Here is a 72,089-nt window from a genome sequence, read left to right on the forward strand (position 1 = left end):
ATCGATAGATTGAACAGCACAAAACTGACAAAGCGAATGTCGTTTGCATGGCTGAATTTGATTTTTGTTCCCGATTCAAAAACGACGCGTTTTTGTCGTGTGCTATACGCAAAATAGGTGTTCACACAAGCAGTAAAACACAATAAAAATGTTCACACACTGTGACATGAATGAAACTACACACACATACACGGAAACACAAGGAAAAATACTCACACTAAGACAGTGGATACAAATAAAGGTACACACATATGCACGAAAACACAGGGAAACATACACATACTATGACAGTGGTTACGAATAAAACTGCACACACAAAACTGAAAAACAATAGGAACCAAACTTACACCAACACATTGAAGGCAGGCATCAAACGAGAAAGCTTCAGGTGATCCGGCAAAAAACCGGATTGTGTGTGAAAGCCTGTATTGTTTTGTGTACTGATCAAAAACGCGGAATAACGTCGTAAAACTCGGTCGGTTCCGCCTTTATACGCGTCTGTCAGCCGAGAGAATTGAGTTGAGAGTGAAAGCGGGAATTTTGGACTGAAATAGAGAATAGAGAATAGAGAATAGGGGTGAGATATGGGACAAATCACTTCATTCAACGGTTCGACAGATTCGGAAAATTCGAGTTTTGTAGTCAAAGCTGGTGGAACGTGTTTTTCAATGAGTGATTGGTGGATGGTGGGTTAATCGGAGGTTAGTTTGTATACCTCGGTTAGGAATCAAATTTTTAAAATCTTCTTTTCCATGCGTCGTGCAATATTCTTTAGAAAGTACCTAACCTGTTGAATATTTTCGCTCTTAATTTTAATTTAATTACATACATACAGAGTGATTCCCATAAGGTGTAACAATAGGTGAATTTTTAACCGTTCATTTTACAGAGAACTTTGAGGGACGGTTTCCGAGCTCGGGATTTAGCTAAGTTCTAGACATTAAAGAGCTGGAGTCAGAAAATTAGCTTTTCGCCACACTGCACAGAAAGCAGCTGTTTTCCAGTCCCTACGTAGATCTGAAAGACCTTGTTTGCAGACGACTCTCGTCTGACGTCAGAACAGGTTTCTTTCCAGCCGCTTACATGGAACTAAGAAAGGTGATCAAAAAACAGCTTATCAAAAGACTTTCCATTATTTGTGTTCTTTATTCAATAATTAGAACATTTATAATAATATCATCATATTGTCATTTGAAAGAATAAAAAAGTATAAACTCAACCTCCCACATAATCGAACATCATCTTTGAGGTTATTTGGACAAATCAGAATAAAAAAAAAAAAAATACCTGGACAATTTCCTGATATTCAGATTACCTCAGATTTGCTAGAGCTATCACCTTCCACTTCTGCTCTCGGAAGTGTTTAGTAAACAATTATTATTATTTTACATAATATATATTGTTTATTTTTGTGTGTGGCGAAAAATAGCGTTCGCACCATTGGCAAAAATGTTTTTCCGGCTCTCAATCTTTTCTAGTCCTCGGCTTACGGCCTCGGACTTGAAAACCGATTTCGAGCCGGAAAAATCTCATTTTCTGCTCTAGGTGCGAAATATACTATTCCAAAATGGAGAGTAGTCGCGGTTTATATTTTCTCATTTCTATAAATGGAAACGTCTTTCTTTTACGAAATTAAACATTTCTAAATAGTTCAGAATAGCTGAAACTTTACACTATTTTCTCTTTATTTTATTTTGTGTTTAATTTCCTAGTTTTTCAGATTCAATTCAAACGTGACTTTGACAATGACTACGACCACGCCCCGTTTTGGAAAGCCAATATTCTCTTACTCGAGCTGTCTAGAACTTAGCCAAATCCCGAGCTCGGAAACAGGCCCTAAATGTGCAACTTCCCTTCTTTTTTTGTGACATTTTACGACATGCTATTTTAAATAGAAAATTTGGCCGCCATCTTCCAAAATGGAGGACAACTTTTATTTTAGTGACAATCCTCATTTTTTATGATATCTTTGGATTCTACATAGAATTATAACACATTTTTATTCTACTCTTGTCATCAGTCAAGACAATATATTCTAGACATTCACATTCAGAATCTATGCTTCAAACTGGAATATTTAGTAACAATTTTTTACAGAATTAGGCCTAACCAATTAAAAGACTTAAATATTTTGAGAACGATTAACTACGCTTATGCTCATTCACTCTTCCATTAAAATATGAGGAGATACGCTACTCCTCATATCCAATGAGACACTCATTTAAAAAAAAAAACTTCATGTATGTATGTATGTATATATAAAAGCGAAATGGCGCTGACTGACTCACTCACTCGCATAACTAAAAATCTACCGGACCAAAAACGTTCAAATTTGGTAGGTATGTTCAGTTGGCCCTTTAGAGACGCACTAAGAAATCTTTTGGTAATATTTTTATTCTAAGGGTGATTTTAAGGGTTTAAAGTTCGTCTTTCAGCATGTATATTCTTCTTATTCTCTTAATTATAATTGAAAAATGTCCATACAATATGTTAATATAGAACTATAGTCTAGAGAGAGTACCTCTTCGAAACAGTTGTTAACTGGTAACTAAATTAATAATTTTGTCAGGTTGGCACCAAGTTTGAAGATTGAAATGCATTTATAACGGAAAAATTGATTGGGCACTGGTACTTCAATCAGAGCTATTCCTGGGAATATTATATTACTAGCCGTCGGGTTCGCTTCGCTCGCCATATCCGTTTAGCCAGACGTTTAGTCTGGACCCCCGACTGGATCGTCCTAAAATATGATCGTCCTACAAATGAAAAATGCAGGCGAGCGAAGCGAGCCTGCTGATCTCATTCTTGGACGAACCAGTCGGGATCCAGGGGGTGGAGCCCCCTGGCTAGACGGATATGGCGAGCGAAACGAGTCTGACGGCTAGTTAAGGATAAAATAACAAAAACCAAATTGAGATTAATAAGATCGTGGGTGGAACAGAACAATTATTTTAAAATTGAGAATTGATTTGGCTAAATCAACAATTTTTGGCAATATTAATTGTGTAAAATTATTGAAACTTGACAATTTTTATATTATTTTTCTGTGAATTTATTAGCCAACTACTTGACTATTGATGAAATTCAACATCCATAGATTATCCTCCATCAACAAAATTGTTTCATTTGAACTGCTGTTATTAGATTAAAAATATATTTCTTATTTTAAGAACTCGTGGCTGGAGCTCAAGGCTTCTTTTTCCAGTCACGCCAAAAACTATTAAAATTTCATGATTATTCCGTCTGTAAGAATATTTCTTGTATTTGGCAATACATTCATTATTCATTCATGAAATGAAATGGTATGGAAAAGATTCTATTCATCCAAAAACTAGTACAATAACAGGAAAAAATCTGTTTCTTATCATCTAAACATAGACATGTACAGTAATAATGATGTTTCATTCATTCTCCAATGATTGAATAATACGTTTCAATATTGTGTCAATTAATTTTATTTCTTCATTGATGAAAGATCATCTGACAACGTTGTGGAGCAGGAGAAGGATAGCGCTATCTGCTTTGTCAAGCAACACCAATGTCTATCAAGCACTGTCATTCTAACGCAGACCTAACCATAGGCCTATGAGTTTCAGGATAATACAACACAGACAATATCTCATACATGATTCATGTGAGGGAAAGTTGATGAACTTGAGACAGTGTGACACTCCCCAATACAATCGTGCTTCACAATATAAAGCTCATTTTATCAGTTCAAGTCACAGACTGCCTGCCGTATATTGAAGTTTTATTGACAAAGTTCTGAACTGTTGAGAGATGAAGCCTAGAGCCTAAATCACACATGCCTACTACTATTTCTTCTTCTTCTTCTTCTTCTCTTCTTCTTCTTCTTCTTCTTCTTTTCTTCTTCTTCTTCTTCTTCTTCTTCTGTCTTCTTCTTCTTCTTTTCTTCTTCTTCTTCTTCTTCTTCTTCTTCTTCTTCTCTTCTTCTTCTTCTTCTTCTCTTCTTCTTCTTCTTCTTCTCTTCTTCTTCTTCTTCTTCTTCTTCTTCTTATTCTCTTCTTCTTCTTCTCTTCTTCTTCTTCTTCTTCTTCTTCTTCTTCTTCTTCTTCTTCTTCTCTTCTTCTTCTTCTTCTCTTCTTCTTCTTTTCTTCTTAGTCAAGTGCTTTTGAGGTGGAAACTTGTAAGTTGAATCACGATCTTGCATCACAGGCTTTGTTGACATTATTAAGGAAAAACATGATATTATATTGTATTTCAGTCAGGTTAACATGGAAAATTTGAAATGATCGTATATTCGTAACCTGAGAGTGTATTGCAACTCTGTTGGTTAGTAATACACCAACACAAGTGAGCCTACACTCCAAGTTGAGTCATTATTCATAAGATCTATAACAATGGTCGCCAAACTTATGAGCCTGCCAGCTAGAATAGCATTTATAAATCTTCTTGTAAGCTATCAACACCAAGCAATACAAAGGTGCGTACAGATATACGCGCTTCCAACACGCTCCGCGGAAGTTCCGCACTCGCTCCGCAATCGTTCCACGCACGCTCCGCACTTGCTCTGCAATCGCTCCGATCATGAACGTTACGGGAGATGTTAGCTCTTCTCGCGTTCCACTCTTGCTTCCCGGTCGATCATCAATCGATCTGCTCGAGTGACGTTCGGTTGCGGAGCAGAGCGAAAGTCTGTACGCACCTTTAGACTGGAGAAAGTACGGTACACAAAATGAAATTTTCACACTTTTATTGCCCATAAAGATACATTTCTAGTGTTGAAATCTATTTATCCCATAGCAAAAAGTATAACAAAAGTTGAGATGTACATTCCAATGAGAGCAGTGGAACTCTTTTTGGTCATCAAGTATTTTCTTGATGTTTGGAGTGTACTTTGTAGCCGCCAATTTGATGCAGTTGTTCAAATTTTCATCAGTCAGTCGGTTCCTATATCGATTATTTATGAATTTCATGCTTGAAAAAGATGCTTCACACAAGTAGGTAGAGCTGAACATAGCTTTCAACCTCAATGCAACTTGAATAATATTTGGATATTTTTCTTTGGGGTCTTGAGGCCAAAAATATTTCCAGTTGTAGAAAGTGATCTGAGAGACAGATCGTTTTGAACATCCACAAATTCCATTTCACCTGAAGCCTGTTTCACAACACAAGCTGCAAAATCTTCTGCATCGATCTCTACAAAAGGAGAGTTGACGAATTGTACCATATTCGATATGCTTTTAGAATCTTGAAATCGTTGATTAAAATGTTGTCTCAGGTCTTAAAGAATAATTGTAAAATATTCTTGGTTTTTGCTGCGGTGCTTTTTCATTTCATTTTTTTCATCCCACTGACTGCCTATGAAAAGGGTATAAGGATTTGTCAATTGCTATGGAGGATTTTTCTCGTCATTGATTTTCTTTTGACTGGGGAAGTGTTTATATTCAAACTTTACGACATTCTTTTCCCATATCTCGAGCTTTTTGAAAAACAATGTTACAGTTGAAATCATTTCACCGATGTCCTCATCTTTCCCTTGAAGCTGCAAAATTGAATCATTCAACTTCTCAGTTATATCTGTGAGAAATGCAAAATTTTGTAGCCATGTTGGATCTTCGAGTTCAGTAAGATACTCACCTCGTTCTTTGAAAAATTTTACCAATGCAGGAAGCAACTGTTTGACATGTTGCACAACTGTCTCCAAAAACTGAAAGTTTCCAAGTTTTCAGTTCAGTTCTCGGCACCTGGAATAGCTCACTTAATTTTTCCCAACACTGTGCATGTGACACAATTAGAGTTTTCAGTTCAGATCCCAGCATCTGAAAGAACTCAAATTCTACAAACACTATGCATGGCAACTTCCAAAGTCTTCAGTTGAGTTCTCTGTGTCTGAAAAAGCTTACTCAATTTCTGCAAATACTGAGCATAAAAACTTCTCAAGTTTTCAGTTATGATTGTTCTCTGCGCCTTAAAAAGCTCACTCAATTCCTACAAATAATATGTATGAAAACTCCCAAAATTTTCAGTTCAGTTCCCTGAACCTGAAAAAGTTATTGAATTTCTGCAAATACTACTTGGACCAGACTAAACTTGGAAACATTTTAAGTTTTCCGTTCAGTTTCCGACCACCGGAGGTCCAAACCTCCAATTTGTGTCTTACACATTAATAACGTATTGCTGCGTTTTACGTGGAGATTATCGCCAATTGAAACTGGACGTAATTCGATTTGGAGCGTTCAGCACAAGCAATCAAAACCTGAAATCTAAGTTACTGTATTGATAGCAGTGCCAACCAATCACATGATAGCACCGCCACAATTCTGACCAATCACGTGAGTCGTTGAACCCCTAGTAATCAGTTTCGCGCGAGATTTGAATTTAATTAGAACCGGTGCGAATATGGCGACATCATTGCTGATAATTCAGGTTTGTTCCCTGTACTCAAATTAATGAAACTCTGGTTGAACAGAAGATATTTATAGGATTTCCTTTTGTATTCAATACAAAGTTTCAAGATTCAAAATTTAGATTATAGATTTGTATCACATGAAATCCAATGTTATAACAAATATTAATTCTATACTCTTGCCTTTTCAAATCATAATAGTATTTTAAGTCACAAGGATGGGAAGGGGACTTTTGCAGGCGAGAATGATGTTTCTAGACGAGGCGTTAGCCGAGACTAGAATTTCATTCGAGCACTGCTAGAGACATTCACGTCCAAGTAACGTACACTTTCTTCTGTCATAATAATCTGGAAAAGAATAATTGAGAAATGGAAAACATTACCTACTTGTCCTGACGTTACTACATGCATTCTATAAACATAACCTAGTTTACAAATTCCGAATCAGGAATTTTGTAGAAGTTAACAAAACTTCAACCTGGAGCGCTGAAGGTGTTTTTTGTAGCAGTTTTGTTGTTCCTATTTCGGAACTAGGAAACATACTTGACTGTGAAGAAAACATGGTTTCATTACAGTAGAGTATGCTGTAATGAGATGTTCATTTGTTCTGCAAACAGCTGTTTACCGGCTTGATTTCATGCATGGAAAACAGCTGAGATTGAATGACTATGACAAAAAAAAGATATCTAGTTGATGGATTATATGTCCTTATTGTTAAAGAACGATCTGGCAACGATGCGGAGCTGAAGAAGGATAGAGCTATTAGCTGTGTCAAATGATAGACAAGGATAGCAACACCAATGTTAATCAAATACTGCCATTATAACGTGGACCCCACACTAGACTACTCTCTCATACTAAATGATCTTCTGCTCTTCTAAGATCAGTTGATAGATCCATCAACAGCTCTTGTGTCCTATACCTGTCTATAGTGAGCTCCACGTTCTAATGGCAGTGTTAGATTAGCAATGATGTTGCTGTCCTTGATTATTATTCAACAAAGCGGATAGCGCTATCTCTTTTCTCGCTTTGCTCTGTTGCCAGATGGTCTTTTAACTATGTAGAATTGATAATAATTTAACAAAAATTATTACATCTTAATTATGGAAATTAATAATGTAATTTTTGAAAAATATAATTTCTTGCTTGATAAAATATAATTGATTATTGTGAACGAGAATGAACAGTTAATATTCCATCAATAAACCTGTATCAGCTACCGTCTATAGAAGGCATTGACAAGTTGAGAATCGGCAACGTTGTTCTCCCACCTTTCCCCACTGCCATTATAACGTGGACCTTATTATAGACTTGTATTCAGTGATCTACAGCTCTTGCGGGATCAATTAATTCATCAAGCGGTGCTCTAGACATTTCTGTAGCTCTACATCTATTGTGGCATTAATAGATTCATCGAAGTGGTGCTTTAGACTTGTCTAGACGAACTAATTGCTCTATAGTGAGTCCTTGTTATAATGAAAGTTGAGAAAGATAGGGGAACAGCGTTGCCGATTCTCTGTCTTGTCACTGCCATCTATAGAGGATAGCTGATGCCGGTATATCTGTAGTAATCAACTGTTCATTCTCGTTTCAAATGATCAACTATTTATATTTTGTTCCTCTAGAGAATATATTTTCCAATGATTCAATAACAGATTCTCATGATTGAGAATGAATATTTGTTGAATAATTATATTTCTACATTTCTAAATGTCTGACAACGTTGCAGAGCTAGAAACGGATAGCATGGATAGGTTTATTGATTTAATATTAACTGTTCATTCTCGTTTCAATTAATCAATTATCCTATACTATTAATAAACTTATTCTCAAGATACCATCAAGAATGTCTGGAAGCTCATTGTTTTCATAGACTGGAATACTACAAAGACGGAAATCTCAGGAGCTCCATGAAATAGAAAGAGGTCAAGATTCTATTTCTAAGAGAGTTTGGTGAATAGAAGAGACTCATTACCTCGATAGTTTTATAAGGGTTTGCTTATTATGATAATACATGGGTAATTTGAATATTGTAGCTATTATTATCATCAAATAAAGTCTCAGAAGTCGAAACTCTATTCTCAGGAGAGTTTTTTGGATTGCAAATCCTTCTAATCTTGATTTTTGATAAGGGTTTGCTCAATACGATAATATATTATGGGTAATTTGAACATTTTAGTGATTATTATCAGCAAATAAAGTATCAGAGGACAAGATTTTATCCTCAGGAGAGTTTGTTGAATTGAGGATCCTCCTAATCTCCATTTTCTGATAAGGGTTTGTTTAATTTGAGCATAGTTTTATTATTATCGGCGAATAAAGTCACAGAGGTCGAGATTATATCCCCAGGAGAGTTTGTTGGATTGAAGATTCTTCAAATCTTGATTATTTTATGAGTGTTTGCTCAATATATGAGTAATTTAAACATCATAGTTGGGATGATTAGTAAAGTCTCAGAGGTAAAGTTTGCGTTTCAAGCATTAGATTTCTCTAATCTTGAAATTCAACGAGCATGGAGATTATAACATATTCAGTAGCTACACTAATCGAAAAAAATAAATTACTCGATTTTCTCAGTTTGAAAATTGATTGCAGTGCGTGGCAAAATGACGAGACAAGCTGACGAGCGGTGGAGCTTTGCGATTGGACGAGACTGCCCACACCCATTTCCAGCACTTGAAGCAGCTGACCAATGAGAGTCGAGCATTAACTGTGAAAGCAGCCCACCTACTCACTTTTCCCCCCGGTAGATGGCGTTGGTGTTGGTATTATTCATTTTCAGAAACTATATATTTATTATCATATCAATTATGGAGGAATGTAATACTGTATATTATGTTTCAGTCAGATGATAATAAAACAATTTTGTTCTCATCTTGGAGTTTTATCAAAGGATAATACATTGAGTTTGGAAACTTTCCAATTATTCTTGTATCGATTATGGTATTTAATAATGTATATAGGCCTACGCTTCAGTCAGACAATAATAAAACGTGACAATCAGCCGTATCGGCTGTGAATTTTTTGTCTTTGCAGCTTCAAAAATATAAATATCGGGGCACCGAGCTTCGTACGTTATTTTTGTTTATTGTTAAACAGAACACAATTCTCTGGAATGACCGTGTTTATATTTCACAGCTGGCTATATGTCATCTGATGAACTTCGGGGATGCGATATTTTGATTTTCTACATACTCACTCGCTTACTCACTTTTTTACTATCCACAGCTGCTCCAGCCAAGGATGAATTATCCTTTTGATGTCGTTCAGCGAGTTTTACCAAGGATGAGACCTAGTGCAATCGAATTTTTATATCATAAACCTACTATGTTCCAAATTTCGTGGAAATCGTTAGAGCCGTTTTTGAGATCCGTTGAACATAAATAACCAGATATAAAAATATATACAGAAATTGACCGCTTGATATAATAGGATAAGATTTCTCTTATCTTGAAGTTTTATCAGAGGATAACAAATTGAGTTCAGTTCATTTCAGAAGGAAAATATTCCAATATTCCAATTCTTGTCAATTTTGTTTCACTGGTGTACTGAAAGATATCTTTCCATCAAGCAAATATCACTTTCCTCTTGATAATACAGTATCATAGGATGAACAAAATCAGACAATGTAGACAATCTCAATAGTAGACTATACTACTTGTACTGAAAAACAAATATTGACACTAAGTAAAATGTGTTGTAAATTAGATGTCAAATAAAATTGATTCGAATTCAACTGTATTTTCGTTATTTGAAATTGGGAATGAGAATTGATGACAGATTTCACCCCTTTTTGTATAGTTGATAAGTTGATATCGTGGTGATTATTCATATTGAATAGAAAGACTAAGAAATCTTAAAAAACACAGATCTATTGGTAGTTAGAAAAACCGGTTTTGGTTGTTACACCATTGTCAATCTCTGATAAATTGAAACTAAATACAAGAGCAGCAGAATAATTTATACAAGTGGGCGAGTACTGCTATTGGTCAAGGGCATGAACGCCTACCATATTATATATAATATTATATAATAACTGCATTATTAATTAATGAATTGAATAATTTAAATAACTATCAACTTTTATAGATCATTATTCCTTTAACCTTTATAAATTATTCATTATTTAGTTTATTATTCCTATAAACGTTTATTAAAACTAGTAGTCCTGTCTGCACCAAATATGCTACCCTACCTTGGGTGAATGACCTCTCCCACATTCAGTTTCAGGTTGGTCATTAATTTCAAAGCTCTCTCCTTTATTTTGAATAGTAATAAGTACAGTATTGAGTGTTTCCAGGTAGTACAAACAAGCAGAGGATCAGAAAGGACAGACCCATTGTCCGAACTTTGCATGCTTGATTGAATAATGATTGTGAATGTGTGGTTTGAATGGCATGTGGTAGAATGACCAGTCTAACAAGTTCAACAATGTTCAAAAAACGGAGAAATAATTTCCAAATGTACATGAAATGGGAGAATAATTTCCCAAAAACACATAAGGAATGCTACTGAAAATCTAATATAATAAATGGCTTTTGTTGGTAGCTAGTAGCATAGATGAAGGATAAGTAAGTAACTATATTATTCTTGTCTCTGCTAGTAGTCCCTTGACTAGTGAAGCTTCCACCTCGCCTGAATATATTATTTGAGCATACAATGGGCCTTACGACTTTCATACTTTAGCCGGGACCAACAATATAACGTGCCCATCTGATAACACGGGAGAGACCTGGTTGAAAAAGTGTTGGTAATGAAAGGGTTTGAACCCGGGATCTCTGGACTGCTATGCAAGCACTCTATTCACTAGACCACGGATCACCCCAAAACAAAGATCTTATCACTCATACAAAACTGTCTCAGAAATGATATTCAGTTGTTCCCAACTCAGAAATCCAAATCACTTTGAAAATATTGGATACTGTTATCATAATAATCCCTTCAACTCATTCAAGATCTATTTCGAGAAACTAGTTGTTGTCATATCCCCAAAGGATTACATCATCCAAACTCAAGCTATCCCTGGACACATTGAGGCTCACGCAATCAAGTCTTGATAATAGCTCTGATTAACCACGATTCCAAAGTGATTTATTTTCTTGTGGAACTTGCAGAGGTTATAGTGATTATTGTACCAATCCGTGCTTTGATTGGCGTAGTTTTTCCAAATCCGGGTTACAGATTTGAGGGTAATTATAGGGTATTTTTCATCTAAACGAGGGTTTCTGGTCTACCAAATCTGGGTGAGAGATTTGAGGGTAATTATAGGGTATTTTACCGCCGAAAACGAAGGTTTCCCAGTTCACCAAATCTGGGTGGAAGGTTTTGAGGTAATTATAGGGTGTTTTCCACCAGAAAAGATGATTTCCTTGTCCGTCAAATCAAGGTAAGAGATTCAAGGGTTATTAAAGGATATATTTTGGCAGAAGAGGGAGGGCTCCACTATTTCAAATCTAGGTATAAGATTTGTGAGATAATTGGAAGATATTTTGCGATCATAACGAGGGTTCATTGTTTGTCAAAATTAGCAAACAGATTTGGGGGTAATTGAAGGGCTGTTTAACCAAAACTTAGGTTCTTGTAACAATTGACTTCTCTATTGTTGGAAGGAGGTTGAACCACAACATAAAAACTGATTCTGATTTATTTGTGGGTCCTTCCTAGAGTAACTGAGTTGGGGAACGGACTGGGAAACTTCTACAAAATTTTTCAAGTTTCATATTATTTCAAATTTCTGTTTTGTTTCAAATATGAGAGGATCCAAGTAGGGGTCCTTACAACAGCTTACTGCACGGCAGAAAGCTTCAAATATGTTTCTTACTGGAATGAAACAAGTACTGATTTCTTTGTTCAAGGTTTGTATTTGGAGAATGATATATAATGAAATCATCTTATTTTTATGTTTCAGTCTGTCGTGGGGTCCACGTTATAATGGCAGTGGAGAAAGATTGCAGAATAACGTTGCCGATCCTCTGTCTTGTCAATGCCTTCTATAGACGGTAGCTGATAGAGGTTTATTGGTGTGATATAAACATTTTATTCTCGTTAAAAATAATCAATTATATTTCATCAAGCAACAAATTATGTTTTTCAATAATTATTCCATAATTAAGATGGAATATTTTGTTAATTAATTATTAATTCTACATTGTTGAAAGACTATCTGGAAACAGAGCAAAGCGAGAAAGAGATAGCGCTATCCGCTTTGTTGAATGATAGACGAGTATAGCAATACCATTGCTAATCAAACACTGCCATTATAACTTGGACCTCACTATAGTATGAATATCGGGTCACCGAGCTCCGCTCGGGAGTACAAAAGCATAACAGATTTATTACGAAAGAAGAAATTATAATATATTTATAGTTCATACAGAAAGGTCCTATCTTATCACAGTGGATTGAGATTGATTCCCAGAGGAATGCAAAAATTTCTCTCACAAAAGCATGTTTAATTTAATCCAAATCAGAGGATACCATTTCAAAAAGGTAGCTTATCAGATTGGTTCTACCATAGAGAAAAAATAGAGTAAGTAGATATCTACACAGAGACATGGTATAGGAAATTTATGTCACAACTTTTACTGTTATCTCAAGCCGATTATTGTCGATTATTGTAAATTTTTATGTTTTGTTGGGGTGAGAGTGTATGAACGGCACAATTTGAGAGACTACCAGCGTCATACAGCTGCATGGGAAAGAACTAAGTGAACTATCGGCTTGGGATAAAAGTAAAAGTTGCGACATAAACGCCCTATACCATGGCATATCTACTTATGCTATCGTTTCTCTATGGTTCTACTGAAATAAATAAGGATAAGTTAAGAATTTATGATTGAATGATTACAAAAGTTCAACAGCTGAGCATAATTTTGTCTCAGTTCCACACACATGCACTCGCTCACTCTCTTCCATCATCAACAGGCGACAAAATTTCCAGCTGTTTTTCAAGGACGTATTTATCCTTTTAATGTCCTTCAGCGAGTTATCCCAGGGTTGAGACCTAGTGCAATCAAATTTTTATATCATAAACCTACTTTCTTCCAAATTTCGTGAGAATCGTTACAGCCGTTTTCGAGATCCGGTCACATACAGATATATAAACATATGAACATGTAAACATATGAACAGAGATTGTTCGCTTAATAGTATAAGATTAATAACTCTCAATTTTTTTACGTAGTGAGTATCAGAAATCACTGGATCAATAATTCCAAGGAATACTCAATTTTTATAAGTTGATTATCAAGCCTTTATCATTTTTCAATTATTTTCAGGAAGAGCACACCCTTACCGAAGTCAGAACCAGCATCGAACGGTATCTGAAGTTTTGCCGCATCTACTCCCCGAAACAACCTTCCCCCCTAGGCACTCTCATCTACTCTACCACCGTTTACCTAATCCTCCAAACCCTTTTTCTAGTCCTCAAGTTTTGGACAAAATGGAACTTCAACTCCAGGGTATCAGCCATCGAAAGCCTAAACTTTACATTTGGCGTAGTTTTCCTCTCTTCCGATCTGTACCTCATGCCCGAAAAAACGGAAATCCTGACCCAGATGATCGAAGCCGGGTATTATCTACACCAGAAATATGTCCACCTAGTTGAGAAGAGTTTGTACATAGAAAAATGTAGATTTATTGAGAAAACTGAGTTAGAATCTGTCAAATCTGCAAACTCTGTTAAATTCGCGTTGATAGGTCTCTACCTCAGCTACCTGACCACCCCAGTTTTCGGCACGATATTCCACCTGCTCAAAATTATCCCTCTCCAAAAACTCACCCTCCCTCTAATCATCCAAATCCCCTACCGTTCCGACCCATTCATTTTCACACATACCTACCAGTTCCTTTTTCTCGCTCTTTTCCAAGTGGTTTATATCTTGTACACAGCTGTTATGACTGTGGCAATCTTTCAAGTTTGTTTCCTGGCTGTTAACAATGTGCTGACTGAGATCCAGCTGTTTGTGATGTGCTTGAAAGAGATGAACTTGAATTTTGGGGAGTATGTGGTGGAGGAGAGGAGAGAGAAGGAGGGAACGTATGTGAGAGAAGAGAGGATAGAGAAAGATGGAAGTTGTGAGAGGAATGCAGTGTTGAAGTTGATCATAAACGATATCTCCAAACATCATCAGTTTATATTCAGGTATGTTGCTAGTTATATTTACAAAGCTTAAGTTTAAAAAAATCAATTTCCTGTACCTGCAAAATTATTATTCCAATTTGTGAATATTTCCTATTTTATTCATTGGATTAGCAGAAACAATACAAAGATTGGAAAAGCAAAAACAGGCTATTGCCGAAAACTTCTTCAATTTCCCAATTTAGTTTTAAATTATAAGTGATAATAATATGAAATATTCCTTCTATGTTTGGTTCTAAAGCATCTCAATCCAAAAATCTACTTCGTGGAAATAATATTGAAGACTGAAAATTTCGTTGAGTGAACAACTACAAGACTCAACCTATTTCGGACTATGTGTAACCTTATCTGAATTTGGTAGAGGAACAGCATAAGGTCACTTCTTTTTCTCTTCCTATCATTTTGATGTTGTACTTGTATGAATCAATGAAGAATGAAGAATGGAGAGTAAAGTTTCAAAATAATGTTTATCTTTATTATAATAAAGGAAAGGATTGGATTATAAAAGTCAGGGATAAGAAAATCACAAATGACGTATCATTACGTCTAAACTACTGGACTGATTAACTTGAAATTTTGCATATAGAATCTCAATCCACCGAGAATGTTTAAAGTCCGTTTTTAGATTCTCAAATATCTCAGAAGGTCATGTTTTCAGTTTGTCAAGTTCTTAATTAGATCCTTAGGGAGTACTGATTACTTGTTAGGCTTTATATGGTTGAGTTAGGACTTTAAACCCTCCCTTCCACCCAAACATATATGTTGATTATTGAGAAATTTAGTTACCTTCTACTGGATATCATGAATAAATAATGTAAACACGGTTGAAAAAGATTGGTAATATCAACTTTAATATTGAGAAACTGTATAAATAGAGACTGACTTGTTTACTCAGGATGTGTGTGAAGGAATCTTGGAAATACTGTTAATTATTGGGAAAGTTATTGCTAATTGAAGATAAATATTTCGAAATGCTAAAATACTGATATTTCATCGATCTTGTAATGATATCCATCATGGTCATCATATCACCCATAGAAAACAGTACGGTAGAAAATAATATTTTGTTCAAGATAAACATCATTGAACAAACTTTTGATTCAAGTAATTTAATCATGTCTTCATTTGATTTGTCAATCATGTCAATAATATTGGAAGTCATGAAATCATTATTCATCATCATCATCATTAAAATCACTTTGTGATGATATCTATCATCATCATAAAGACTGTACGGTAGAATATATTTTGTAGAAGATAAACATCATTAGAGGAACTTTCAATTCAAGTTATTGCTAGATATATTATGTACAATACAAGAAATTCTAAGAACAAGCTGAAGTTCTAAAGACTATTCCAATAAGAAGAAGATAGCTATCTCAGAATTATGGAGTAGGGCAGGATTCCAATGGTAGTTAGTAAACTCCAATTCTTCAAGATCCTTCAACAAGTCCTTAAATTATTTCTCACTGAGTCACTGAACTAAACTTAAACTAATCTTGTCAACTCTGTAATCGTGTGTATTTCATCTGCTAATACTATAGTGAGGTCCACGTTATAATGGTAGTATTTAATTTGACATTGATGTTGCTATCCTTGTCAATTATTCGACAAAGCAGATAGCATTATCCTCTTCCAGCTATTTGCCAGATTGTTCTTCAACAGTGATATGAATATAACAAATTGATATTTGTTATATTGATTCATCAAATTGATATAAATATATTTATTGAATTAATTATATTAAATCATTATCTATATATATATATATTTATATATATATATATATATATATTATTTTAATTATATTGAATTTATTTAAATTAAATTTATTCTATTTATTGAATTAATTAATTATATTTAATCGTTATTGTTGATATATTAACAAAATATTCAATCACAACATGGAAATCCTTGTCTGTCTTGTAACATCTAACATGACTGGCGGCAAGTTAATGTCAATTAACTCTTATTGAGTAATATTCTCTTATCGTAATATTCATAACTATGTGTAATTTGTAACCTCTTTCATTCCCACAGGAAAATTAGAATCCTGAACACCGGTTTCCGTTATAGACTGTTCTATGTGAACACTTTTGTCTGCCTACAGCTCTGCTTTGCTCTGTTCTGCTTTCAGGTAATTTCAATTAATTTTGATTATTTTTTGTGTAGTTGAGAAGTTGAGAAGTTGATATTGTGGTAATTATTCATATTGAATGAGAAAGACTAAGAAATTGTAAAAAACCACAGATTTATTGATACTTAGAAAGACCGGTTTCGGTTATTACACCATTGTCAATCTCTGATAAACACAGGTCTTTCTAAGTATCAATAAATCTGTGGTTCTTAACAATTTCTTAGTCTTTTTCATTCAATAATTTTGATAAATTTTGAGAATGATGAATTGAAGATTGAAATCATCAGCTCAGTAGAAAATAAGGATAGAAGTTTATAGATAATAATATTCGTATGGCTTTTATTGGTGGGGAGTCCCTGACGGAAGTTCCAACTCGCCTGAATATATCATTTAAGCAGTCAATGGGTCTGACGACTGTCATACTTCAGCCGGAACCGACAATTTAACAAGCCCATTCGATAACACGGAAGTGATCTGATCAAAAACTATTGGCTATGAGCGGGTTTGAACCGGGATCTCTAGGTTGTTATGTAAGCTCTCTTTCCACGGATCACACCGTGATCTAGATTATAAGAAGGTTACTCTATTACCTTCATGTATCATATCATCACAAATGGAAGCTCAGTAGCTCTAGCATGGTTGGAACAGAATGATCTATCAATATTATTTTAATTGACCGAGCGAAGTGAGTCGAATTACTGCCATCTCCCCACAACTGTTCTGTCAATGAGAAGCCTAAAATAAGCCATGTTTTGAATCAGTTCCTGTGAAATTCTCTTGTATCACTTGATTCTTCCAAGTTTTTCTGAAGGTGCGTACAGATACAGATTTACGCGCCGCGAACATGAGCAATATCAATTTTAATCAGCTGATGCCAAACTTTTTATATCTATATCTTACCGTTTCTGTAAAAATACAGATATAGTCAGCTGATTGAAAGTGAATTGCTCATGTTCGCGGCGCGTATATCTGTACACACCTTTAGATTCAAGTCGACGGTTTTGCATTTCTCTTTATGTTTATATGTTGCGCATTTACAGCGAAACGCAGCAATAGATTTTCATGAAATTTGACAGGTATGTTCCTTTTCGAATTTCGCGTCGACGTATACATAAGTTTCTTTTTTAATTTTGCATTTTGAGGATTATACAAAAGAAAAGGAGTTTCATTCGAACACCAATAATACTGTTAGAATCAGACTATAGAATTATTCATCATAAATCAGCTGTCTAGTGGACTATAATACTACCCGTTCAAAAACATCGAACATCTTGAAAATGTATCTTCCCATTCACGGTATTTAGATGAAAACGGTAGCCAGTCAGCTAGATTGCGTCATCGCCACCAACCGAGGTTTCCAACACCTATTGGCAATTTGAGAAACTTATTTGTTAAAAACAGATGATTGGATATAAAATGACGTCAGCTTCATCGGAAATTTAGCACAAACATGCGCGTGACACCTACTGTCTTCTTCTATATACCATGTTCCCATTAACGTTAGTAGTCAGTTGTCTACTAACTTTGTCTTTCCATAAGCTAAGGCCATGATCCTAGTTTGAAGTTTGGAGTTATTGATAGAAAACATTTTTTTTTACATTCTCCTGTTTTAATCTGATGATTAAAATTGCAACAAATATTATGGAAAAGAAATTGATTTCTAAAATCATGAAGAGTGAGAAATGAAGTTTGTAGGAAATCAGCATTATAGTAGTTTATTTTGTTAATTTCAACACACCAATTTTTCGCCAACACGACAACACAGAATGTTCTGTGATGGGTTGATTGGATTGGCGTATCGACGGCAGCCAGACCTGATAACAGCGCTCACACTCACATTCCGGGATAGAAAGCTCTATGTTTATTTAGGATTTTTTCTAGACATTTTAAATTGATAAATTATTAATTGATTTTTGAGAAAATATAACAACAGGTCAATGTAACTTACTGAGCGCGAGGTCTACTGTTCACAGAACTACTAGTGATAAGTAATTTTGCATTAATGAGTAGATAAATGAACGAATAAAACGTAGTGGAGAGAGAAGGAAGAAATGTTGAAGGTGTTGAAATTGATGCATTTTTTCGACTACATGTTTTGTCTCATTCGAATACATGCTTTATTCCCAGCACTCTCAAACTTTAATCTAGTTTTGCCACTCTACTATCTTTCTTCTTATTCAAATACATTTATTATTCTCATCATTTACATTATTTTATCATCAACCGGAATTGGATGAAGAGATAATTTACTATGATAAGCGAGTTTTGAGCTCTATCTCAAATTCATATAAATATCCGGGCACCGAGATTTACGCTCTGGAATACAAGAGCGAATAAAATTTATTACGGAAGAAGAAATAAATATAATATATAATATAAATATATAAACATGATTATATATTTATATTTATGTATAATTATATATTTATTATATATATATAAATATAATATATTCACAGTTCATACAGAAAGGTTTTATCCATCACAGTGGATTGATATTAATTCCCAGAGGAATGCTAAAATTTCTCTCACAAAAGCATGTAAAAATTGGAGAAGACCATTTCGAAAAGATAGCTTATCAGATCGGTTCTACTGGTATTAATCAGGATTAAAGTTTATCCGGCTCTTGTACAACTGGCACTGATTAAATGATTACAAAAGTTCAACTGCTGAGTCATAATTTTGTCTCAGTTCCACACACACACACTCGCTCACTCACTTCCATCATCAACAGACGACGAAATTATCAGCTGTTTCTCCAAGGATGAATAAATCCTTTTAATGTCCTTCAGAGAGTTTTCCCAGGGATGAGACCTAGTGCAATCGAATTTTTATATTATAAACCTACCATGTTCTGAATTTCGTGAGAATCGTTAGAGGCGTTTTCGAGATCCAGTGAAATATAAACATGTAAACATCTAAACATATGAATAGAAATTGCTCGTTTAATAGTATAGGATAAGTCATGTGATTCAAAACTCCATTTTTATCGTCAAGAACACTGTGAAAATAAATATTTGGTGTGTTGTTTTTGCAGAAAGGTGAATTCGGAGAAAAACTGCGATACGGCTTCTTATCTGTTGCAATTATTATAGCAAGCCATGTGTTCTATGAGAACGGACAACGTTTGCAAGATGAGGTAAAGTATTGTAGGCTTCAGATGGAAACTATTGAGATATTGCATTTATTCAATTGCCTATGGAATATCAATCATTATTGAACGAGAATTCAAAATTAATGCTGTAAATCTCCTCGAAGACTTCTGCTACTGCAAATACTGACAACAGGGTAAACAGCTAGATGGAAATTCGATGAGCACTACTTTTCAAAAATTATTTGTTCCCGGGCTAACAAAAGATTATTGGATAGTAGCGCTTATCGAATTTCCAGCTAGCTGTTTACCCTGTCGTCAATATTTGCAGTAGCAGAAGTCTTCAGGGTGATTTGAAGCATTCAATTTGGATTCTCGTTTAATAATAATTATTAATTGAAGTATTGAAAATTTCACCAATGTCAATGATAATCATAATTGATTGTTACTCTAAAGGTGCGTACAGATACAGATATACGCGCCGCGAACATGAGCAATTTACTTTTAATCAGCTGTCTATATCTGAATTTTTACAGATACTGTAGGATACATATATAGAAAGCTTGGCATCAGATGATTAAAAGTGAATTGCTCATGTTCGCGGCGCGTATATCTGTATCTGTACGAACCTTCAGAAAAACATAGATGAATCAAGTGATACAAGAGAATTTCACAGGAACTGATTCAAAACATGGCTTATTTTAGGCTTCTCATTGACAAAACAGTTGTGGGGAGATGGGAGCAATTCGACCAATAGGAAGGCGAGAATATTTTGGAACCTCCATTGGTCGTCTCTGATTGGTCGAGTTCACTTCAGGCTATCTGTTGCTTCTCTACTTGAGTTTACAGCTGTCTCACTAGAGTGCGCCAAAAACACTAACAGTTTTCTGTTAATATAATATTATCATTTCTATATAGGCCTAGATACTGAGTATCGGGAGTCATTGAATGAATTATTATTCTGGACTAGCAGGTAACCCGTGCTCCGCGAAGGGTCAATTATAAAACTTGTCGAACTGAAAACTTGACGTAATAAAATATTGAAAAATTGGAAATAGGTTTATAACAATTCTCGGTTAATAAGAATCTATACGCAAAATTTCAATTTTATCAGGACAGTAGTTCAGACGTGATGATGCGTCAAACATAATTTTCCTATTCCATCGAAGAGATATTCTAGAGTTTGTCAACATTCCAGCGGATGATGTGTGAGAACACACGAAAGCATGCTCCTGTAAAATAATATTTTCTATTGAGAGTGGAATATTGACAGAATCTCAAGTCTCTTCAATCACTAAACCAATAATATAAAAAAAATTATTCAATGGGTTGACATTTTTATTCAACACAATATCTGTTGATAAGCTTAAATTTGATAACAGATTTCTCATAGATTCTTACTCTATCATTGGTTGGAACTTTCCATCACTGAGAGGTTTTAGATCTTCAAGGCCTGATTGCACGAAAGCCGGTTTAATTTTAATCGTGATTAATTCCACAAGAACCAATCAGAGAAGGCTTTTTTGAAATGACGGCTTTTTTGATTGGTTCTCCTGGAATTAATCACGGTAAAAAATTAACCGGCTTTTGTGCAACCGGTAGTTAATGTTTTGAGATGCCTGATTTCCACATCAATTTTTCAGTGGTTCAGTAGAGATAACTGTAGGATAATTTTTAATTGAATGAAAAAGACTGAGAAATTGTCAAAAACACTGATTTATTGATAATATAGAAAGACTCTGATAAACAGAGATTGACAATGGTGTAATAACCAAAACCGGTCTTTCTAATTATCAATAAATCAGTGGTTTTTGACAATTTCTCAGTCTTTTTCATTCAATATGAATAATTACCACAATATCAACTTCTCAACTACACAAAAAAAAAGATAATTTTTAAATTAATCAGTTGAGCAGTTCAGACGTGATGATGCGTCATTCGTGAATTTCCTATCCCATACTTGTATAAGCCAGTTCTTTCCTTTATATTATAGATTATTATTGTTCGAATAACGATTTTTCGATTAAATTTGTTAACAGAGTGAGAAATTGGAGCTGGCCCTGTACGACTGTTGCTGGATCGCCAAGCCGAGATATTTCAGCAGTTGTTTAAAAATTCTGATGACAAGAACAACGAAGACGCCCAAGATTGTTTCCTTCAATATATTCACACTGAACAGGAATAATTTGAAAATTGTGAGTAATTCTTGAGAAAAATTGTGAGATAATTTTGAAAATTGTAGTAAATTGATGTTATGTTACATGTTCCTGATGCTAAAAAATACAGTGATACCATAGAAAAAATATAGCTTGAGGGTAGCCGAGATAGCAAGGGATAGTCTAGAGCAATTTTGAAAATATAGTGATTTTTCAACCTTACAGTTGTGTTGTGAGAGATGTTGTGGTACTTTTCCATAATGAAAACACAAATTTCTAATTGCTAACCACTTTTTATTATTATAATAATTCATAATCTTTTTTCTATGGTCAAGGTATTGTAAACCTAGTTTCGATCACATGTATAACACCAGAAAAATCACCATGGAAACACAAATTTGAAATAATTGTCAACCACTTTTCATTATTATAATACATGTGATCGAATCTACGTCTACGATAACTTAACCATAGAGAAAAGATAGCATAAGTTAGCTAGAAGATAGCTTTAGTTATCTAGAAGTTAGCCTTATGCTATCTCTCCTTTATATGTTAATACTGGTTGAAAAAGTAGTCGTTAGGTCATGTCGAGATTTTCACACTCAAATTCAATCAATTCAAATTAAACTGTACTGAACTAAAAAAATCTCTTTTTTTCAGGTGGTGCAAGCGGCATATTCCTACTTTAATTTCCTGGAACGGTCGAGTAAAATCAACTAGGAGTCGGATTTCAAAAATTGGGATGAAACTCCAGGCAAATCATCCAAAAATTTTCACTGTAAAAATCAGTTACTGCAGCAGCTCTATTGTTCATCTATTTCAATGGAGAAATTCTCCAATGAAAATTATTCAACAGCCAATCATTCAATCATAGTGTTGTTACTGTCTGAATAAAGAGATGATAACATGAACGAAATGATATTGGAATGATTCAATAGCCAATCATTATTATTTATCATACTACCATTCAATCATAGTGCAGTTACTGTCTGAATAAAGAGAAGATTACATGAATGAAATTATTCAAGAGCTAATAATTTTTTATCATTCAATCATAGTGTAGTCACTGTCTGAATAAATAAATGATAACATGAACGATAAACATGAAAAATATATTATTATTTGTCATGAAAACTTCAATCATGATACAACAGCCCTTACTCTCGCAATCCAGACATTATGAGCAACAGGATGATCTTTGAACTTATTTGCAGCTGATAATTTATTAATGCGTGCATCAAGGCTATACATAGGATACTCCCAAGAGGAAAACCCACCATCATGTGTGCTGAGGAAGAAAACTTATTCAACTCGGCTTCCACTGAATCAAGAGTATGAAGTATAGATGAGTATGGAGTATTAATCTAAACTGAGAGTTGTTTGTGGTATCCTTATCCTGTGAACTTTAGTACAAGTGATAATAATGTGAAATATTTCTTCTATATTTGGTTTTGAAGCATCTAAATTTAAAAATCCACTTTGTGAAAATCATCAAGGACTGAAAATTGTGTAAAGTGGAGAACTGCAAGACTCAACCTATTTTGGACTATGTGTAACCTTATCTAAATTGGGAGAGGAATAGCACAAGGTTACCTTATTTTTTCTCTTCCTATCATTTTGATGATTTACTTATTGTATGAATCAATAGAGAATAAAGTATAGAGAAAAGTTAGCATGAATGATATGCTTTTATCAATTATCATTTTCACTCTCCTTGCTCTATTTCCATAGGTAAGGAAAGTATTGCTTTCCAAAGAAATTTAAGGTAAACCAATCATGTTTTCTATACGTTTCAAGGTCCCCTGAGTCCAAAAACATGATTTTTGGGTGTTGGTCTGTGTGTATGTGTGTGTGTGTGTGTGTGTGTGTGGTGTGTGTGTGTGTGTGTGTGTGTGGTGTGTGTGTGTGTGGTGTGTGTGTGTGTGTGTGTGTGTGTGTGTGTGTTGTGTGTGTGTGTGTGTTGTGTGTGTGTGTGTGTGTGTGTGTGTGTGTGTGTGTGTGTGTGTGTGTGTGTGGTGTGTGTGTGTGTGTGTGTGTGTGTGTGTGTGTGTGTGGTGTGTGTGTGTGTGTGTGTGTGTGTGTGTGTGTGTGTGTGTGTGTGTGTGTGTGTGTGTGTGTGTGTGTGTGTGTGTGTGTGTGTGTGTGTGTGTGTGTGTGTGTGTGTGTGTGGTGTGTGTGTGTGTGTGTGTGTGTGTGGTGTGTGTGTGTGTGTGTGTGTCTGTGAACACGATAACTCTATTCCAAATCAAACGATTGACTTGAAATTTTAAACTTAAGGTCCTTATACCATGAGGATCCGACAATAAGAAATTTAATAAGATTCAATTCAAAATGGCGGATGTAAAAAATAGCGGATAATGGCTGAAAAACCATGTTTTTCACGGTTTTCTCGAAAACGGCTCTAACGATTTCTTCAAATTCATACCCTAGATAGCTATTAATTAGCCCTGTCAACTGGCATAAGTCTCATTTCTGAGAGAATTGCAGGAGCTCCGTAATATTCTTGAGAAAAATGGCGGATAATCACTAAAGAAAAACATGTTTTTCACGATTTTCTCAAAAATGACGACCGATTTTTTTCAAATTCATACCCTGTATATCAGCTCTATCAACTGGCATGAGTCTCCTTCATGGGAAATCAATGGGGGGTCCACCCCATCCTTGAGAAATGGACTTTGTAACCTCCTTCTCGTGCATGAGGTAGGTAGGTAGAGCAGTGTTCATAAAAATAACACATAGTCGAGATATTTCATATCTGTAAAACAGCTGTTTTGACGACTTTTAGAAAAATCATCGAATTCCACAATTTACACAAAGGAAAAAGTACTCTGAAAACAATTTTATACACACATATTTTATAGAAGTCTGATCGTTGTTTCAGATATGTTGCCGCCAATCGTCATTATGTTATTCCCCCAAATTATTCTCGTTTGAGAATGGGGCTTACAGCTCAATGAGCAAGGAAAGTTGTGTGAGTGTACCACACCAGATTTTTAATATTCAGCTTATGATATCCTATCTTTTTCCATTGTGTTAGCTTGTGGTGAGACTATCCTATACGAGGGAAATACGTGATATTTATTATTTATTGTTTAATCATTGACGATACAAATTACACTGATGTAATAACCTTAATAGTTAAGATAATAAGGTTGTCCTTGTGCTATTATTATTTCAAACAAGCATATTGTGAGTGGATGTATGCTGCATTATAGAGAAGATAAATAGCATATCTCCATGATATCTCATGGTATAGGGCATTCATACTCCATGGTTGATGTTCTAAACTCTACTGTTAACCCAAGTCGATAGTCCTAGTGGTTGTTTTTGTAAAGCCTTGTGACGCTGGTAGTCTTTCATACTGTGCCGTTCTAAAGGTGCGGACAGATTTACGCGCCGCGAACATGAGCAATTCACATCTAATCAGCTGATTCCAAGCTTTTTATATCTGTATCTTACCGTTTCTGTAAAAATGCAGGTATAGTCAGCTGATTAAAAGTGAATCGCTCATGTTCGCGGCGCGTATTTCTGTACGCACCTTTACACTCTCACACGGCCAAACCAGTAATAATAGATAGTGGTCGACAGTAATCAACTTGAGTTGACAGAAGTCGGCTTGAAATTTGGAACTTGAACGACCTATACCATGGGATATCTTCTATAGCTATCTTTTTCCATGGTATCACTACAGAATGATACAGTATTACCACACAAATGATATAGTAGCAACACAATTTGATACAGTATCACATCAACCTGATACAGAACACCATACCATGAGATATTCTGTTGCTATCTTTTCACTATGCTTGTATGCAGTATGGTAGTTGGAAATGAACGTTACATTGCTATTAAAACAAATTGAATGTTAGTTCACAGTGGAACTCTTCAAGTTCACCTCTATAAATTGCATCATCATCTTAAAAATCTGGTTTGGTACACTCACACAACTTTCCTTGTTCATTGATCTATAAGCCTCATTAACGAGGATAATTTAGGGGAATAACAATATGCCGAATGGTGGCTAAATAATTAAAATTACGATTATACTATTGTTATTGTGTTCAGAGTACATTTTCCTTTGTTTGAATTATAAAATTTGAGGATTTTTTAAAAGTTGTCAAAACAGCTGTTCTACAAATAAAATATCGACATGTGTTCTTTTGAATAAACTGCTCTACCTACCTACCTCACGCACGAGGAGGAGGTTACAAAGTAAATTTCTCAAGGATGAGGTGGACTCCCTGTTAATTTCTCAGGGAGGAGACTCATGCCAGTTAATAGAGCTGATATATAACTATACAGGGTATGAATTTGAAAAAAATCGGTCAATTCATTTTTGAGAAAATCGTTATAGAAATTTAACAAAATTCATTCTTCTCAGGAATATTATGGAGCTCCTGCGATTTTCCCAGAAATTAGACTCATGCTAGTTGATAGGGCTTATAAATTTGAAGAAATATATAAAATTGATGGTATAAATCTGAAGAAAATCGTTAGAGCCGTTTTCGAGAAAACCGTGAAATACATGGTTTTTTAGTCATTATTCGCCATTTTTCTCAAGAATATTACGGAGCTCCTGAAATTTTCCCAGAAATGAAACTCATGTCAGTTGATAGGGCTTATAAATTTGAAGAAATATATAAAATTGATAGTATAAATTTGAAGAAAATCGTTAGAGCCGTTTTTGAGAAAATCATGGTTTTTTTTTCATCATCCGCCATTTTTCTCAACAATATTACGGAGCTCCTAAAATTTTCCCAGAAATGAGACTCATGTCAGTTGATAGGGCTCATAAATAGCTATTGATGGTATAAATTTGAAGAAACTCGTTAGAGCCGTTTTTGAGAAAATCGTGAAAAACATGGTTTTTAATAATTATCCGCCATTATTTCAGCCATCTTGAATTGAATATTATTGAATTTCTTATTGTCGGATCCTCATGGTATGAGGACCTCAAGTTTGGAATCTTCAAGTCAATCGGTTAATTAGGAATGGAGTTATCGTGTTCACAGACATACACACATACACACATACACACACACACACATACACACACACACAGACCAACACCCAAAAATCATGTTTTTGGACTCAGGCGACCTTGAAACGTATAGAAAACTTGAAATTGGGGTACCTTAATTTTTTTTGTAAAGCAATACTTTCCTTACCTATGGTAGTAGGGCAAGGAAAGTAAAAAGCAGTCGTTAGGTCATGTCAGAGGCCCTGAAATTGATCAGCTGCGACCTAAAATCTCTGACACCAGACCTGAGCCAGCCAGGTCACTAGATATTATTACTATTATCTTAAATTGATATATTCAAGAAATGAAATACTCGAAGAAACTGGAACTACATTCTTCAAGAGTAAGACACTTTTAACGTATCGTCACAGATTGAAGATCGTTCTTCAATATAACTCGCATGACTTTCCACTTATACCAGCAGCTAACGACACAGACACGACACGACATAGACACGACACAGCACATATACGACACGACACGACACAGACAAGGTACAGCACAGATGAGGAACAGTTAGGATATGCAAATATTATCAAGAAATACACATATTGTTCATTATGGCCACTGAAAATAGAATGTATATGACAGGGTGTATCTGAACTTTTCATTCTATCATCTTATTCAATGTGAGTGTACAAAAATTGAACAGAGAAATGTACTTTCAAATCTAGTGTCTGTAGATGTGAAAAATATACTACAGACTTCAAATTGATTGAAAAGATCTTCTAAAGCTGCAAATGTCGTAAAACTCACAGCCGAAACTACTTTTTGTCTGCTGAATTATACTTATAATAATATGATGATAAATAACTTTGTATGGTTATAATTTTGATTAATACTAGCACTAGGTATTGTGAGGGTTAATTTAATAACTCTAATCCAAGATTTTATTCTCGAAATTACATGACATTTTCAATCTCCTATAGACTCTACAGTAGAGATACATTTATGTTTTAAATTCAGAATTTTCAAGATAATTCAACAAAATCATGGTACAAGAAATGATTAGCCGTAGATATGTGACAAACCTGATAGATTGTCAGAAAGAAAAACACTTCACTCACATGAGCCACTTGTAACAGATTCATAAAAACAATATACAAATCTTGAAGTACCCAAAGTACAACTTAAAAATAACCCAAGTTAGGGTCGAAACTGGTTGTTGAACTATTTTAAAGTTTTCAAAAAATAAAGGGTGCTTCAAGATTTGTATATTGTTCTTATTAATTTGTCAGAGAGAAGTTTATTTCACTGTAAAGAATATTGAAAGGTTTAGTCAAAAGTCAGCACACTTTGAAGGCAATAAATTCACTCCTGAGAATTGAAAATTCATATTATTTCTCCATGTGTTTTCCAGTATACTTTTTCGAATCCTATGGAATTGTATGCATATTATTCATTCATCCTCTCCTTGAATCGTCCAAGGAAATTGTAATATGAGTAGGCTGCTTGCACCACCTGTGAAAAACCAGTAAAATTGACTCCACATTCCTGTATGTTTCAAAGATGGCAGTCTACAGATTTTTTATATTATAATATGATACCAGTTTCCAGTAGAAATCAGACTTTGTCTAAATGTGTCCCGACACTAAGCCTCTTTAGTGGGATGCTACATGATAGTTTAAGGGAATTAATCCAAGTATGTAAAGGACTTTTTCCATATTGTGAATTTTTTTTTCATGTTCAATAAATACCTCTAACATGAGTTACATGACAGAGAAAAAAAATTATCAACCAGCTCAATACACTTAAAACATTTTCTATTCATTCATGAATTTCGGGAACCGAGCTTCGCTCTGGAGTACAAAAGCATGAAATAGTACTTTACGTAACAAGTCCGGTAACGATAATTTATCGCATGAGTATGATTGTTTCTGCCCGAATCATACGAATTCGGTAAATAAGTTACCGTACAAGTTATGTACAATATTTTTTGTCATACTTATCTGAGGAAGAATAATATTGCTTAGAAACAGAAACCATTACCTGCTGCTGTTCGAGCTACTGCATTCTATAAACATGACCTAGACCGTAGCGCCTAGTTCATAACAGACAGACCCTTCAAGCTAATAAAATGATAAAGGCATGAATTATAAGATTTCAGATGAGTTCTTATAACTTGAAAATCCTTAAATAAGTTCTTTAATTATTTGAGTTAGTATATTAATTACTCAGATGTTATTAGGACTCAGTAGAGTCCTAACATACTCGACTGTAAAGAGAACATAATATGTTTATGATGAGAATCATGATCAAAATCATATTATGATCTCTTTACAGTATAGTATGCTGTAATGAAAATCACATGTTTTCTTGCTCTGCAAACAGCTGTCTACCGGCTTGATTTAATGCATGGAAAACAGCTTCAATTGAGTAAGTATGACAAAAAATTTATTATGAAAGAAACAATTATAATAACATTCATACAGAAATGTTCCATCGAATCACTGTAAATTGAGATAAATTCCCAGAAGAATGCAAAAATTCCCCTCACAAAGGCCCAGTTGCACAAAATCCAGTTGAATTTTAATACTGATTAACTTCACGTGAACCAAATCAGAGCAGACCATTTCAAGAAGATTGATCCACTGGAAATAATCAGGATTGAAAATAACCCGGCTTTTTTCAACCGTCACTAAGTACCTGATTGAATGATTACGAAAGTTCAACAGCTGAGTCATAATTTTGACACAGTTGAATGGAAAAGACTAAGAGATTGTCAAAAAACCACTGATTTATTGATAATTAGAAAGAGCGGTTTCGGTTTTTACACCATTGTCAATCTCTGATAAATGATCAGAGTTTATCAGAGATTGACAATGGTGTAATAACCGAAACCGGTCTTTCTAATTATCAATAAATCAATGGTTTTTGAAAATTTCTTAGTCTTTTTCATTCAATATGAATAATTACCACAATATCAACTTCTCAACTACACAAAAAGTTTGACACAGTCCCATACACATGAACTCGCTCACTCACTTCCATCACCAATAGACGACGAAATAACTATTATCAGCTGTTTTTCCAAGGATTAATAATAATTATCCTTTTTATGTCCTTCAGCGAATTTTCCCAGGGATGAGACCTAGTGCAATCGAATCTTTATATTATGAACCTACTAAGTTCTTAATTTCGTGAGAATCGTTAGAGCTGTTCTCGAGATCCGGTGAAATACAAACATTTAAACATCTACTCATATAAACATACAAAGAGAAGTTGCTCGTTTAATAGTATAGGATTATGTGTCTCTATCAATGAATGCATAAATAAATCAATCCCACAGGAGAGAGGAAATAATGAATTAGAAAACAGGTCAGCTTATAGTTAGAAGATGAAAATTTAACAGGTTATAGACGTTGTCACAAGCACGTATCAATTGAGAAGTTACTCTACTATAATAAGAAATATTTCTTCCATAGGCTTTCCATACTTAGCTTTCCTGTGTTGGTACATTTGTAAGGCTAGGCACACACCAGCTAGTCAAGACAAGATTAGTCACGATTAGTCACATTACTTCACATTACTGCTTATGACGCAACACACACTGATTAGTCATTGCTATTAGACATGTCTCCATAAGCAACTATGAGAAGTATTGTGACTAAACGTGTCTGATCATGTCTTGTCTTGACTAACTGGTGTGTGCCTAGCCTTACTGTTTGTTAGCACTTTGTTGAAATATCAGTCTTTAATATCTTCAATCATGTCTTAGAAGAGTCAAGACCCAAAAATAACAATGCAGCTGATTTACTATCGTTTAAATGCTCCACTCACTGTGGGCGTGTCTTGTCTTGGCCAATGACGTTCACCTTGGCAGATCAACCACCTACCAATCATATGGCTTCATTTGCTGCTGTTCGGTGGTCAAGCATTTGTATGATTTTGTTTACCGCTAATCATAGGATGATAATAAAATAATTTTTCCTTTTATACTAGCAGTTGAAAATCATCTGACAAAACTGGAAGTATAGTTTTTTTATTCTTTCAATGAATAAGTGGATGAGACTAGGCTACCTCAAATTGATCCTTCCAATATGAGTATTAAAAATTCATCATTTTGTGTTTGAAATAAATGAACTATGGTGAGGTCCACTATAGTAAGAAAAAACATGTTGAAAACGTATGTATGGAGTACTGCAACATATGGAAGTGAGGCGTGGACAATGGGGGGTGAGAGAGGAAAGAAGATTGGCTGCATTCGAGGCATGGTGAAGAGAAGAATGATGAAGATCAGTTGGAGAGATATGATTACAAATGAGCAAGTTTTTGAAAGAGTGGGAGAGAACCGGAACTTCTTGAAGTGGATCAAGCAAAGAAGAGCACAGCTGATTGGCCACATCATCAGACATGACACTCTACTGACAAGGATAGTGGAGGGAATGGTTGATGGAAGTAATATGAGAGGAAGACCTAGGCTGGAGTATATGAAACAATTGCTACGGGATATGAGATGTGGATCATACTACGAGCTGAAGCGGAAAGCGGACGACAGAAAAGCATGGAGAGCTGCTGCCAACCAGCCCTACGGCTGTTAACCCAAGAGAGAGAGTGAGGTCCACGTTATAATGGCAGTGAAGAAAGATAGGAGAGAAACGTTGCCGATCCTCAATGTCTTGTTAACGCCTTCTATAGACGGTAGGTTTATTGATGTAATATTAACTGTTCATCCCCGTTTTAAATAATCAATTACATTTTATCAAGCAAGCAATGAGTTTTCATTATTAGGATGAAATATTTTGTTGGATAATCATCAATTCTACATTTTTTTTCCTTTTTATGTAGATGAGAAGTTGATATTGTGGTAATTATTCATATTGAATGAAAAAGACTAAGAAATATTGTCAAAAACCACATTTTGTGACATGGTTATCAATTCTACATTTTTTTTCCTTTTTATGTAGATGAGAAGTTGATATTGTGGTAATTATTCATATTGAATGAAAAAGACTAAGAAATTGTCAAAAACCACAGATTTATTGATACTTAGAAAGACCGGTTTTGGTTATTACACCATTGTCAATCTGATAAATGATAATCTCTGTTTATTGGAGATTGACAATGGTGTAATAACCGAAACCAGTCTTTCTAAGTATCAATAAATATGTGGTTTTTGACATAAACCGAGATTATCATTTATCAGAGATTGACAATGGTGTAATAACCGAAACCGGACTTTCTAAGTATCAATAAATCTGTGGTTTTTGACATAAACCGAGATTATCATTTATCAGAGATTGACAATGGTGTAATAACCGAAACCGGTCTTTCTAAGTATTAATAAATATGTGGTTTTTGACATAAACCGAGATTATCATTTATCAGAGATTGACAATGGTGTAATAACCGAAACCGGTCTTTCTAAGAATCAATAAATTTGTGGTTTTTGACAATTTCTTAGTCTTTTTCATTCAATTCTAAATTGTTAAAATACAATCTGGCAACAGAGCAAAGCGAGAAAGAGATAGCGCTTTCTGCTTTGTTGAATGATAGACAAGGATAGCAATACCATTGCTAAACAAACATTACCATTATAACGTGGACTTCACTATAATAATTCATTAGCATCGAGACAATTCATCAATTTATTTATCATCCGCTGTATATTATTTGATAATGACATCAAAATTCATGGATTCATGAAACCTACAATTTTCAAATTGTTCTTGTTGAGAGTGAAGATACCGTATGAGTGGATTTTGGGCGACTTCGTCATTCTGGTCAGGAGTATAACAAGTGAACTTTTCAACCAATGAGGTTTGCCAATCCAACTGCAATCAAAAAATGCCTCTCGCAATTTTTCACCCTGCGGACAAAAAACAGAGGAGTATTCATTATTCTTGTACTTTCTTTTCTAATATGTATTATATTATTCAGTTTCTGGAAATCGTTTTTTATCATAAAAAATATATGGTTTGATATAAATTTGTGTTGACTAGCAGGAAACCCGTGCTCCGCGAGGGTCCATTTTAAAAACTAGAGGAAGAAATAGTTATCAATTAAGAAAGTTAACTAAGTAGAAGAAAGGTTGTTATCAATTCGGATCCTAATCTTCTCGAATTCAAAATTAATTATTGTTTCAAGTGTTAGTGTTTTGTTTCAATGTGGAAGTTAGTGAAGAATTGAAAAGACGCATATAACCTTTATTTGGACAGTTTATTTTGAAAAATTGGGATAAAAAGAAGTTTTGGACTGTAGTCTGTTTCTTTGTCATAAAGTTGATTGTAAATGATGAATAAATTGAAATGAAAACTGATAAACTAGAAACTTGACGCAATGAAATCCTGAAGAATTTTGTACAGTGAAAAAATATAAGACAACTATTTCAGCCCGGGAATGACAAATATTTTTTTTATAATTTTATGTAGTGCTCATCGAATTTCCATCTAACTGTTCACCCTGTTGTCAATATTTTCAGTAGCAGTCTTCGGGGTGACTTACAGCATTTAATCTGGATTTTCGTTTGACAGTACTGTAATTAATTATATCACTTACTTCATTTTCAAGCCTTTGCCCGTTCTCAGAGAAGACATAGTTTGTCAATATGACAGCAGCCGACAGTAATCCATACCTCACTTTACTACCTAAATCTCCTTTCTGAAAAACAATATTGTTTTTAAATTTCATGATTATTTTTCAGAATATTATGTTCACGTTTTCATAAAATTAATTTGACATGATTCATTTGAAATGATTATGAAGATCTATACAGATACGACCTTTGTTCAATAGCGAAAACTAGAAATAGAGAGATTGTGTACTATAGTGATGGCCACGTTATAATGACAGTATTTGTTTAGCAATAGTATTGCTAAACAAAATTGGATATTCAATAGCACCAATGTTACTCAAATACTGCCATTATAACGTGGACCTCACTATAGAACCTTCGAACTGTGAAGAAGTGTTCTTCTGGAAAACTGTAGTAGCAGTATAATTTTTGGTGTTGGAAGTACAACAGGCAATAGTACTCTAGGCAAAATATAGGATGGAGTTGTAGAACAGAAACGCTACTGTTGGAACGCTAGTAAAACGCTAGAGAGACGCTATAAAAACGCCAGAGAAACGCTATAGAGTTGAGGGTGGATCATTTAGATAACAGTGTAGGGATATGATACGATCTATAGATACTTTTCCATTGATCCCGTAATATTTGATACCATCTCTGTAACTTACACAGTTCAAGATGGTTTCTTGAGAGATCTCATTCTATGTTATTGTTATTGTAATCAAGATAGTTCCCTGTTGCAATAATTCATGTACACTATTTCTTTCCCTGTAATTGTCTCTAATGTCAAGATACCAGCACGAATGTCTGGTAGCTATTTGATATCATGCACTGGGATACTACAATACTACAAAGGAGGAAATCTCAGAAGCTCTATGAAGTAGAAAAAGGTCAAGGTTTTATACTCAGGAGAGTTTGTTAAATAGAAGAGACTCATAACTTTGATAGTTTGATAAGGGTTTGCTTAATATAATAATTATACATGGGTGATTTGAACATTGTAGCTATTATTATCAGCAAATAAAGTCTCAGAGGTCGAGACTATTCTCAGGAGAGTTTTTTGGATTGAGAATCCTTCTAATCTTGACTATTTGATAAGGGTTTGCTCAATTTGATAATATATATATATATATGGGTGATTTGAACATTGTTCTATTATTATCGGCGAATAAAGTCTCAGAGGTAGAGATTAAACCCTAAGAGAGTTTGTTGAATAGAAGATTTCCCAAAAGTTTAATAATAGTTGATAGTTTAATAAGGGTTAAACTTGTTAAACTTGATAGTTCAATAAGGGTTTGCTCAATATATGAGTAATTTATACATTGTAGTTGAGATTATTAGGAAAGTCTTAGAAGTAAAGTTTTCGTCTTGAGCACGTTTTCAAGTTGTTGGATTTCTCTAATCTTGAAATTCAATGAGCATGAAGTTTATAAAATTCAGTAGTTGCACTAATCTCCAAACAGAATGACTTGATTCTCTTAGTTTGAAAATTGATGGCCGTTTGTAGCAAAATAGCTGAAACGAGCTGTTGTTGAGCAGTGGAGCTCTGCGATTGAACGAGACTAGTCACTCCCATTTTCAACACTTGAAGTGGCTGACTAATGAGAGTCGAGCATTAACTGTGACATCAGCCTAGGGCTCCTGTATTTCATTCTACCATAATTGATACAATAACAATTTGGAAGTTTCTGAAAAGGAATAATACCACGAACGTCATCTACCGAGAGAAAAGGTGAACTGATAGGTTCAACTCACACTTACGCGACTCAAGTCGAGAAGAGATTCGACTCTAGTGGAGAGCATGTGTTTCCAAATGGTGACACTCAGACCAGTCGATTCTAGTCTCCGCGACTGTCACCATTTGGAAACACAATCATGCTCTCGACTAGAGTCGAGTCTCTTCTCGACTTGAGTCGCGTAAGTGTGAGTTGAACCTATCAGTTCACTTTTTCTCTCGGTAGATGACGTTCGTGGTATTATTCCTTTCCAGAAACTTCCAAATTGTTATTGTATCAACTATGGTAGAATGAAATACTGTATATCATGTTTCAGTCAGATAATAATGGAACAATACTGTTCTCATCTTGGAGTCTTATCAGAAGATAACAAATTCAGTTTCGTTCATTCAAGAAGAAAAAGATTCTAATTTTGTTTTTTGCCAATTTTGTGTGTCTGGTATACTGAGGGACATCCTTCAATCAATTAGACATCACTTTTCTCTTGATAATATCATAGAATAAACAATCAAACAATGTATAGGTTTTTACTTTTCACGTAGTTGAGAAGTTTATATTGTAAAGTTTATAATAATACATATCAAATGAAAATACGAAGAAATTGTCAAAAACCACAGATTTATTGATACTTAGGAAGACCGGTTTCGGTTGTTACACCAGTGTCAATCTCTGATAAACTCTGTTCAAGTAAAACTCTGTTAATCAGAGATTGACAATGGTGTAACAACCGAAACCGGTCTTTCTAAGTATCAATAAATCTGTGGTTTTTAACGATTTCTTAGTACTTTCATTTAGTTTAGGGTTTCTTTGATAATATTCAAATTATCTCAATAGTAGACTACTCTACTTGTACTGGAAAACATATAATGTTACCAAGTAGTATGAGGTGGGTTGTGATAAAAAATAAAATTGGTTTAAATTCAACTATATTTTCGTTATTGGAAATTGAAAATAAGGATTAATGAGAGAACGATACCTGTAAACAGAATAGGGCAAAACAGAGCTGTAGACATGTGAATGTGTTCACGTAGAATAGACGGTACCGGTAGCCATCATTCAGAATATCGATTTTCCTGAAATTCAAACACTTGTTCATCAGAACATTTTTTCAACACCCTACAATTGATGACAAAAATACTCTCAAACTTATTAATATCTTCACAAAGATTGACTTAAAATGAGAGAATCTTAATGCATGATCTCATCACATGTTCTAGTGAGTCTATTACACATTTTTCGAATTAATCGCAGAGATACTTAAATATCTACTGAATACATTCGAGAAGAATGAATTTAAAATTAATGCTCTTATCCAATTATGTACCAACATTACAATGTATTCTAGGTACCTTGCTCTCATCTCTTGGCTTAAAAGTTTCACGCCTACCAATATCACCCGTATGCAACATCTGAGTTTAAACGGGGATTCATTGAACGGTGATTGTTACTTTCCTTGCCCTACTACCATAGGTAAGGAAAGTATTGCTTTCCAAAAAAAATTAAGGTACCCTAATTTCAAGTTTTCTATACGTTTCAAGGTCCCCTGAGTCCAAAAACATGATTTTTGGGTGTTGGTCTGTGTGTGTGTGTGTGTGTGTGTGTGTGTGTGTGTGTGTGTGTGTGGTGTGTGTGTGTGTGTGTGTGTGTGTGTGTGTGTGTGTGTGTGGTGTGTGTGTGTGTGTGTGTGTGTGTGTGTGTGTGTGTGTTGTGTGTGTGTGTGTGTGTGTGTGTGTGTGTGTGTGTGTGTGTGTGTGTGTGTGTGTGTGTGTGTGTGTGTGTGAACACGATAACTCCATTCCTAATGAACCGATTGACTTGAAATTTCAAACTTAAGGTCCTTATACCATGAGAATCCGACAATAAGAAATTCAATAAAATTCAATTCAAGATGGCGGAAAAAATGGCGGATAATTACTAAAAAACCATGTTTTTCACGGTTTTCTCGAGAACGGCTCTAATAATTCTCTTCAAATTCATACCATAGATAGCTATCCATAAGCCCTATCAACTGGCATGAGTCTCATTTCTGGGAAAATTTCAGGAGCTCCGTAATATTCATGAGAAAAATGGCGGATTATGACTAAAAAACCATGTTTTTCACGGTTTTCTCGAAAACGGCTCTAACGATTTTCTTCAAATCTATACCATTGATTGCTATTCATAAGCCCTATCAACTGGCATGAGTCTCATTTCTGAGAAAATTTCAGGAGCTCCGTAATATTCATGAGAAAAATGGCGGATAATGACAAAAACCATTTTTTTTGACGGTTTTCTCGAAAACGGCTCTAACGATATTCTTCAAATTTATACCATGGATAGCTATTCATAAGCCCTATCAACTGGCATGAGTCTTTTTCCTGGGAAACTAATGGGTGGTCCACCCCATCCTTGAGAAATGGACTTTGTAACCTCCTTCTCGTGCATGAGGTAGGTAGGTATGTAGAGCAGTTTATAAAAGAACACAGTCATAGTCAAGATATTTCATCTGTAGAACAGCTGTTTTGACGACTTTTAAAAAAATCATCGAATTTCACAATTCACACAAAGGAAAAAGTACTCTGAAAACAATTATAATATACCCACATACAAATAGTATAAATAGTATAAATCGTAGTTGCAAATATGTTGCCTCCAATTGTCATTGTTATTCCCCTAATTATGCTCCTCCTTGTTATTCCTCTTATGCTCGTTTGAGAATGAGGCCTGCAGTTCAATGAGCAAGGAAAGTTGTGTGAGTGTACCACACCAGATTTTTTTCTGTTGGCTCAAACCAGGTAACACATTATATCAGCTGCTACTTTATCTTCATGTGAATCTAAATAGGAGTTGAATGTAGATGGTGCATATGGGTCTGAGTTTCATGGTTATTTGTTACATCCGTTGATTTGGTGTGATATAAAATGAAAAGATTATCTTATATAATCATAAGAAATTATTTGATTATGATATATTATGTTGGATTATAATATTGGATGAACTTCGATCCTAAAAGAGATGATTGGGAACAATATATCAAGTTGGTTGTTAGTATTACCGTAGATGAACAATAGCGTAAGTAGATATTCCATGGTATAGGGCGTTTATGTTGCAACTTGTACTGTTATCTCAAGTCGATTATTGTCGATTTTTACTGTTTTGTTGGGGTGAGAGTGTATGAACGGCACAGTTTGAGAGACTACGAGCGTCACACAGCTTCACGGGAAAGAACTACGTGGACTATCGGCTTGAGATAACAGTAAAAGATGCGACATAAAAGTCGTATACAATGGAATATCTAATTATGATATTGTTTCTCCATACCGTGAAGAGAAGATTAAGTATATTAAGTATATATCACATGATAAAGGTAGTTCATGTTTCAAAATTCAAGTCATTTCTTGTTAACTCAAGCTGCTAACTGTCTATTATTACAACACTGTTTGTTTTGTACAGTTCCACAGTCTAAGAGACTCACAGCATTACATAGTTCCACGTAAAAGAAAATGACTACTAGGACAATCGGCTTCAGTTAACAGTGGAATTTGGAACATTAAAGACCCATATCATGGGATATCTTCTCATGATTCCTTCTCTCAATTGTATCACAGACAACATAAATGATTTCAAAATCCTGTGAAATGAGTGATAGTTTAATTACGAATATGAATTGGTTGGAATATAACAATCAACAATCAGTTAAAATGACAATTAATTTTAAAATCCTTTGAAGAGAGTGATAGTTCAATTACGAATATGAATTGGTTGGAATATAACAATCAACAATCAGTTAAAATGACAATTACCTGAATATATACTGATGATGCTCACAGATATCATTGAACAGAGCCTTCAACCTGTTTTTTCTATCATTTTCCTCCAATTTTCCAGTTTCCCCATCATCAAAACCGACCGGAAAATTAACATTAAACTCTTTCAAACTCAACAGAAGTAGCTGCATCTCAGTGATAACATTATTCACTGACAAAAACGAGACTTGAAAAATTGTGATTGTCAAAACAGCTGTGTAGATTATGTAGATGGATAAAAATGAAGCTGATAGGAAAAAATGTCGAAGGTTTTCGAATTTGAAAGGGTCGTTATAGGTTGGGATGTGTATGATAAAGGGCAGGGTGAGGTTATCAAGGTTGATGATTTTTAGAAAATAAAAGATTAATCCGAAAACTGGGGTAAGTAAGTAGTTCAGATAAACGTAGTTTAAAACTTTCTTGATAGCGTTAGCTGAGTTAACAGATTCCACCTCCATCTTCTCCAAAAATGTCAGTTTCTCTTTCAACATATCGATCTCCAACCCCAAGTTCCCATGGTTTTTCACATGGTGTCGCCATTTTAGCATTTCCATCAGGATTTTAGTTTTCCCGGGCATCAGATAGAGATCACTCGAGAGAAAAATGACGCCGAATGTGAAGTTTAGGCTCTCCACAGCTGATACACGTAGGTTGAAACTCCATTCCTCCCAGAACGTGACGATTAGGTAGACGGTTTGAGCCACAAAGTATATGGTTATTGAGTAAAGGAGGGTTGATATGATACTGAATTCGTCAGGGTTGTAGATGTGGGAGAACTCCAGGTATTGTTTGATCTTGTTTCTGACTTGGTTAAGGTTGTTTTCTTTCTGAAATCAAAAATGGTTTTAGATTATTTAGGGCCGGTTTACGTGCTCGGGATTAGGCTAAGTTCTAGACTTTAAACAGCTGGAGTAAGAAAATTGGCTTTCCGAAATGGGACGTAGACGTAGTCATTGTCAAAGTCACGTTTGAATTAAATTTCAAAAAAACTAGAAAATTAAACACAGAATAAAATAAAGAGAAAATAGTGTAAAGTTTCAGCTATTCTAAATCATTTAGAAATGTTTAATTTCGTCAATGAGAAATGAGAAAATAAAAACTGTGACTACTGTTATAAAAACTGCGACTACGCCCCGTTTTGGGAAGCTAGTTTTCTGACTCCAGCTGTTTAAAGTCTAGAACTTAGCTGAATGCCGAGCTCGGAAACCGGCCTTTATAGTTACTTGGATTGATCACTTCAAATATGAGCTTCTCAATAGATGATTCAGTTCAGGAAAAGCTCAGAAATAATGAGAAACATCAGCATCCTATTGAAACAGTCATTTTCATCAAGTTTTAACTCTGAAATGATAATTTTGAATGAAAAAGACTAAGAAATTGTCAAAAAACCACTGATTCCCTGATAATTAGAAAGACCGGTTTCGGTTATTACACCATTGTCTGATAAACTGACATGTGGTGAGATTGACAATGGTGTAATAACCGAAACCGGTCTTTCTTATTATCAATAGATCAGTGGTTTTTTGACTTCTTAGTCTTTTTTATTCAATATGAATAACTACCACAGTATCAACTTCTCAACTACACAAAAACTGAAATGATAACTTCCAGGCTGAATTAATTAATAAATTGATTAAATATTCACTTACTGACTCGAGCATACTTTCGAACCTTCGGGTCCATTGTCAACATTTTCATCTCAAGATACCTTCAAAACATCTGAATTATGGGAGTTGTTTTGGACATAACTCTTTCTCCCACTGAAGAATGTTCAATTTGACACATAGCTGTGTGAATTAGATCAATTTAAATATCATAAATGATTCTATAGCATTCTGATGATCTGCTGTTTTTGAATAATCTACTCCCTTATCAGCCATTTTTAAATCTAAATCCCGGTTGCATAAAAGCCGGTTAAATTTTAACCGTGATTAACTTTACGAGAACCGATCAGAGGAGGCGTTTTTTGAAAAACGGCTTCTCTGATTGGTTCTCATGGGAATTATAAGTTTTTTTATTTGCATTAATACATACATGGAGACAACAGGTTAAACTTTTATATGTCTCCTTGAAACATTACATTTTGTTAAAATTAAACCTTGAATGAAAAACACTAAGAAATTGTCAAAAACCACAGATTTATTGATACTTAGAAAGACCGGTTTCGGTTATTACACCATTGTCAATCTCTGATATAAATCCCGTTTATCAGAGATTGACAATGGTGTAATAACCGAAACCGGTCTTTCTAAGTATCAATAAATATGTGATTTTTGACAATTACTTAGTCTTTTTCATTCAATATGAATAATTACCACAATATCAACTTCTCAACTAAGAATTATTGATAAATCTCAACTAAACAAAAAGTAAAATTCAACCGGCTATTACTTAGTGCAATCGGCACTAAGTAATAGAGACAACCATGATACTTTGAGCTTTGAAAGATTTGGAATTCTCTAACATTTCCACCGATAGCACAATGTTGGTATCTATTGATCCGTTTGTAATATCATCTCATTAGAACGGAATAGAATCTTTCATTAACCGGTACATTGGATAATGCTTGTGGTATAACAGAGATTCTCTATAATGATAAATCGGGGGCGCGACAGTCGAGACCGACGCCATTCGAGGCCTGCGACAGTAGAGGACTGTTTTACAGTCCTCTACGGTCGTAGGCCTCGACTGTCGGGAGTGTACGAAAATTGAAGAGTCCTCTACTGTCGCCTAACGCAGGCGACATTTGAGGCCTCTTTTTCAGGAGTCCTCTACCGTCGCTGGCCTCGAATGTCGCCGGTCTCTACCGTCGCTGGTATCGACTGTCGCAGGACTCTTCTGTCGTTTGCCTCGTTTGACATCGACCCGATAAATCACTCACCTTGAGAAGTGATAAGTAGAAATTCATGATAATGGTGAAAAATTGACAAATCACTCTGTTGATGAATCAACAATATATTCGTTTTATCGGAAAAACATCATGACTTCAAGCTTTCATTCACCCAATCGTAGTAGCGAATAGACAATTTTTACTATGTATTTGTTCAGTGGCTATCAGTTCTAATCAGTGACTCAATCAAATAATTAATTGTAAAATATTTGACAAATATTAAATTTATTTTTTGTTGACAAAAAAGGGGACTCTAATAAAATTGCAAAGGGTTTAACAGAAGTCCAATATATTTTGAAGTGCAGCTTTGCAGAAACACGAATACTAGAAGATTCCCTTGTGAACTGAAGGGAGAGAAGAAACAGAGTGGATCTGAGAACATAACAACATTGTTACAGAGATCAATCACAAGGTAATAAATCCAGTATTTCACAAAACTTCCAAAAATACGATCAGTACTCGGACAATAATGTCTTGTAATCTCAGTAAATCAGTGTTCCACAGTACAGACATGATCACAAGAATAATTATTCCCAAAATACAGAGTTGGAATACAACTGGGGAACAATTATTCCCGAAAATCAGAGCTGGAAGTCCTCAGGAGAACAATTATTTCCCAAAAATACTAGGATGTTGAATGCCAGTGATTTAAGCAAACTCCAAGTCTCAGAGTTGCAAGGCATCAAAAGGTTTATTTCTCCCAAAAATACTTGATTAATAATAGACAGTGATTGGAGCAAATCAGAGTCTCCATTTCAATGAGAGATTTCAACTTCTAATAATGGGTCATCAGGTATCTAAAAAAAGATGTCAGTCGAAAATTACTTGTACTGTGATTGACTACTCAGAAAATGACTTTCATTGTAAATGACTTCTTCGGGAAATGACTTCTTCGGGAAATGATAGAGAATGGATGCATTCGTAGGGTGGAAATAATTGTTTACAACCCCTGTAATTAGTGCATAATCTCTGTCAAAGATTGGTTGACAATCACTGCAAATAGTTTACAAGGCAGGAGAGATGAGGCGATAAAGAAAGAGGAAGAAAAAGTGAAAATGACTGACAAGAGGGGAAAATGAATAAGGTGATAGAGAAAAAGAAAGAGAGAGACCGACAGTTAGAGAAGGATAATAATGGAAGAAAATGGTAGATGATGGAGCAGGATAACCATTACTGTTATATAGCTTACAATGCAAGAGGAAGAGAGAAAGTAAGTGAGAGGAGAGAAAGGCTAGAGATAATTTGGGAGCAACAAGTTGGCGTTGGAGAAGGGGAAAATGAAGAAAAAGAATAGGGAGGAGGAGAAGAAGGAGAAGAAGAAGAAGAAGAAGAAGAAGAAGAAGAAGAATGAGAAGAAGAACGGATAGAAAAGGAAGAAGAGACAATGTGGGAAGGGAATGATAATCATTATGTAGAACAAGGGAAAGAAGAAGCAGTAGCAGAAGAAGAAAATAATATGATAATTATACCCTCTGGAAAGTGGAGTGGAGACTGTTGAAATAACCTTTTGATGTTGCATTATACTGTGAACTATAGCCTAAACAGTATTGTGTGTTGGCTTTCAAGAGACATTTCCTCTAGGATACTCTCTGAATACTTTTGTTGGGAGGTTATTCTGAAGTAAACTTGTATGGCTCTTGTTGGTGAGGAGTCCCTTCTTTCTCTTCTTCTTCTTCTTCTTCTCCTTCTTCTTCTTCTTCTTCTTCTTCTTCTTCTCTTCTTCTTCTTCTTCTTCTTCTTCTCTTCTTCTTCTTCTTCTTCTTCTTCTTCTTCTTCTTCTTCTTCTTCTTCTCTCTTCTTCTTCTTCTTCTTCTTCTTCTTCTTCTTCTCTTCTTCTTCTTCTTCTTCTCTTCTTCTTCTTCTTCTTCTTCTTCTTCTTCTCTTCTTCTTCTCTTCTTCTTCTTCTTCTTCTTCTTCTTCTTCTTCTTCGTCTTCTTCTTCTTCTCTTCTTCTTCTTCTTCTTCTTCTTCTTCTTCTTCTCTTCTTCTCTTCTTCTTCTTCTTCTTCTTCTTCTTCTTCTTCTTCTTCTTCTTCTTCTTCTTCCCCTTAAGCGAAGAGGTCCCAAAAATACTGAGGCTTCAAAATTTGAATTTTGTGGTTCCTGGAAATATTGCTGAATTCTCTCTCAGAGTTTTAAGTGAAATTCACTCCTCAAAGTAGTATTCAAAAGCTGTGGAGCTTCATGATATTCCAAGAATTGTATCAGGGAAAACCTTCGGTGTTTCAGGTGACATTGTGTAATGTACTCTTTACTTATACATTTATACATTTATACAATTATAGGTACATCAACAAGATGATAGGGAGAGGAAAAATAAGGTAACTTTGTGCTATTCCTCTCCCAAATTTAGATAACAAAATGTACAAACAAAATAGGTCAAGTCTTCTAGTTCTTTAAATCACAAAATGACTTTCATTGTAAATGACTTCTTCGGGAAATGACTTCTTCGGGAAATGATAGAGAATGGATGCATTCGTAGGGTGGAAATAATTGTTTACAACCCCTGTAATTAGTGCATAATCTCTGTCAAAGATTGGTTGACAATCACTGCAAATAGTTTACAAGGCAGGAGAGATGAGGCGATAAAGAAAGAGGAAGAAAAAGTGAAAATGACTGACAAGAGGGGAAAATGAATAAGGTGATAGAGAAAAGAAAGAGAGAGACCGACAGTTAGAGAAGGATAATAATGGAAGAAAATGGTAGATGATGGAGCAGGATAACCATTACTGTTATATAGCTTACAATGCAAGAGGAAGAGAGAAAGTAAGTGAGAGGAGAGAAAGGCTAGAGATAATTTGGGAGCAACAAGTTGGCGTTGGAGAAGGGGAAAATGAAGAAAAAGAATAGGGAGGAGGAGAAGAAGGAGAAGAAGAAGAAGAAGAAGAAGAAGAAGAAGAATGAGAAGAAGAACGGATAGAAAAGGAAGAAGAGACAATGTGGGAAGGGAATGATAATCATTATGTAGAACAAGGGAAAGAAGAAGCAGTAGCAGAAGAAGAAAATAATATGATAATTATACCCTCTGGAAAGTGGAGTGGAGACTGTTGAAATAACCTTTTGATGTTGCATTATACTGTGAACTATAGCCTAAACAGTATTGTGTGTTGGCTTTCAAGAGACATTTCCTCTAGGATACTCTCTGAATACTTTTGTTGGGAGGTTATTCTGAAGTAAACTTGTATGGCTCTTGTTGGTGAGGAGTCCCTTCTTTCTCTTCTTCTTCTTCTTCTTCTCCTTCTTCTTCTTCTTCTTCTTCTTCTTCTTCTTCTTCTTCTTCTTCTTCTTCTTCTTCTTCTTCTTCTTCTTCTTCTTCTTCTTCTTCTTCTTCTTCTTCTTCTTCTTCTTCTTCTTCTCTTCTTCTTCTTCTTCTTCTTCTTCTCTTCTTCTTCTCTTCTTCTTCTTCTTCTTCTTCTTCTTCTTCTTCTTCTTCTTCTTCTTCTTCTTCTTCTTCTTCTTCTTCTTCTTCTTCTTTTTCCCCTTAAGCGAAGAGGTCCCAAAAATACTGAGGCTTCAAAATTTGAATTTTGTGGTTCCTGGAAATATTGCTGAATTCTCTCTCAGAGTTTTAAGTGAAATTTACTCCTCAAAGTAGTATTCAAAAGCTGTGGAGCTTCATGATATTCCAAGAATTGTATCAGGGAAAACCTTTGGTGTTTCAGGTGACATTGTGTAATGTACTCTTTACTTATACATTTATACATTTATACAATTATAGGTACATCAACAAGATGATAGGGAGAGGAAAAATAAGGTAACTTTGTGCTATTCCTCTCCCAAATTTAGATAACAAAATGTACAAACAAAATAGGTCAAGTCTTCTAGTTCTTTAAATCACAAAATTTTCAGTTCTCACGTATTCTCACAATGTAGATTTTCAAATTTAGATGCTTCAAAACTAAACATAGAAGAAATATTTCACATTTTCATTACTGAAAAATAAAACAAACTTCAATAATGGGATTAGTTCCAGTATTAGAACTAATGAATAGGATGAGTCATTCATTTAGTTCCAGTATTGAGTAAGTATTGAGTATTGAATTTTATTCTATGTGAATATTTCATCCATGCAAGGAATTGCAAGCATTATAATAATTTTATGGAAAGAATAATATTCTAAAATCATGTTAAATATAGTGGGGAATGTTTGAACTCGTGGCTAGAGCAGAAGATTTCTTTTTCCAGCCACGCCTTTTATTTAACAAAAAAAGTTCTATTTATTTTCTTGTAACACTAGTTAATTGACCGAGCGAAGTGGGGTCTAAGATTCAAGTTGACGGTTTGGCATTTCTCTTAATGTTTAAATGTTTGAATGTTCATATTATGTTTTATGTTGCGCATTTACGGCGAAACGCGGTAATAGATTTTCATGAAATTTGACAGGTATGTTCCTTTTTAAATTGCGCGTCGACTTATATACAAGGTTTTTGGAAATTTTGCATTTCAAGGATAATATAAATGGAAAAAGGAGCCTCCTTCATACGCCAATATTACCGTAAAAATCAGACAATAGAATATTATTCATCATAAATCAGCTGACAAGTGATTACAAAGATGTGTGGAGAAGCCAGTCTATTGCTGTATTTCCATAAGGTCTATAGTTTCAATCAGGTACTTGTGGATGAGGATACTGCGTGAGGTCTACTGTTCACAGAACTACTAGTAATTGGTGAATGAATTTAATTTGATTCGATTTGAATTGGTTCTGCTTCTCAATTTCTTCTGTTCCCAAATGTGGTGATCAAGGGTGTTACAAATAATATGTTATTCCATAAACCTCCAAAGTTGTTTTCAATATTATAACTCTGGGTGCCGGTTGCACAACAAGCCGTTAAAATTTAACTGTGATTAATTCCACGAGAACCAAAAAGAGAAGCCGTCTCTTCAAAAACGCCTTCTCTGATTGGTTCTCCTGAAATCAATCATGGTTAAATTTCAACCGGCTGTTGTACAACCGAACCTGATACTTTGTGAAAATATTGATAAATATCAATCAATTCACTCACGTTTATTCTACTTTCAGGTGTGTACAGACTTATACGCAACGAACACTCGCGTATCACTTTTAATCTGCTGCTGATATTCTTATTATATCTATGTTATTAAAGACCTTAAGGATGCGTAGACTCACATGCAGCGCTAGTGTCATACTTGGAATTGAAATCCGCCATTGAGGGGGCAACCCATACGATTATTACATACCAATGGCACCAATGCCTTTGTGATCAAAGTATATATAAATATATAATATATAATATCTCGTGCTAAAATACCCCAATGGCGGCCTTCAATTTCAAGTAAGAGCTATCATTGGGAAGGCATAGGCATTGTGGGTCTATATCTCTTCAAGGTCTTTGTATGTTATCATGCTTTCATGCTATTGTGTATTCATACAGGCACAAAGAGATTGAATTCATTGAAAAATTGTAAGTTAACCAATAATTTGTGTATTTTTTATCGATATCTGAACGAAAGCTGGAATTTTTTCATGTCAATTTACTACCGATAGTATTTGTATATTTGAATTTGGTGTTTTTCAAGATGTTTTTGATGTTGATACTTGTATTGTATACTCTTGTAATTAATATTGTACAAATATTTATTTGTAATTCTGGCAATAAATTCAATTCAATTCTCAGCTCTGAATACTGACTACATAATTATTTAAATACCATTAAAAACTACTACAGTTAGGTCCATGTTTTAATGACATTAATCGATTAACATTGGTGTTAATTTCACATTGGTGAAATTCTAACCTTATCTTGGACTTTGTCACCAATAAATTCGGAAGAAAAATAGCACAAGGACTACCTTATTATTCTATCTTTCAATGTTATTACATTATAGCGTCATTTGCATTCTAAATAAATAAATAAATTAATTATTAAAATACTTAATACTTAATAATTATTTAAATACTATTAAGAACTACTATAGTTAGGTCCACGTTTTAATGGAATTGTTTGATTAACATTGGTGTGAAGAATAGCATGAGCTGATGGAAATGGAATGAGCGTGTTAGTGGCGCATGTGTCTGTACACACCTTAACACATGAGACTATACATCAAAAAACTGCATTACATTGTTGTATCAAATTTGATCAGCTTCAAAAATCTTCATCAAGATCAACAAACTAATCACACATGTCATCACATACTGGAACTCCAATAACGGAACACCATGTATTAGCTTCTTGCATCACAATCCAGAGAGTTAATTTCGTGTTTCATACCTGATCATTCCCTATCCTCTAGTTTTCTTTTTCTCATTCAATCCATCCCTCATTGATATTCCCTTCCACTATTCGTTCAATTTCTCTTCCATTTCCTGTGTCATACATTATTATCTCTTCTATTTTCTGCATCGTTTGTTTCCCTGTTTCATCAATTCCTCTCTTCGTTTTTATCTGCTCATTTCATCAATTCTTTGTCTCATAAATGATTTCTCCCTCATCCTCTCTCTGTCTTACTTGTTCCCTATCCACATCCCTTATCTTCCAAAATTTATCCTCCCATCACTGTCCCCTGTCCCTGTAACATACAATAGGCACTAGAGGTAATTTGGGAGCAACAAGTTGACAGTGGCGATGAAGAAGATTGAGAAGAAGAAGAAGAAGAAGAAGAAGAAGAAGAAGGAGAAGAAGAAGAAGAAGAAGAAGAAGAAGTTGCTTCACTTTGAATCAAATTCCGAGTCCAGAAATATGCAAACTAAAATATTTAGAACAGGAAATTTACTTTTCTCATAATTCTGTTTCTGATCCTCATCTTCCTCTCTTCTATATCTTCTCCCACCCCATCATTCTTTTCTACTTTCTTTTTCGGTCCCCACATCATCAATCAGCTCTCTCTCGTCTTTCTCTCTCTTTCTATCATATCCTCTCTCTTATATCATATCCTCTCTCATCTATTATATGTCCTCTTTCATCTTTCTCTCTCATATCATATCCTCTCTCATCTTTCTCTCTCTTATATCATATCCTCTCTCATCATTCTCTCTCACTTCTCATTCCCTCCTCGCCTTGTTCATTACCTCCATATATTCCGCACACTGTGGCTTACCGTTTGTAAAATGCCAGGCTTTGTGTGACGTCACATATGACGGAAAGCAATTATCGGCGTGTGATTGGTGTGGAGCCAGCCAATCATAGAGCGCCTAATTGCTTGTATCAAATACCGCGGCCGCATCATTAATTACAATCTCACGTATGAGATCACACGTGTGAGACACATGCGTGTGTGTATGAGTTGACAGGGGTTGAAGGATCATATCCTATATTATAATGATATTCATTTTATAATATAGAATATTATGATTACACTTTATTTTCTCAATATCTATATATATAAAAGCGAAATGGCACTCACTCACTGACTGACTGACTGACTGACTCACTCACTCACTCACTCACTCACTCACTCACTCGCATAACTAAAAATCTACCGGACCAAAAACGTTCAAATTTGGTAGGTATGTTCAGTTGGCCCTTTAGAGGCGCACTAAGAAATCTTTTGGCAATATTTTAACTCTAAGGGTGGTTTTTAAGGGTTTAAAGTTCGTCTTTTAGCATGAATATTCTTCTTATTCTCTTGATTATAATTGAAGAATGTCCATACCATATGTTAATATAGAACTAGAGAGATTACCTCTTCAAAACAGTTGTTAACTGGTAACTAAATTAATGAATAATTTTGTCAGGTTGGCATTGAGTTGAGTTGACTTTGTTAGGTTGGCACCAAGTTGAAGATTGAAATGCATTTATCGCGGAAAAATTGATTGGGCACTGCTACTTCAATCAGAGCTATTCCTGGGAATATTATATTACCAGCGGTCAGGCTCGCTTCGCTCGCCATATCCGTTTAACCAGACGTTTAGTCTAGACCCCCGACTGGATTGTCCTAACATATGATAAAAATGCTCAAATGAAAAATGCAAGCGAGCGAAGCGAGCCTGCTGATCTCATCCTTGGACGATCTAGTCGGGGGTCCAGGGGGCGGAGCCCCCTGGCTAGACGGATATGGCGAGCGAAGCGAGCCTGACGGCTAGTATTCAGTATAGAAGAAAAAATCTGGTGTGGCGCACTCACACAACTTTCCTTGCCGTTATGAGAATTGATCACCTGACGCTAGTGTTCCCGCGCATCTCAAGTCTACTATTCAAAGATCTGAGCCAGCTGGTGACAGGGCAATAACGCTGGAGACACATGAGGTCTGCTATCTCTTCATAGTGAATCATTTAATAGAATCAACAGTATTGCCAACAGTTTGCAATAATTGGATAATCACATTTTCTCGAATTTCGAGCTTATTTTCAATTTTAGGTGAAAATGTTACTGAACATTAAGAGATTCTCATGCTCAATCTTTTCCACTCAAAATTTTTTGTTTAAATTGTTCCTGAAGCCTGATAATTGAGAATCTAGAATCAAACTTTGCATAGATGGGGCGGAGCTCCTGAATATTTTACAGATATGACACTTGTGGCAGTTGATAGAGCTTATCAATGACTATTCCAGGTATGAATTTAATCAAAATCGTTGGAGCCGTTTTCGAGAAGAACGCAAAAAACCCTGTTTTTGACAACATTTTCGCCATTTTAGCCGCCATCTTGAATTGCATTTGATCGAAATTGTTCGTGCCGGATCCTTATATTGTAAGGACCTCAAGTTCCAAATTCCAAGTCATTCCGTTAATTGGGAGATGAGATATCGTGTACACAGACGCACATACACTCATACACACACACACACACACACACACAACACACACACACACACCACACACACACACACACCACACACACACACACACACACCACACACACACACACACACACTGTGAAGTTGTTAATTGTAAATCCTTCACAGATAATACGATGTTTCTGATATTTATAAGAGCAGTCTCTAAATTCCCTCTTTTGCGAATAAATTCACAAAAAATTAAGGCCGTCCGGCTCGCAAAATTACTGGGTTCAAACCTCAGCTCTAGCTCAGTGGTAGAAACATGAATTTTATAAATACAAATAATCACCATAAGGTTCAGTGACCGGTGATTGGTAATTCTTACCGCTGCTTCTATGAAGTTCTTGAAGAATACCAATACGGAAAATAAAAGAATATTTGATGACTGATTATCAGTAACCATGCATCACTAGAGAATAATAAGGACCAACTATAGTTGTTTCTAGTTGATTCTTAAAACGCTCGTCGTGAATACAAGTATTCACCAATATACCCTTCCAAAATTCCTTAGAACTTACAACGCCAGTTCTGGAAGCTCTCTGGATCCTTATATGATATAACTGGAACCTTATTAATATAATTTCTTAATATACTTATTCTGGTATATGAGATGAGTATCATCAAAGGATGATAAATATTGAGTGCTCTGAATAAGATTAATATCACTTGATTCAATAATTTTAAGTGCTGCAAAATATTTGTTGATATTAAAACAGCTCAAACTGTATATCACGAGATGAACTAGGATAAAATAAACTTCTACGATTTGTATGCTGACTAAAAACACAAAATATATTCCCATAAAAAAGATATGCATAAAGTATTCGATATATCTATAATTCACTTAAATAATCTATTTCTAAAATCTGAATAATTATCACAGGCTTTGCTAATATTCACAATAGTGAGTTTCAAATTCATAAATATATTATATTTAATACTGGTACTTATACTTCCAATCAATATAAAATTCTGCAGATAAAAACCTGTTCGGTCTATAGGTTTGATATACTATACTTGGTTCAATTAACAAATTTATAATTAATAAATTAATATTCAAACATGAGATCTCAGGGATTTATATGAATTCGGGCTGTGCATGGAAGTAAGCTTCCTACATATATTAAATAAATTCATAAATGTTCTTATGGACTATGTGATATTGTTCAACACGTGGTGACTTTTTATTTTAATTCAAATTAATTGGAATAGCGCTTTTTTATTAATTAATTACCCCCACTGGACGTAGAAAAAACGAGCTCGTTTGGTTTGACTTATCACTCACTGAACTGAAGTTCTAGCTGGTCTCGTGGATTGAATTAATTATTTCCAATAATTAATTAGGTAGGCTCCTTTCGTCACTGCTGGGCTAACGCGTGATCCAGATTTTTATAAGTTTCTTTCGAATTAAAGCTATTTTTATGGGAATCTTTACAATTACGAACTCTTTGACAGCACTGAGTTCACAGATAATTAACATTCAATACAAATACATTACATTTAAAAAAGGGTTTGGCTTAATAGTTTTAAAATTTTAAAAGGAAGAAGAAAAAACCCTAAACTCCATGTGCATCCTCTCCGGTCGGGATCTTAAGCCAGAAGAAGGAGGTTTTTAGAAAAATTTGCCTCTTCCAGAATAATTCTGTAAGCTACTCTCTGATTGGCCTTCAATTTAATAGACTCAATACAATTGGTTGCCTTGGGAATCAGGGCTTCCTCGGCTTTATAATAGAAAAAATTAAATAAAAAAGAATTCTTATACAAATGTATGGAGTGTTTATCTTAAATTGATTTCATAAATAAATCCTAACATGCGATGTTACTATATTCAGTCTTTATATGAGTTTTGTATACTCTTGATTTATCATGCTTTCTTAGATTATAATAAATATTTATACAAAAATAATGGGTGTCTGTATTTCTACACATCGACTTCCTTTAGTATACATAACATATCCTTTATGAGTAAATTTTATATAATTCAACCTGTCATATGGGTTGATCGAATAATCAGCTGATTCGCTCAGTATTGATTCTAATAATTATCGATTTATCCAAGATCGACTAATTCTTTTCAAAATGTAAACAAGTAACTCTAACCTCAATGTTCATGCATTTTATTTTTTTTTATAATCCGCCAATAATAAGTAAGCCGCTTTATAACTTTTTGATCTTACCAATGGGTTCTCATAATTATTAAATCACAATTATACATGTTTTCTTATCATTGTTGATAATGCTATTACTCCTAATCGCTAATAATACTTGATTTGAGTTGTTTTATCCTTTGACTAGGTCTAACCTTCTTTCCAATTTTATAGTTCTATTATATTTCATTAGTTCATTTTAAAATATTTGGTGGTATTAATTTACCACGTGACACAATACGCCCTCTGATTTCTGATTTAAAACGACAATTCGAGAAGATAATATAAATTTTATGATCCAGTTGGTTTTGGATCAGAAATCATACATGTTACAAAGTCTGTTAATAAATCTACTGAGAATTCTACCTCCTAACAATTCAACAACATATACACAATAAATAAATTCAATTCGAATACATACGCCTTACATTGGCCAATCTCCTTCTATACACAATACACAAATAAAACTATCTCCTCCTCCATACATAATATAAATCTTTTTTCTAATCCACGCTCCGCCCTCAGGCCAGAAGCACATTTGAACGTTGGTGCAAAATCATTGCCAACCTAACAAACTGGTAATTCTCCGACTTGCAGAATATAATATATTTTTTTTCCTCAACATAGAACAGTGACTTGTACATTTTCATTTCATTCTCTTGCAGAATTTGGGCTTTGCTTTCATATAATGGATATTTTTAAGGATAATCTTTGGTAGGTTTTATCAACAAGAACTTCTTATTCATCTAATACATTGAGACTTTGGCTTAATGCTTTTGGTGGTAACTATGCGGTTTGATCATTTGGCGGATAATTTTAGTGATTTTCTTAATTAGTTTATACATAAATAATAATAATATAATATTTTTATAATATCTCTACATGCAATTCACATTTATATGACACTTGATCTTCTCTTATTCGGGGTATCAACTTAGATGATTTAATAGGCACTGATCATTCTGGTCCTCGTAGTGAACAGCTGATCCTTGGATGTTTGAGTGGCTTCTCTTTATTCACCTGTCGCCATTTTGATGCCTCTTTAAGATATACAACGGTAAGCTGGTTTTTAAATTGGAAGTTATTTATTCACTTGTTTCATTAGTAAGAATGGTGTTAAAAATGGTTTCTAAATTTGTTCTTTCTTTATTTTCAGGTATGCTGGTCGAAATGAATACTCGTCTGCGAAATAAGTGTGTTGCCTGGTGTTTGTTTGGTACGTATTTGTTGACAGGTAGGTCCATGAATCCAAATATTATTGTTTACTTTCTTATCGCTTATTGTCTCGATAATACGGCTTGAGATTAGAAATATTTTCCCACCAAGTTAAATTTGGTTTGCTTTCTTCATACAACTGAACTGTATTACGTTCAGTTACGGCTGCAATTTTGTATGGTCCAGTATAAATATGGAAGAATTTTCTGGTAGTTTTTTCCAATGCATTGGATAATCTATGGCTTTTTAAAAGTATTTCATCTCCGACACTGTATTTAAACTGTTTGGATTTATTATCATGATAATGTTTTCGTGAGGTCGCTGACCTTTCTAATCTCTGTTGTACAATGTGACAGATGTCTAGGTTAGGATGAGTTAAAGCATTCGACGGTGGGAAATCTATTAACTTTTCAATAAACATTTTATTTCTCTCTCCGAAAATAACCTCTACTGGTGTATACCCTGTATTCTCATTGATACAATTGTTGAAACATTCTTCTAGGAATGGTAGATATCTAACCCAACTTTGATGTTTTTCAGCGCAGTACGCCCTCATGAATCGTGAGATTTCTGCCATGCGGCGCTCCACGGGGTTCGAGCTAGGAGAATATGTGGAAGTTCGAGATATTTTTATATCAGCCAGGTCAAGTATTCTTTTCCATGGTTTGCTACAAAAATATGATGCATTATCTGATAGAATGCGCTTAGGTTTTCCTACTTGCGGAGTCCACTTATTCACTATGCAATTTGCTAGGACTTCTCCTGTTAGCTTACCGATGGGAAAGAACATGGTGTATTTAGAGAATGTGCATGTTAATACGAATATATATTTCTTCCCATGTTGTGCTAGGGGTAGAGGACCATAAATGTCGGCTGATACTAACTCCAATGGGGCGGTCGGCAATATAGGTATCATTGCTCCCCTGACTTGATATTTTAAATGTTTTGTTTTCTGACATAGGTCGCATGCTCTTAACACTTTGACTACCTTTTTGTGCATACCTTTCAGATAACAGGCTTCTTTTAGTGTACATATCGTTTTTCTTACTCCAAAGTGGCCAATTCTCTCATGTGTTTCCTTAATCACTTCTTCCGCTATTTCCTTAGGTATTATGATTCTCCAGTTATAACCTTGTGGTGTGGTGCGGTGAAATAGGAATCCACGGTATCGCGTGTACTGTCGCAGGTAGTGGGGCGGTTCAGATGGTCCTTCCTCCAGTATTTCTAAAATTTGGGATAGCTTGGGGTCTTCTTTTTGCGCATTCTGAATCCTTCTGGGTGTTAGTGTATTCTTGTAGACTTGAGGTTTGATATTTTCGGGATATGGTATGCTTTCGTCCATTTCCATTGCATAGCATTTCAGGTTTGTGTCGTTACAGTATGTGGCATCTAATTCTCGGGATAGAAAATCGGCTGTTTGATTTTGCTTTCCTGGTAAGTGTGTGAGATCGAGGTCAAACTCTTGAAGAGCGAGAAACCATCGTGACAGTCTGTTGTGGTTTAATTTAGCTGTTTTAAAAAATGTGAGGGCTTTATGGTCGGTATTGATATAAATTTTATTTCCCAACAGTAGCGTGCGGTATTTTTTACAGACTTCTACTATACTTAATAACTCTTTTTCTGTAATCGAATAGCGTCTTTGTGCTGGATTTAGTGTTTTACTGAAAAAAGCTAGTACTCCTTTGTCTCCTTCGGCACTTTTCTGAAATATTTCTGCTCCTATGGCGTAATCTGAGGCGTCTACGTTTATGTAAAATGGCTGGCTCATATCGGGATGACTTAGTACAACTATTTCAAGGAAAGCTTCTTTTAATTCTCGAAATATCTTCTCTTCTGCTTCTGTCCACTTCCATGCTTTGTTGGTAGATAGTACGTGACTTAATTGGGCAGTGTAGTGTGACATACGGCTGTTGAAACGTCTATAGAATTGAAGAAATCCAATGAATTTCTGTAGTTGCTTTCGGTTGGTTGGTGAAGGGAATTTTCTGATGGCTTCTAATTTACTGCTATCTTGGGAGATGCCGTCCGGGGTGATGATATGTCCCAAATATTTGACTTGTTGTGCAAAAAATTCGCATTTTGATAATTTCAATTTGAGTCCACATCTGATGAGGCGACGAAATACTATATCTAGGTGTTGACAATGGTCCTGAATATCTGTTGAAGAAATAATTCCATCATCCACGTAGAGTGTACAGAAATCCGTGACATCTTCTCCTACGGCTTGACGAAGGCAACGAATAAATATGGCCATGGCGTTCCTCAGTCCAAAAGCTAGGCGAGTGAAGCGGTAATTTCTTCCGTTGAATAAGAATGATAGATAATCTCTTGATTCTGCTGCTATTTGGATCTGCCAATAACCTGCGCTTAGGTCAACTGTAGAATATACATTCTTCCCACTAAAGGTTTGAAGCACCTGTTCTATCTGGTCTGGGCTCTCACGGTCATCTTCCAAAATGCTGTTAAGCGCTCGCGCATCTAGACATAATCTCACGGTGCCGTCTTTCTTAGCAACACAAACAATTGGTAAGCTATATTGAGAGCTTGATGGTTCAATAATCCCCAATTCTAACATTCTGTCTATCTCTGCTATAGCTGCCGGGCGGTATGTAAATGGTATTGGATAAGATTTTCGGTAATAGGCTTCATGAGGTTTGACTTTGAGTCGGCATTCAAAATCTTTAGCTAGTCCTGGCTGTTCTGAGAAGACATCTCTATTTTCAATGAAAACCTTCGCGACACTGTTTTTTGTATCTAGATCCCATTCAGCATAACAGTTTATCCTATCCAATAATTTTTCAAACATTTCTTCAGAGGAAATCTCTTTATCCATCACGCCGTCATCCGTCGTCGTTAAACTCAACACTTCAAAATGCTCCATGGTTTCTTCCATTTCATGAATACCCCAAGTCCTAGGAACGCCTTCCATGTGATATGCAAATTGTACTATCCGATTTTCTCCAGGATGTCTTTTTAAACTGAGAGGTGTAATAATTTCGGTGGTGGTGGTTTCAGGGCTTGCATGGAATTTCAATGTACGGAAATTCAAACAGGTTCGGAAATACTGTAAGAAATCAGCGCCTATTATCATTGATGGACCTTTGACTGGCAACACCAGGAAAGTATATTCAAAAATAATTCCTTCTATTTCCACTTCTAAGAGACATTGAGTGGTTACTCTTATTCTTCTGCCAGGATTAATACCGGAAATGTATACATTGGTAAGGGGTAGTGTAGCTATTGCATGTTTTTCTTTGATGTTTAAAAACATATCCTCTTGCAATAAACAGCATTGCGAGCCACTGTCAATCAGGGCTTGTAGTTTAGTCCCATACAATTTGCATTCGATATAAGTTTGTAGCTGGCCGTCTGATGTCACATCGGTGTCGTCAGGGTTTTCTAAGAGTGTTTCACGCTGATCGTCCCGGAAAGTGGTGTCTATGTGGAGAGGTTTGGCTTGTTCCTCTAATTTGGTAGATGAATAATTATCCTTTGCTTTGGGGGTATCATATAGTCATGTAGTTTTAGAAGTGCTTATTTCTTGATTTGGTGGTGGGTTATTTGCATGTTGATTTTGGGTTGCTTTTGTTGTATGTGCTACTGTGTAAGATGTATTTGTCCGGTTATGATTTTGATGTGTTTCACCTTGATTCTTGCGATCTCCATCTCGTTTGTAATTGTTCCCATTCAAGCGATCTCTGCCATCATAATATGCTCCTCTATCCTGTTGTTTATTATTGTAATATTGAGATTTATTTCTAGAACTGTTTTCAAACGATTGACCTCTGCTAGTATTTTCAGGGTATTTTTGATATCGAGTGTTTGCTCCGACATTTGACATTTGATTCTCACCATTATAATTTTTTCTGAAGCTGTTGCTATTATGATGAGGGGAATGATTGAAATCTCCTGTACGGTCGTTTACCTGACTGGATTCAGAAGTAACAGATTGGATACAGTGTAAATGTTCCATTAATTCTTTGCAACTGGAAATCGAGGATACTGCTAGTGTCATGCGAACATTGTAAGGAAGCTTTTTTGTTAATATATTTGCTAATGATGTATCCGCCAAAGATTCGTCTAGTTGCGAATTCTTGCACATCATCTTAGCTACAAATTCAGTATATGACTGTCTGCCTCTATTATCATATGTGCATGATATAATCTCTGATAGTGCGTCCATCTGCTTACGTTTACTCCAATACTGCTGCAGGAATTGGGAGATGAAGTCCTCCAAGCTATTGATATCTCGCATCCGGCTCTGGAAAAACATCAGCGGCTCGCCGAGTAATAGACTGGACAGTTGGAAGCGCCATACTAACCAAGAGGTGGGTATCAATTCCTGAATAGCTTTTATTTGATCTATGAATGGTCTGGGTTGCATATGACGATGGGAATTATCGAATTTTCCAAGACTTTGAAAAAGTTGAGTGCCGTTTACTACTTCATTCGGTGTATACTGCATTCGACTGACTGGGATATTTTCCATGCGTGTTTCTATTCTGGAGACTCGTTCTTCATTTGCGATCCATTTATCATTCATAATTTTCTTATGTGTATTCACTTCATCATACAATCCGGTTAGCTTCAACTGCTGTCCGCCTATAGCATTCTCCAACATGCCGTATCTCTCACTTGATTTTGCCCCCTCCTCCGCTAAATTTGCCATACATGCCTGCACGTTACTTTGTTCCTTGACTATCTCTATTATTTTCTTATTATTTTCCTCCACTTTCGACTCTATCTCGCCCTTATTTTCTAACACCTTTCCCATGACAGTTCCCATGATAGCGGTGCCCAGCTCCTTACCCAATACGTCCACCTGTTTTTCAACTTCCTTTGGTACGTTATCCAACCGTTCATTTATTTGACAGGTGACGTCATCTATACGAATTTCTAACTTTTTGATAACTGCAGATTGAGTATCTATTTTTGTATCTATTATATTTCTCACTTCCTCCCTGAAGCTAGAAAATTTTTCATCCATAGTTTTGATACCTTCCTGTAGGATTTTAGTATTTTCCTCCGCTTTATCCTGGATGGCTTTAGTGTTTTCATTGATATCTTCTTGTATTTTTTTAGTCACTCCCTCCAAGGCTTGGCTGAGCAAGAGTTTAAATTCATTTATAGAATCGTTTGCTATGAGGTTTGTAGTATATCCGACTGAAGAATTTAATGTTGTGTTGCGTTTTTCCAGGTTGGTGGCGGCTGGCAGTTGACTGGTCACGTCGGATGGCGATTGGGTGGCGGCACTCTCCATTCCTTCGGCGGCGCTTGGAGCGATCTGCGAAGACGCCGGTACCGGGTTGGACGCCCTCACTCCCTCATCCGGACTCTCATCGGAATTAATCGCATCAACGACGTTATCGATCTTCGTAGAAGACAATTGGGCCAGGTTTTGCGGGTCGAAATTGATGGAGCATATGCTGCCTCCCTCTCTCTCTCGTGGGGTCTCCGCTGCATGGTCCTGTGGTTGTTGATTGGCCGGTGTCGTAGCTACATAGTTTTGGGGGTGGTCGCTGAAGTAGGAGATTTGCGAGTTAGCTGGCGACTGGTTCATGGTGACGTTATTATGGAATACTTCGAGTAAATAGCCAAGTGTGTTGCCAAGTCTCAGGAATATTAAAATGGATTCAGTGATAGTGCCTATTCTGGATAAAATTGTGTGGTGTTAAAAATTTCAAGTGTCATGTACATATATTACAAAAAGACCTTCGAGTGCTACAGGTACGCTTATCAACATAGACAGATTACGCTAATATAGTTCTTAAAATTTTAGGTAGGGTTTTATCTTCCTTACTAGTAGCTATGCGATTATATTTCAAATAATCTATACCCCTGGTCAGCATACAATATCTAGATTCAAAAAATCAAAATCAAAATTTTACTATAGACTTTTATGGAAATTTCCATCCAATTTTTCTCTATTATGAGAATTATGTTATCAAACTCGTGTGATACAGTTTGTCTGTATTTATGCAGCTTGAAAAATTTTAATTTGAAGAGCAACTCAATTATTTTAGCCAGAACTTATAATAGATTATCAGATATATCTTGTTGAATCAACTTCAGATTATACTTCTTGCAGTTTTCAGTTTTATCAATAATTTTATGAATCATTGATAGTGAGATTGAGTAGGTAAGCTTTTCATCACGCCCCACTGGTTGGGTGCCATATTATGTGAAGTTGTTAATTGTAAATCCTTCACAGATGATACGATGTTTCTGATATTTATAAGAGCAGTCTCTAAATTCCCTCTTTTGCGAATAAATTCACAAAAAATTAAGGCCGTCCGGCTCGCAAAATTACTGGGTTCAAACCTCAGCTCTAGCTCAGTGGTAGAAACATGAATTTTATAAATACAAATAATCACCATAAGGTTCAGTGACCGGTGATTGGTAATTCTTACCGCTGCTTCTATGAAGTTCTTGAAGAATACCAATACGGAAAATAAAAGAATATTTGATGACTGATTACCAGTAACCATGCATCACTAGAGAGTAATAAGGACCAACTATAGTTGTTTCTAGTTGATTCTTAAAACGCTCGTCGTGAATACAAGTATTCACCAATATACCCTTCCAAAATTCCTTAGAACTTACAACGCCAGTTCTGGAAGCTCTCTGGATCCTTATATGATATAACTGGAACCTTATTAATATAATTTCTTAATATACTTATTCTGGTATATGAGATGAGTATCATCAAAGGATGATAAATATTGAGTGCTCTGAATAAGATTAATATCACTTGATTCAATAATTTTAAGTGCTGCAAAATATTTGTTGATATTAAAACAGCTCAAACTGTATATCACGAGATGAACTAGGATAAAATAAACTTCTACGATTTGTATGCTGACTAAAAACACAAAATATATTCCCATAAAAAAGATATGCATAAAGTATTCGATATATCTATAATTCACTTAAATAATCTATTTCTAAAATCTGAATAATTATCACAGGCTTTACTAATATTCACAATAGTGAGTTTCAAATTCATAAATATATTATATTTAATACTGGTACTTATACTTCCAATCAATATAAAATTCTGCAGATAAAAACCTGTTCGGTCTATAGGTTTGATATGATGTACTTTGTTCAATTGACAAAATTATAATTAATAAATTAATATTCAAACATGAGATCTCAGGGATTTATATGAATTCGGGCTGTGCATGGAAGTAAGCTTCCTACATATATTAAATAAATTCATAAATGTTCTTATGGACTATGTGATATTGTTCAACACGTGGTGACTTTTTATTTTAATTCAAATTAATTGGAATAGCGCTTTTTTATTAATTAATTACCCCCACTGGACGTAGAAAAAACGAGCTCGTTTGGTTTGACTTATCACTCACTGAACTGAAGTTCTAGCTGGTCTCGTGGATTGAATTAATTATTTCCAATAATTAATTAGGTAGGCTCCTTTCGTCTCTGCTGGGCTAGCGCGTGATCCAGACTTTTATAAGTTTCTTTCATATTAGCTATTTTTATGGGAATCTTTACAAATTACGAACTCTTTGACAGCACTGAGTTCACAGATAATTAACATTTAATACAAATACATTACATTAAAAAAAAAAGGTTTTTGCTTAATAGTTTTAAGATTTTAAAAGGAAGAAGAAAAAACCCTAAACTCCATGTGCATCCTCTCCGGTCGGGATCTTAAGCCAGAAGAAGGAGGTTTTTAGAAAAATTTGCCTCTTCCAAGAATAATTCTGTAAGCTACTCTCTGATTGGCCTTCAATTTAATAGACTCAATACAATTGGTTGCCTTGGGAATCAGGGCTTCCTCGGCTTTATAATAGAAAAAATTAAATAAAAAGAATTCGTATACAAATGTATGGAGTGTTTATCTTAAATTGATTTCATAAATAAATCCTAACATGCGATGTTACTATATTCAGTCTTTATATGAGTTTTGTATACTCTTGATTTATCATGCTTTCTTAGATTATAATAAATATTTATACAAAAATAATGGGTGTCTGTATTTCTACACATCGACTTCCTTTAGTATACATAACATATCCTTTATGAGTAAATTTTATATAATTCAACCTGTCATATGGGTTGATCGAATAATCAGCTGATTCGCTCAGTATTGATTCTAATAATTATCGATTTATCCAAGATCGACTAATTCTTTTCAAAATGTAAACAAGTAACTCTAACCTCAATGTTCATGCATTTTATTTTTTTTTTATAATCCGCCAATAATAAGTAAGCCGCTTTATAACTTTTTGATCTTACCAATGGGTTCTCATAATTATTAAATCACAATTATACATGTTTTCTTATCATTTGTTGATAATGCTATTACTCCTAATCGCTAATAATACTTGATTTGAGTTGTTTTATCCTTTGACTAGGTCTAACCTTCTTTCCAATTTTATAGTTCTATTATATTTCATTAGTTCATTTTAAAATATTTGGTGGTATTAATTTACCACGTGACAACACATACAGACCAATATCCAAAAAAACACTTTTTCGGACTCAGGGGACCTTGAAACGTATAGAAATGTAGAAATTGGGGTACCTTATTTTTTTTCGGAAAGCAATACTTTCCTTACCTATGGTAGTTGTATAGGACAAGGAAAGTTATATATTCTCATATATTCTATATAGCAGTAAAAGAATATAAATATATTTATAAAAATTATATAAATATTTGCTAATAGAAGATATACTGTAAAAAATACAACAAACAGGTGAAATAGGTAAGAAAACTCATGTTTGACATCACACAATACACATATCTGTATATATGTGCTTAAAATATAGTGAGGTCCAAGTTACAATAGCTGAGGGGGAAGATAGGAGGACAGTGTTGCTGATTTTCTACCTTGCCACTGCCTTCTATGGAGGATAGCTGATATCCGATATAATATTCACTTTTTGAAAAGATCAATAACTCTGTCTGTATAATTCGATTGTATGGTCTGATATTAATTTGATTGTAACTGTCTATATATTTCATTCATACAGGGAATATATGTTTCGTTTCCGATGATTAAATAATGATTTTGGAAAATTAGGGTTGTATATTTTGTGAATTGTTTATATTCCTACACAGGCTAAGAAACGATCAGACAACCTTGCAGAGCTGAAGAAGGATAGCGCTATCTGATTTTTCAAATGATAGACGAGGATAGCAACACCAATGAAAATCAAACACTGTCATTAAAACTTGGACCTAACTATGGTCTGCAACACATTCCAATAGATGAAGAGCGTTGCCTAGAGTGTTCTCAGTGGAAATCAAGAATCAGGAATTTTTATTTGCTACAAAAACTTTACAAAGTGATCTAGATCGGCTCTAGACGTGGGCCTATCTATATGAGTTCTCAATGGAATTTGAAAAGTCATTTTTCAGTGCTGTGAAACGTTTTGAAAAACACCAAATTCTTTCCACATATAAAGATGGTTGATAGTTGATACACTTTGAAAAATTCTGGCTTTCGTTCAAATATCGAAATAAAATACAAACATATTATTGATTAGCTTGCTATATTTCAAAAAACATTGAATAAAATTAATAGAGTTAGTTCAGGACCATACAGTTTTGCTGTTTCCTCAGAAGCAATCATCGAAATAACTGTCGTAAGAACTCAAGAATAAAAATTATGATAGAGAATACACATCAAAGAGAATAGTATATTTCGCACCTAGAGCAGAAAATTAGATTTTTCCGGCTCCAAATCGGTTTTCAAGTCCGAGGCCGTAGGCCGAGGACTAGACAAGATTGAGAGCCGGAAAAACATTTTTGCCTGTGGTGCGAACGCTATTTTTCGTCACACACAAAAATGAACAATATATATATATATATATATATATATATATATATATATATATATATATATATATATTTGAGAATAGTTGTTTACTAAGCACTTCCGAAAGTAGAAGTGGAAGGTGGATAGCTCTAGCAAATCTGAGGTAATCTGAATATCAGGAAATTGTCCAAGTATTTTTTTTTTCATTCTGATTTGTCTAAATAACCTAAAAGATGATGTTCAATTATGTGGGAGGTTGAGTTTATACCTTTCAAATGACAATAAGATGTTATTATTATAAATGTTTTAATTATTGAGTAATGAACACAAATAATGAAGTTTTTTGATCAGCTGTTTTTTGATCACCTTTCTTAGTTCCATGTTAGCGGCTGGAAAGGGTACTCTTCCCGGCCTAGGCCGGAAAGAAACCTGTTCTGATGTCAGACGAGAGTCGTCTGCAAACAATGTCTTTCAGATCTACGTAGGGTCTGGAAAACAGCTGCTTTCTGTGCAGTGTGGCGAAAACAAATGTTATTCATTCAAAAACTTCAAATTAAATTCATGAACTTGGTAGAAAACAAATCTGATTCTTTGTTTCCCTATACTCAATCATCTTGGAAAAATGGTGAATTCTCAATAATAAAAAATATTGATGGGAGATACACAACAATGACGAACAAGAATATTGATCCAAAAACTTCAAATGAAATAGATAAACTAGGTGAAAACAATACAGCTTCTTTGTTTCCCTATATGTAATCATCCTGGAGAAATTAATTATAAGTTCTCAATAACAAAAAATAATAGAAGGAAACACAAAACAATGAAAAATAAATTTTATTGATCCGAAAACCTCAAACAGAATTCATAAACTTGGTAGATAACTACTATACAGTTTCCTTCAGTTCCCTCATGAGCAATCAGCCAGAAAGGACTGTCACTTCTTCCACCCTCATTTTCACAGAGAAAAGAAAATGTGCAAAATTTTCCAGAGAAAAGCTAATATTTGGGCAGAAGCCAGACACGTCTCAAGCAGAGGAAAATCGGAACAAGTTACGCATCGGAAGCGCGAAAAGCCCAAAGAAAAGCGTGGAAATCATGAGGAGAAAATGCAAACTTGTCAACTGAGTAGCTCACTCTACGCTGCTGGAGACTCTCTTATAATTCGCCTGCTGTGGAGAAGTAGAAGTTGTTTTTGTTTGCCGCAATTCCCCTTCCTTGTTCTTCTTCTTCTTCTTCTTCTTCTTCTTCTTCTTCTTCTTCTTCTTCTTCTTCTTCTTCTTCTTCTTCTCCATCTTCTTCTTCTTCTCCATCTTGTTTTCCTCCTCCACCTTCATCATCCATTCCTCTGACCTCTCCTGCTACTCGTTCTTCTTCTACTCCTTTTTCAACATATCTTTTTCCTCCATCCATCACCTTCTCTCTCTCACTCATTTCCTTCCTCTACTCCTTCCTCTCTTTATCGCCGCTTTTGTCCGTTCTGACTTCTTCCCATCTTTATTTGGTAGAGAGTTAGCGGAGAGGATATATTTAATATTCTTCCCGAAGAATGGACATTGATATGTCCAAAGCTCCGCCAATTTATGTAGATGCATAACAATATAATTATTATCTATAGCTATTATATTACAAATTGCTTTTTCATATCATATACAGTTCAATGATTATTTTCTTACTCTATATTATGTAAATTCATCTATAATTTTGCTGTATTGTAAGCTATTGTATATAAGTGTATAAGCCAATATATATTGTAATCTACATAAATAAAGTACTCAATCAATCTTCCTTGTATGGTTCTTATTCTCCAATTCTGCTTTTCCTTTTTATCCCTCAACTACCTGTTTTTTCCCTCCACCAATCACACCCACTCTCCTATATCATTTACCTCCTCTCACGTTTTTCCTCCCTCCTTTCGCCCTTCTTCTCATTACCTACCTTCTCTCCATTTTCTCCTTCCTAATCTGATTCTCACTTCATTGTTTTTCTTCTTCTTTCTCACCCTCTTTTTCTTTTTTCTCCCACTCCTTCTTCTCAACAATCTTTGTTATTATTCATCCTCTTTTACCTATCAATTCGTGTGAAAATTAAATATCAAAAAAGTGGATAAGTTGGCCTTCTCTTGTTCTTCAACTCCTCCTGTTTCTCCCTTTTCTTTTTTTCTACTACTTATCCTTCAACTTTTCCACACACTTCTTCTTTATTTTCTTCATTTTCCTTCATCTCCATCTTCCTTCCACTTCTTCTCTTCCTCCATCTTCTTCTTCCGTCTTCTCCTCCTTTTCCTCCTCTTTCATCTCCTCCTTCTCCTCTTTCTTCTTCAACTTCCCCTTTTACTCCTCCTTCATCTTCTTCTTGCTAATCTTCATCTTCCTTCTCCTTTTTCTCTTCCTCCATCTTCTTCTTCCGTCTTCTTCTCCTTTTCCACCTCTTTCATCTCCTCCTTCTCCTCTTTCTTCTTCAACTTCCTCTTTTTCTCCTCCTTCATCTCCTTCTTGCTAATCTTCATCATCCTTCTCCTCTTTCTACTCTAACTTTCTTATATTTTCCTTTTCTCCTCTTCCTCTTTCTTTTTCCTCTCCTTCCTCTCCTTCTTCTCTTTCTTCTCCTTCTCCTTCTCCTCCTTCTCCTTCTTCTCCTTCTTCTCCTTCTTCTCCTTCTTCTCCTTCTCCTACCCCTTCTCCTCAATCACATCCACTTCTTTCTCATTCTTCTTCTTTTTTTTCTTCTTCTCCACCTCTCTCCTTTTCTGCTTTATCTCTTTCTTCTCCTTCTTTCTCGTCAGGAATTACCGTCTCCTCTCCTCCAATTTCATCTTCTCTTTCCTTCCAATTTCTAGTAAGAAAGAGTGACTTCAAAAGACGGTGGAAAGTTGGCGGTTACTTGGCTAGATTCATGTCTCGGCTACAAGACAAAATTTCCATGTTTATTGGTCTTTGCAAAACTTTCCAAAATTAAAATACAAAACATTGCGCGCTTCTCAGAGGGACATTTCGTTTGTGGATTGTGATGAACCGACAATTCTCTCTCTCTCTCTCTCTCTCTCTTTCAGTCTCTCTTTCTCACTCTATCTCAATCTTTCTCAGGGTTGTGTGACAAAGAGGTCCTAGAGTCCCAACTCCGCCCTCAATCAACGCAATGAATCATCAATCAATCTAGCTTTTCCATACACACTCACACACTCTCTCTCTCTCTCTCTCTGGTATTTGGTAGAGTTAGTGGGAAGGATATTTCAAATATTCTTTCCGAAGAATGGACATTGATATGTCAAAAGCTCCGCCAATTTAAATGTAGATGCATAACAGTAGTATCTATAGTTATTCCTAATCCTTTCTTCATATCATATATACAGTTGAATAATTATTTTCTCAGTCTATATTATGTGAATTCATCTATAATTTTGCTGTATTGTAAGCTATTGTATATAAATGTATAAGCCAGTATATATTGTAATCTACATAATCAAAGTACTCAATCAATCTATTTGGTAGAGAGTTAGTGGGAAGGATATTTTGAATATTCTTTCCGAAGAATGGACATTGATATGTCCAAAGTTCCGCCAATGTAGATGCATGACAGTATTATCTATTATTGTATAATAGATAATAGTTATTCTATAATAGATGTATAGTTATTAACATGCAACATCTATAATAGATGTATAGTTATTCCGAATTCATTTTTTCATATCATATACAGTTTAATAACTATTCTCTCATTTATTATTATCGAACAAACTCCAAATGAAATGCTGTAATTCACCCCGTAGACTTCTGCTACTGCAAATATTGACAACAGGGTAAAAATTATTTGTCAGCCCGGGAAAAATTTACAGCATTTAATTCGGATTTCCGTTTTATACTAATAATTTATTAATCCATTGGTATTTGAATAATTGCAATATCCCAGTAATTTCCAGCTGTAGACTATTTCTTAGTCTATATTATGTAAATTCATCTATATTTTTTCTGTATTGTAAGCTATATATATATATATATATATATATATATATATATATATATATATATATATATATATATATATATATTATATATATATATATAAAAGCGAAATGGCACTCACTCACTGACTGACTCACTCACTCACTCACTCACACACTCGCAGAACTAAAAATCTACCGGACCAAAAACGTTCAAATTTGGTAGGTATCTTTAGTTGGCCCTTTAGAGGCGCACTAAGAAATCTTTTGGCAATATTTCAACTCTAAGGGTGGTTTTTAAGGGTTTGAAGTTCGTCTTTTAGCATGTATATTCTTCTTATTCAATCTCTTAATTATAATTATTGAAATGTCCATACCATATGTTAATATAGAACTATAATTTAGAGAGAGAGTACCTCTTCGAAAAAGGTGTTCTGGTAACTAGATTTAAAATTTTGTTAGGTTGGCACCAAGTTGAAGATTGAAATGCATTTATCGCGGAGAAATTGATGAGGCACTGCTACTTCAATCAGAGCTATTCCTGGGAATATTATATTACTAGCCGTCAGGCTCGCCTTGCTCGCCATATCCGTTTAGCCAGACGAATAGTCTGGACCCTCGACTGGATCGTCCTAACATATGATAAAAATGATCAAATGAAAAATGCAGACGAGCGAAGCGAGCCTGCTGATCTCATTCTTGGACGATCCAGCCGGAGGTCCAGGGGGCGGAGCCTGACGGCTAGTTGTATATAAATGTATAAGCCAGTATTAATTTATATTATAATCAACATAGATAAAGTACTCAATCAATCAATCAACCCTCATTGATTATATCTGATTTGATTTTTGCATTAACATTATTATGAGAACGGTACAGGAGAGGTCCAGCAAGAGGTCCTGTTTGAGGTCCTATAAGGTCCTATTAGAGGTCCAGCAAGAGGTCCTGTTTGAGCTCCTATAAGGTCCTATTAGTGCATCAAGTAGGTGATCCCCAATTACAACCCGCCTGATGCTATCAGGTGTGCAAATCCAGAGCAATTAATTTCGCATAATTGAATTTGGCGACCACTGGCCGATTAGAGCCGATCTAGATCTCACACAGAGGACACTCCACGCAACGCTCTTGATCTATGGAAATGTGTTGCAGACTACAGTGAGGTTCACGTTATAATGGCAGTATGTGATAAACATTGGTTTGGCCATCCTTGTCTATCATTCCACAAAGCAGATAGCGCTATCTCTTTCTCTGTCTGCTCTGTTCTCAGAACGGCTTTTAACAATGTTGAATTGATAACTGATCATCAAAATATTTTATCTTGTTCATTAAAATTTATTACGAAAATATTTATAAACATAATTTTTTGCTTAATAAAATAATATCGGGGGACCGAGCTTTGCTCTGGAGTGTAAAAGCTTAGAAAATGTCTAACAAAAGATTGAGTTATTCCATAGAGAAACGATAGCATAAGTAGATATCCCATGGTATAGGGCGTTTATGTCACAACTTTTACTGTTATCCCAAGCCTATAGTCCACGTAGTTCTTTCCCATGCAGCTGTGTGACGCTGCATTTTTATACACCATCACCCCAACAAAACAGTAAAAATTAACAATAATCAACAGTTATCGACTTGAGATACAGTAAGAGTTGCGACATGAATTCCCTATACCATGGGATATCTACTAACGCTATTGTTTCTCTATGATTATTCATAGTTTATATTTATTTATTCATTATCTCAGTCGTACAATTAGTTTTATTTATATGAGGAGGCACAACATGCTTATGCCCAAAACTGTCCCTTTTCAAATTCATTCTACAGTCCAAATCAAAATCTAGGTTAAGCTACTATCACTCATCAATACAACAATTTATTCACATTTCAAAAAACAAACACATCATTAATTACAAATAGATATAATATGAATTCGATTTAGAATGATATACTATGTTTGCTACAATATTTGTTAATATACTAACTAACATCTAACAATATATGAACTAACATCATCTAGTTACCATTTTGAACTTTCTGAAGTAAACATGTTTTCTAAAAAAAAAAATAAACGAAAATGAGTTTCTCTTGTTGAATTTTTCTTCTCATAAGATCAGCTGGATGATCCCACACACAAGCACTTCTTCACTCACTTCCACGGTATAGACAGACGACAAAATTTCCAGCTGTTTTTCCAAAGTCGTATTTATCCTTCAGCGAGTTATCCCAGGGTTGAGACCTAGTGCAATCGAATCTTCATATCATAAACCTAATTTGTTCCAAATTTCGTGAGAATCGTTAGAGCCGTTTCCGAGATCCGGTCGTCACATACATATATATATATATATATATATATATATATATATATATATATATATATACATAAAAACATTTAACATCTGAACATATAAACAGAAATTGCTCGTTTAATAGTATAGGATAATTGATTAATTGGAACGAGAATGAACAGTTAATATTACATCAATAAACCTATCCATGCTATCCTTTTCTAGCTCTGCAACGTTGCCAGACATTTAGCAGTGTAGAAATATAATGTTTAAAACAAAATATTCTATCTCAGTCATGAGAATCTCTATTATTGAATCATTGGGAAATATATTCTTTATACGAATAAAATATTTCGTTGATCATTTGTCACGAGAATGAACAGTTGATGATATTACATCAGATATACCGGTATCAGCTATATTCTATAGATGGCAGTGACAAGGCAGAGAATCGGCAACGCTGTTCTCCTATCTTTTTCCACTGTCATTATAACATGGACTCACTATAGAGCAATTAGTTCGTCTGGACTAGTCTAGAGCACCACTTCGATGAATCTATTAATGCCACAATAGATGTAGAGCTACAGAAATGTCTAGAGCACCGCTTGATACATTAATTGATCCCACAAGAGCTGTAGATCACTGAATACAAGTCTATAATGTGGTCCACGTTATAATGGCGGTGAAGAAAGATAGGAGAACAACGTTGCCGATCCTCAACTTGTCAATGCCTTCTATAGACGGTAGCTGATACAGGTTTTATTGATGTAATATCAACAGTTCACTCTCGTTTAAAATAATCAATATATTATATTTTATCAAGCGAGAAATTATATTTTTCAATAATTACATAATGAATTTCCAATTAATTTATCAATTTTACATTGTTAAAAGACCATCTGGCAACAGAGCAATGCGAGAAAGAGATAGCGCTATCTGCTTTGTTGAATAATAAAATAAGGATAGCAACATCATTGCTAATCTAACACTGCCATTATAACGTGGACCTCACTATAGACAGGTCTAGGACACAAGAGTTGTTGGATCTATCAATTGATCTTAAAAGAGCAGAAGATCATTTAGTATGAGAGAGTAGTCTAGTGTGGGGTCCACGTTATAATGGCAGTGTTTGATCAACATTGGGGTTGCTATATTTGTCTATCATTCGACACAGCTAATAGCTCTATCCTTCTTTAGCTCCACATCGCTGCCAGATCGTTCTTCAACACTATGGACATGTGATTCATCAACTGGATTTATTTATCTTTTTGTCATAGTCATTCAATCTCAGCTGTTTTCCATGCATGAAATCAAGCCGGTAAACATCTGTATGCAGAACAAATAGACATTTGATTCTCATTACAGTACAGCATACTCTACTGTAATGAAATCATATGTTTTCTTTACAGTCGAGTATGTTTCCTAGTTCCGAAATAGTAACAGCAAAACTGCTTCAAAAAACACCTTCAGCGCTCCAGGTGGAAGTTTTGTTAACTTCCACAAAATTCCTGATTCCGAATTTGTAAACTAGGTTATGTTGATAGAATGCATGTAGTAACTTCAGCACAAGCAGGTAATGTTTTCTATTTCTCAATTATTCTTTTTTAGATTATTATTACAAAAAATAGTGTAAGTTACTTGGACGTGAATGTCTTTTGCAGTGCTCGAATGAAATTCTAGTCTCGGCTAACGCCGCATCAAGAAACATCATTCTCGCCTGCAAAAGTCCCTTTCCCATCCTTGTGACATAAGATACTATTATGATTCGAGAGGGAAAAAGTATTGAATCAATTTGTTCTTATTATGATGAAACATTGAATTTCATTTGATGCAAATCTATAATCAGAATTCTGAATCATGAAACTTTGTATTGAAAACACAAAGGAGAGAGTTTGGAGACAGTTTTGCAACGTGCCAAACAGTTGCTTCCTGCATTGGTAAAATTTTTCAAAGAACGAGGTGAGTATCTTACTGAACTCGAAGATCCAACATGGCTACAAAATTTTGCATTTCTCACAGATATAACTGAGAAGTTGAATGATTCAATTTTGCAGCTTGAAGGGAAAGATGAGGACATTGGTGGAATGATTTCAACTGAAACATAGTTTTCCAAGAAGCTCGAGATGTGGGAAAA

At 34.9% G+C, this 72,089-nt stretch overlaps 2 protein-coding genes across 3 annotated transcripts; one reads left to right on the forward strand and one right to left on the reverse strand.

The window, feature by feature from the left end:
- The first annotated feature begins 12,066 nt into the window (after window positions 1–12,066).
- On the forward strand, window positions 12,067–22,683 carry LOC120353301. 2 transcript variants are annotated; one of them, XM_039436488.1, is made up of 6 exons: window positions 12,067–12,225; window positions 13,648–14,513; window positions 16,551–16,647; window positions 19,685–19,786; window positions 21,778–21,933; window positions 22,555–22,683. In XM_039436488.1, exons 1-6 carry the CDS (start codon window positions 12,181–12,183, stop codon window positions 22,612–22,614), a joined length of 1,326 nt encoding a protein of 441 aa, XP_039292422.1. In that variant the 5' UTR covers window positions 12,067–12,180; the 3' UTR covers window positions 22,615–22,683. The 2 variants fall into 2 exon arrangements, with proteins under 2 accessions (XP_039292422.1, XP_039292423.1); XM_039436489.1 differs by lacking the exon at window positions 19,685–19,786.
- Window positions 22,684–32,549: 9,866 nt separating this feature from the next.
- On the reverse strand, window positions 32,550–41,936 carry LOC120353339. Its single transcript, XM_039436640.1, has 5 exons — window positions 41,831–41,936; window positions 38,947–39,776; window positions 36,141–36,237; window positions 33,416–33,517; window positions 32,550–32,726 (listed from the first exon to the last, which is right to left on the reverse strand). Exons 1-5 carry the CDS (start codon window positions 41,855–41,857, stop codon window positions 32,550–32,552), a joined length of 1,233 nt encoding a protein of 410 aa, XP_039292574.1. The 5' UTR covers window positions 41,858–41,936.
- Between the last annotated feature and the right edge of the window lie 30,153 nt (window positions 41,937–72,089).

This window comes from Nilaparvata lugens, chromosome 10 (genome assembly GCF_014356525.2).
Source record: "Nilaparvata lugens isolate BPH chromosome 10, ASM1435652v1, whole genome shotgun sequence".
Classification (NCBI taxonomy): Eukaryota; Metazoa; Arthropoda; class Insecta; order Hemiptera; family Delphacidae; genus Nilaparvata; species Nilaparvata lugens.

Coding starts and splice junctions, on each gene's coding strand:
- LOC120353301 (XM_039436488.1), top strand. CDS start 12,181: ATGTTTCTTACTGGAATGAAACAAGTACTGATTTCTTTGTTCAAG. Junction 16,648..19,684: donor TTGCTCTGTTCTGCTTTCAG/GTAATTTCAATT, acceptor TTGTTTTTGCAG/AAAGGTGAATTCGGAGAAAA. Junction 19,787..21,777: donor GACAACGTTTGCAAGATGAG/GTAAAGTATTGT, acceptor ATTTGTTAACAG/AGTGAGAAATTGGAGCTGGC.
- LOC120353339 (XM_039436640.1), bottom strand. CDS start 41,857: ATGAATTTCTACTTATCACTTCTCAAG. Junction 39,777..41,830: donor TCTACTTATCACTTCTCAAG/GTGAGTGATTTA, acceptor TTTTGATTTCAG/AAAGAAAACAACCTTAACCA. Junction 36,238..38,946: donor CATCATCAGTATATATTCAG/GTAATTGTCATT, acceptor TTTGAATTTCAG/GAAAATCGATATTCTGAATG.